General features: G+C 54.4%; 1 protein-coding gene across 4 annotated transcripts; it reads right to left on the reverse strand.

Annotated features, from left to right (window-relative positions):
- Window positions 1–5,439: 5,439 nt before the first annotated feature.
- CD82 (CD82 molecule) lies at window positions 5,440–55,208 on the reverse strand. 4 transcript variants are annotated; one of them, XM_028111151.2, is made up of 10 exons: window positions 55,078–55,208; window positions 35,653–35,727; window positions 29,935–30,017; window positions 24,679–24,751; window positions 20,293–20,417; window positions 20,072–20,146; window positions 11,082–11,183; window positions 7,598–7,804; window positions 6,695–6,778; window positions 5,440–6,358 (listed from the first exon to the last, which is right to left on the reverse strand). In XM_028111151.2, exons 3-10 carry the CDS (start codon window positions 29,995–29,997, stop codon window positions 6,281–6,283), a joined length of 807 nt encoding a protein of 268 aa, XP_027966952.1. In that variant the 5' UTR covers window positions 29,998–30,017; window positions 35,653–35,727; window positions 55,078–55,208; the 3' UTR covers window positions 5,440–6,280. The 4 variants fall into 4 exon arrangements, with proteins under 4 accessions (XP_027966952.1, XP_027966953.1, XP_027966951.1 ...); XM_028111152.1 differs by lacking the exon at window positions 55,078–55,208 and adding an exon at window positions 38,492–38,510; XM_028111150.2 differs by lacking the exon at window positions 35,653–35,727.
- Window positions 55,209–70,247: the final 15,039 nt, after the last annotated feature.

Consider the following 70,247-nt stretch of genomic DNA (forward strand, 5'->3'; position numbering starts at 1 on the left):
GCAGAGCTGGCCCGCCTCCTGCTCGTGGCTCCTCCTCCGGCTGGGGTCCCGTTCACAGCATCCTTCTCACTCGGGCGCTCCCTCCCTCCTCCTTGTGGGCTCCCTCGGGCTTGGAGCCGGGCCCCTCTGGGGAAGGGGCTCTCTCCTCCCATCCCGCCAAACACAGGATGTCTCCTGGCCCCAAGGCCCAGAGTCCTCCGTAAACCAGCACCAAGACGATTGGCTGGGTGGAACATGGGGTCACCGTCACCCTGGCAACCCCAAGCTGGGCTCAGCAGGTGTGTGATGCAGGGGCAGAGGCTAGACCTCTTCACTTCTGTCAGCTGCCACCAGCACCCTCCGACCCTGACCAGTCCTCCAAGAGGCTGCTGGGGCCTCTCTAGACCCCACCTTCCATCCTCCCCTCCCCCGCAGCCGCTCTGAGCTTTCCGCCGTTTCTGCTGAGCTCTGCACCCCCAGCATCCTGCAGGAAGCCCACTCCTGTTCCCAGAGGACATACTTGAGGCATCTGAGGTGACAAGGGGGGGTGGGGAGGGACTTGCTTCTGGGACTGACATCGTCCCAGCCTAGAAGGCAGGTGCGGGGGGGGGGGAGGAAATGACCTCAGAGGGGGCAGCTGGGGGTGGGGGTGGGTACTCACAGCTCAGATGGCCTCAGCAGGCCCCCCCCCCCCGCCGAGGCTCCACCCCACGGGGCAGGGGCCCAGCACAGATTGCTTCCTGCCCCAGTGCCCAGCCTCTTGGACCAATCTGCAGTCCCTGCCTTGGAGGCACCGAAGGTCTCCACTTGCCTGTTCCTGTCCAGGGAGGGCCACCTCCAGGGGATGCAGGATGCCCCTGAAGCCCTGCCTGGTCACGGTCACGGGAAGAGGCTGCCCCGGGAAGCAGCTCGCTGTCTGTTACCTCATGCGATTCCCACGGTAACATGGTAAGCCCGGGAGGTTGGAATGACAGCCCATGTCATGGAGGAGTCAGAGAGGCTACTTGTCCCAGGGCAGGAGCTGCGTGATTTGTTTCCGTGGGGAGGGGGGCTGCCCGGGGCTGCTGATTCCTGCAGAGCGTGGCTGGAGGGGAAGGGGGCCGAGTGTGAGTGCTTCTGCACCCTTTCCTGTTTGTCCACTCGCTGGTCATTATTCTACTTCCTTCCGCAGGATGCCAAAGGCTCTGGATGGGCCCCAGGGGTCCCACGGCCACAGTCGGCGTGGACTGAGCTGTGATGGCGACGGCACGTGTGCATACGTCCAGGCGTGTAGGTGTGTACGGGAGAGTGTGCCAGACCCCTTGTGTTCACCAGACTACAGGTGCCATACGGTCAGGGACCTGCTTTTCTTCACTGCTGTGTTCTCAGGAGTCTAGAACGGTGCCTGGCACAGAGGAAGTGCCCATTTAAGCATTCATGGAATGAATGAAGGAAAGAACAGATGAGTGAACAAGTGAACGAACAAACAGTGAGCAACTGAAGCTTAGCCCACAGGTTCCAGAAACTCCGGAGAGCAGCCAGATAGCTGTCCGGAGGCAGTGTGGCGAGTCGGGTCTCTGTCCGTCTACAGGGAGAAGGAAGTGGTGGCAGTCCTGGCCTGGGAGAGGCCCTGGGGGCTGGACACCCCAGTGTGTGACATTAGTCGCCTTCAGCACGTGGCTCCTCAGCCTGGGAAACTTGCTCACTTGGAAGACCCCAGGGAGGGGGCTGGAGGAGGCTCTGCTAGGAAACAGGCAGGATGGGGGTCTGCCAGGTCAGCTCTGGAACATTCCAGGCTGGCAGACATTTGACCTTTCCTGCCTGCTCAACACTGGCCACAGCTTAGTCTGAGGAGAAGATCCGGGCTCCCTCACAGCTTGGAATGGACTGAGCCCTCAAGGGGTGGCAGGGCCTGCGTATTCGTGTGCATGTGTGTGCATGTGCATGTGTATGTGTGCATGTGAGCTGATATTCGGGGGTACTTGCCTATGCAGCCATAGCAGTTATGAAAATATTGGAATATTTCTCTCCTCCCCAGGCCACCCCCTAAGCTCCCCTGCACCTCCTGCCAATCCACATAGAAGGACCTTATTCCTGTTCTAATCTGGCTTCCATGCCCATAATCAGTGTCCGTGCCAGACAGCCCCCTTCCTGGACACTGCCATTGACCCCCCCAAAGGACCCAGAGAGCAAACTGGTTCCCCTCTATGCTTCCCGCCTGGTCCCAGGGAGTTGTGGGTGGGCTCTACCCAGGGTCACCCTTGCACCCTCCTGCCCTGTCTCAGCAACCAGGCCATCATGGGGCCCCTGTGGCAGTCATCTGAGCTGCATGTCCCTTAGCCGGGACCTTCATGGCAGAGATGACAGCCTGCGGGTGCCCCCCACCCCCCACAGAAGCCCTCATAGCCCCTCAGCTGGTCCAGCAGCCCATGGAGGGAGGCAAGAAGGCTGGAAGCCCCAGGTGGGTTCGGGATGGATGACTGGCTAGAGGGGCCAACTCGGGAATTGGAGAAGCCGGACTCTGCTCCCTCCCTACAGAATCTCAGAAGCCTGTGGGGGAAGGAGGGCAGAGGAAATTGGTTCCTCCCCAGGAGGTAGGAGTGAGGGGCCCAGCAGGCTCAGTGCTTAAAATGACCAGATGTCACAGAAGTTAGGCCCACAGTCTGACAACATAGCCCAGCCTGGGGGATGGGTCCCAGGAGGCCTGCAAGGCAGTGGAGGCAAGAGGATGTCTTAGAGTCAGATCTGTGCAGTCCCAGCGCTGGCTCGGGCACTTTCCAGCTGCGAGGCGTGGGGACAAGCCTCAGGAGGAAGCTGGCTGGGGGTTCAGCCCATCTTCTTAATAACTTCTGACATTTTCTCAGCCTTTAGTTTGCAAACACAGTTTTGAGCTCACCCCTGCTCCCTGGCCCAGGGTCACACAGGAAGACAGCGGTACAGCTAGATCCAAACCCAGGTCCCCAGACTCCCTGCCCTTCTGAAGAGCCAACCTGAGAAGCTCTCTGTACCCTTCCTGAGGGGAAAGTAGCGAGGGACCCCATTAAGATGAAAGGACCCTTAACAATAGGCCAGGTAGAATCTTCCACCTTCTCCTCCACTCTGCCCGCCCAAGAGAGGCAACCCAAGGCCATAGAGGGGATCTGCAGCTGACACCCTGCAGCTGGTCCCATTTAGGTTGGGGGTCAGCAGCTGGCCTGGGACAGTCGCTACCTCAAGTCTCCCTTACTCCCTGCGGGCAACACGGAAGGGCAGGAAAGCCCCACCATCTGGTGACCTACACTCTCCTGCCCCATCATGCCCTGTGCTTCTCACCCCTACCTCCTGCAGACCCTCACCCGTACCCACAGCCATCTCCTGCCACAGTCTGGGACAGAGACTGGAAAGGTGTCTGCTCAGCTGGGAATACCGTGAGATGGGCAAAGCCAAGGGATACCATTGCTTGCTCTGGTTCAGAGTTCTCAGGGAGCCAGGCACTTGCTGAGGCTTCTACCTCCTTCCCATCACCTGAGCCTCACACGACCCTGTCAACATCCTGGTGTTCAGATGAGGAAAGGCAGGTTCCAAGGGGAGAAAGGGTTTGCCAGGGGTCACGTGGCTAGGAAGCACCAAAGCCTCCATTTGAACCCCGGTAGGCCCTACCCACGGCCCAAGCCCTTCTCAGGGAAGCCCTCCCTGAGACCTGCTGATGTGGGACTGTCGCATGGGCACCGAGGGACCTCCGAGCTGAACCAGACTGTGTCCCCACCCCACACAGCTCTGAGTCCACCTGAAGCCCCAGAGTCTCAACTGCCCACAGCCAGGGACCAAGCCTTGTCTCTTAACTCAGCCTTTCTCCCCCTAGAAGGCCATCATCGGGGCAAGGGTGGCCTGTGGGTCCCTTCCATGGGCCAGAGGAGGCAGACAGTACGTGGGGCAGCTCCTGATTCCCTAGGCAGCCGTGCCAGCTACACAACCAGCAGGCCAGGGGGTAGCTTCTGCTCCTCCTAGCAGCCGAAGACGTGTTTTTCATCGTCCTTATCTGTCAGTTGGGGGTCATAATGAACATGCGCCTCCTAAGATTATAGTGAGTCAAGTCGGTTAACATACGTCAAGGGGACTAGAACAGTGCAAATGCTGTTTAAGCCCCCATCACTATGTAAAATTGTCCCTCAATCGCTTTGCATGCATTCGCTGGGTCTTCCTGGTTCCCCCTTGGCAGACGCACAGCTTCTGTCCTCGCTGCCCACAACCAGCACAAGGTGAGACACAGTAGGCTTGTATACGCTTTCTGCTCCAGTCGTGAAGGGATATCAGTTTGTTTGAGGGTGGTCTTGAATTCTAGATTCCAGCCAGACACATTCTTCCTAGTAGCTAAGCTAAGGAAGCTCTGGGAAATGAGAGCTATAGAACTGACAAAGTTTCCCTTTTTACTTTGACCTCCAGGAAGCTCAGAGGCAAAATTACCTCTGATTCAACTAAACAACTAGAGCTCAAAGATGGCAACTGCTTTCGTGTCTCATGCCAACTGGATTGACGGACAGTACTGAACTGGGAAGGATTCTGAGGCTGCAGTGAGTAACATCAGCTTGGAGTATGGCCAGGGTGCCTCTGGGCTAAGGAAATAAGAGGGGTGATCAACTGGTGATGTCCACTGCAAGTGCAGTGGTGGAGAACACGGGATATGCACAGCACGGATTCGCCATCACCAGGTTGGGCAACTCGGCTGGCCTTATTTCACCGGTGTCTACACTTCCTCACAGGCTTATATTTTCCCTGGTATGTTTCACGTTTTATTACTTGTACTTGCCTGTGGAATGAGGCAGATTATAAATAAAATAAGCTGGAATGGCTTCACTCCGAGCCCTCAGCCCTCTGTGCAGGCTGAGAGCTCGGGGGAGAGCCTCTGACTATGACTGCAGCAGAGAACAGGCTCCCTGGAGCTCAAGGGTTCTTCGGCCCCTGGGGCTGTCCCCCGTGCCCTCCAAAGGCCAGAGAGTCAGCCACAGAAAGTCTCTTGCAAGAAATTAATTAGGTTCAGATCAACAGTTGCACTGTCCCTAACGTGTGCCCCCTTACCGCCTCGCTAAAGACAAGGCTGTCTGGCCTGCCCCCCCCCCCGCCCCCATCTCTGTCGGGGAAGCATCTGTACCTACATCTTATCAGGACCTGAGAATCTAAAAGCAACATGATTCAGGAATCACTTGGAGGGCTGCTAAAAAGGCAGATTCTTTGTCCCCAACCCAGATCTGCTGTATCAGAATCCCCAAGGCCCGGAATCTGCATTTTCACCAGCGCTCCCACTGGAGCAAGAGACCCACAGGGCTGGAGAAGCCACCGAGTAACTTTGAGCTCCGCCAGGCTCCTAGGCTGGGGCAGCAGCGCCACCTGGTGGACCCTGCGGAAACACCTCCCGACCATTGCCCTTCCGGCCCCACTTCAGGGTGGCCGGCCTCTTTCCAGTTGGTCTCCAGAGCCAGAAGCAGCATCTCTTAGACAGCAAGCTGGATTGTTACAAATCCTCTTTAATAGTTGTCAAATCTCAGACATGTTTTACAGAACTGTGCACAGAGCCCCTCCCTACTCCCTTACAAGGCACAGATTCACCCACCCATTCCCTAGGGGGCAAAGGACAGACCCACCTAGCTTCTCCCAGGGGAAAGCATCCTTCCCGTTCCCTGGACAGCTCAGGATCCTGGCGAATGCAGCACAAGCTCTGTGTCAGGCCCCCAGGGTTCACCCCCCCGACTCCCTAAGCAGCCCGGAGCCAGTCCAGATTCCCTGACCCAGAGGGCCCCTCTTCGGCCCCACTTATGGCATCATCCTCAGTTGATTTGAGCTGGCCTGGGGAAGGCTGCTGCTCCTAATAATGTCAGGTAAAGCCCACCCTCTCCCACTACCTTCAATGAAAATGTGAAAACCAAAGACATAAGCATTACAGTGGAAAAAAATGTTTACCCACGCAGTGGGCAGTCCCCTGACAGCCCAGGGTGCCTTATCCAACCCCCACCCACCCCCAATGTTGAGTACACTTTTCCCCCTCCCATATACACAGCTCCAAGGCAGACAGAGACCCAGCCCACCTGTGCAGGGACGCCACGGGAGCATTCTCTCTGCGTGGCTAAGAGAATCCCGGCGGGCGATAAGCGAAGGAGCCACAGAGGAGCTGGGGGACAAAGGTAGGGAGAGGGGCCCAGGCCCCAGAAAGCGCCCCTGCCCCCCGCCTCCAGCCAGCACAGGACGAGCATGGCGGAGTGAGGTGGGAGGTGAGCCTGGAGCAGAGCCTGGAGACCTGAGGAGCCCTGAGGCGGGGGGACAGGCAGGGAGGTGGGGGACAGCAGCTGCCTCAGTACTTGGGGACCTTGCTGTAGTCTTCAGAATGGACGTGCCGGCACAAGCAGATGGACAGGAGCATCCCCAGGAGCTGTTGGGGCAGAGGGCAAGAGTCAGAGGGAGGCATGGCCGCCCGGTTCCCCCCGAGGCCCCAGGGCAGCATCTCACTGTCCAGGTCAGCGAGGGTCACAGGGGTTGAGCGGGATGAAACAGATCCACAACTAAAGGCTCGTGACCAGCCTGTGGCTCCAGCGGCAGAGGGGCCCAGGGAGGGACAGTGGTCAGGCCGGGCCTCCTGCGGGGGCCCCTGGCAGCTGATGGGCCTCAGCCTCCCTGAGGCCATCAGCAGCGTGAGGAAGATCCGGGATGGCAGGGCTGGGGGCGGGGCGGGGGGGGGGAGTGCTGCTGGAGGGGAAGGGGTTCAGACCTCAATGACAGCGACGCCCACACACACGCCTAGGATGATGCCCACGTTCTCCTGCAGCCAAGCCTGCACCTTCTTCATGCAGCCCTACAAGGGGAGATCGCGGTCACGAAACCCCAGGCCATGCCGCCTCACCCCACCGTGTAGAATCACCGGGAGGGCCCCCCACCCTGCCCCGGCCCAGAGGGCCTGCAGAGCGGGGTCTGTGTGTTCCCTGACTGCATAAATGAATGAATATGTTGATGTAGGTACAAATGACAAGCAAATAGATGAGTCGCAGGAACAGCTAAGTGAAGGAAGGGAGTGGAGTGGGAAGGAGGGAGGGAGGGTGAAGGAGGGAAAGAAGAAAGGGAGGGAGGGAGGGAGGGAAGGAGGGAGGGAAGGAGGGAAGGAGGGAAGGAGGGAAGGAAGGAAGGAAGGAAGGAAGGAAGGAAGGAAGGAAGGAAGGAAGGAAGGAAGGAAAGGAGGGAGGGAGGGAGGGAAGGAGGGAAGGAAGGAAGGAAGGAAGGAAAGGAGGGAGGGAGGGAGGGAGGGAGGGAAGGAGGGAAGGAAGGAAGGAAGGAAGGAAAGGAGGGAGGGAGGGAGGGAAGGAGGGAAGGAAGGAAGGAAGGAAGGAAAGGAGGGAGGGAGGGAGGGAAGGAGGGAGGGAAGGAGGGAAGGAAGGAAGGAAGGAAGGAAGGAAGGAAGGAAGGAAGGAAGGAAGGAAGGAAGGAAAGGAGGGAGGGAGGGAGGGAAGGAGGGAGGGAAGGAGGGAAGGAAGGAAGGAAGGAAGGAAGGAAGGAAGGAAAGGAGGGAGGGAGGGAAGAAGTGGGAGGGAAGGAGTAGCCCAGGCAAGCCTGAGTGGCCTGAGACCCCGAACCCCAGAGTGCCCCAAGCCCAGCCCCGGCCGCACAGCCTTCCACACACCTCGCGGTACACGGGCCAGGACTCGGGGTTGTTCCCACTCTCGGTGCTGTTGCTGTCCAAAGCCTCACAGAAGCCCTTCCTCACCGGGAAGCCATCGTCCGCCTCCTTCCTGTCCTCACAGGAGCAGGGGTAGGTGATATTGGTGCGGTTCCTGAGCTCCGCATTGTCCGTCCAGTTGTAGAAGCTGACCCAGCCGCAGCACCTCACCTGCCAGGAGACCAGCTGTCGTGCCCACTGCCCTCAGGTGGGCCACCCTCCGCGTGGAGGTGGCGTCTCCCTGGACGCAGGCTCAGATCGGCCACTTTCAGGCCCCCCTCGGCCCACCCAGACCGCCAGGATGAGAGTTTAGGTTTCACTTTGGCTTCTGGGAGCCGCAGGGAATTTAAAGGGGCTTTCAGGGAACGCATAGCATAAATATTAAAACAGCAAGAGACCAAAAATCAGGAGCAGTAAAAATATAAAGCAGCACAGGAGGGACATTCAAGTTGAAAGAGCACAGATGAGTGGGACACAAGAAGGGCAAGCAACACCCAGTTAAGAGTGTGGGGTCTAAGGGCGCCTGGCGGGCTCAGTCCATGGAGCACGCAACTCTTGATCACTGGGTTGTGCGTTCAAGCCCCGCGTTGGATGTGGAGCCTACTTAAAAAAAAATAATTAAAAAAAAAGTGGGGGGGGTGCGGTCTGGAGTCCGGCTACTGGGTTAAATCCCAGCTTTGCCACTTACCAGTGGCTTAACTTTGGCTAAAGCGCTTTCCTCAGTCTCCTCATCTGCGAATGGTGTAACCAAGGTTCCTAACTCAAAGGGCTGTTAGGAGGACTCCCTGGACTGAGGCAGGCCGAGCATCCGGCCCCGATGGACAGCACAGGGGCTGCTTGGGGGAAGGCCAGCTCCACTTTTAGGTGCTGTGTACATGTTGGAGTTGAGATTTGGCTCTGAGCTTCCCGGTTGCCAAGGCGAAAAAGGAGATATGGTCAATTCTGCCTTTTGGAAGAGAAAATGTTCTAGCTCCAGAGGGGAAGAAGGCCCTTCTAGGCTCCCTGTGCTAGAAGGCACGTCCATGGGGCTCGCGAAGGGGACCCTGAGGGGCTGTGGATCACATCTGGCCTGAATCCCTGACGGGACTCGGATCTGAGGGGCTAAGCCTGTGCTCCAAAGGCCCAGGGGAAGGTGGAACTGCATCGGGGAACAACAGGCACACACCCTGGGCCTGGGCGAGCCGCCAGCCCTGGCTTCCTCATGCGGAGAATGGGATGACAAGAGCCACTCTGCCAGCGTCCCCGGGAGGATTAAGTGGACTGGCTGGGTGCCCCTGCGCTGGGTGTGTGGGTCCCCCACCTGCTTCCCTCCAGTCTCCGGTCTCCGGGTGGCCGGTCCCTGACCAGCAGCCTGGTGACCAGCAGGGGGCGAGCCAAGCATGCTCAGGCTTTCTTGGGCTCCAGGCAGCTGCTGGGGTAGGTTCTTCCCCGCTCATGCAGATACTCGGCTGCCTCCTCTGGCAGGGAGGCTGGCCCCGCTGAGGGGCACCCCCCCCTCCGCCCGACCCTCACACACTTAACAGAAGGAGACAGCTCTCCTTGGCCCCCGCTACCACACCAGGCAGAGCCCCCGACCCTGCCTCGTGCCAAGCTCTGTCCCCAGCCACCACCTGCCCTGCGTCTCAGTGGTTCTGCGTGACTAATCAACCCTCTTCAGCAACATGCCACCTAAGCTCTGCGTAAGTGCCACGGGCTTCATAAACTCCTCTCACACGAGCACGGATCCATCGCCCCATTTTCTAGATGAGGAAACCAGCTCAGGAAGTGGCAGAGTTGGTATTCCTGCCCTCAGGGGCCTGACTCAGTCAGCTTTCTTAACCACCATGCCAAGCAGCATCGGACAGACATCAGAATGATCTAGAGACCTTGCCTGCGGCAGAAATCCCCGAACCAGTCAACTGCTTCCCATGGTAGGGTGCGCACCATCCCTCAAGAGACCCAGCTCTCCCCAGGCTCCTTGGAGGAGGCACGTGTTCATCCTGGGACATGAGCGTCCCCCGAACCTCAGCATCTGTGGGTCAAACTGAATGTGGAGGAAAACATCTTCCCGCGTGCACTGAGCCCCCCAGCCGACACAGGCCCCCCAACATGGCCCCAGCTGGTCCTCACCAAAAATTGGGAGGCACAAAACACTGCCGTCCTCTCTTCACGGCCCAGAAAATGGATGCGCCTGTGTGGTCTGGACAGTCCCATCTCCAGACACCCTGCTCTCCTGGTGCCATAGAGTCCCCCCACTGCCTCCACCCCTGCCCCTCGCACCCCACAGCCCTCCACCAGGCAGCAGGCAGTGCTACAGGCAGGCTCCGGGGACCAGTGTGGCCGGCGCCCCATGGGAGACAGGAGGATGCTGCAGCCCAGAGATGCTGGGTCCCAGCCAGGGGCACACAGCACCTGGGACCTGATCCCCAGGGTCCGTGTGTATTTGGTGACTGGTTCACCATCAGGGAGGGCTGGGAACCCAGTGGGCCAGGCAGTTATTCTGTCTGTCAGTCAGCCAGCCAGCCAGTCATTCTGTCAGTCATTCCATCATTCATTCATTCAGTCAGTCTGTCTGCCAGCCAGTCCATCATTCATGCATTCAGTCAGTCTGTCAGTCATTCTGTCATTCATTCATAAAGTCATTCATCCATTCAGTTAGTCTGTCATTCATTCATTCATTCCATCAGTCAGTCATTCTGTCTGCCAGTGCATCATTCATTCATTCAGTCAGTCAGCTAGTCATTCTGTCTGCCAGTTAGTCCATCATTCAGTCAGTCAGTCAGTCAGCCAGTCATTCTGTCTGCCAGTTAGTCCATCATTCATTCATTCAGTCAGTCAGTTAGCCAGCCATTTTGTCTGCCAGTTAGTCATTCATTCATTCATGCATTCATTCAGTCATTTAATCTGTCCTTCAGTCATTCCATCATTCACTCGCTCAGTCTGTCTCTCTCACTTGGACTGAGGTGGAAAACACATACACTAAAGTGCACAGCTTGATGAATTTTTACACATATACTGGCATAACTGCCAATGGGATCAGGATTTGGATAGAACACTCCTTTCACCCCAGAAGGTTCCCATGGGCACATCCCATGTCAATACCCTCCCAGAGGTAGGCTCCACTCAAGAGTCGTGTCAGCATGTCAGCCTTGGCACCCAGTTCCTTAACCCCCAGGACGGACTCCTGACACTCCCCAGCCTGGCTTGAGATGAGGGTCCCCCACCCCGGCCACAGACTGGAGCTCTTTGAGCCCCTGGAAGCCTCCAAGACCCTGGGCCCCCTGAGTGAGGGACTGTGGTGGTAGCTGGGGTACCAGGCAGGGGGACCACTCAGAGGCCCCTCGCCCCCAACAGATACATACTCACATACAAACTCACTGGCATATTCTGTCAGGCACATGGACACCCAGACCCAGACACATGAGGCCAGGACCCTCACGCCACCCCGCCCCTGCCACCGCCGCCGTACCTGAGCCTGCACGTAGTCCCAGGCCTCCTGCAGTCTGTCCTCATGTCCGTCCTTGTAGTTCTGAATGAGCTCGGTCACGATGTTGCCCATCTCCTGCTTTAGCTGCAGAGGGGAGAACAAGGGTCGAGATCAAATTTCCTGAAACCCGTGCCCCACCTTTGGTCACATCTACTTAAACGGCCTCTCTCCTCCCCCGCCCCCACCCCGCGGACATGCTCACACTCAAGAGCATTTCACTGTCCATGCCAACTACTCTCCTAGCGCTTCCAGGGTGTCAGCCCCCCAGCAGGCCACCACACGGAGCCCGGGCCCAGCAGGGCCAACCACTCCTGCGCTGGAGTCTATTCGGCACTCAGCGCCGGGGGGACCCTTTAGATGTGGATCTTTGCAGGTCACTGCTGCAAACCTTCCAGCGGTCTCTCATCCCTCTCAGGGAGAATGGCAGCATCCTGTCAATGGCCCACAAGGCCCTGCATTGTTTGGCCCTTGCTCTTCCCAAACCTCATTTTCTCCGTTTTTGCTGCTTCTGCTTCAATTACACAGGTCTCCTTTGCTGTCTTTCTGCTAGGCACACTGCTGCCTCAGGGCCTTTGCACTTACTCTTCCCATCACCTGTTATCCTCTTCCCCCAAATATTAACATGGCTCACTTGTCCACTTGCTTCAGGGCTCTGTTTAAATGTCACCTCCTCAGAAAGGCCTTCCTGGACCACCCTACAGAAGACATCCCTTCTCTATCCCCTCCACCACCCCCTCGCAGGCCCTCCTCAACCCTCAAGGGTGGGCATGTTGTCTTTTCCTTCGCAACGTGGTCATTACACGCTCATTCGTTTTCAGGATTTATTATCTCTCCCCTCCACCAGAATGTCAGATGCACGGGAGCAAGGACCGTATCTGGCAAAGCCTGGCCAGGGTAGACGTGTGGTGTACCTGAATAGCGAATGGGTGTAGAGTCACCACGATACGCCCCACACCAGGGTAGTACTCACATACTCTCCTGATTAATCCTCATGCCTGCCCTGCGGCCCCACAAAATCCAAATCCTGCCTGTGTTGGGAATTCAGGGTCCCTTGGTGAGGGAGAGAAGCACCCCCTTTTCCTTAACCCCACCAAGAAAACAATGATTTACAAAGAAGGCAGATGAGGGGTGCACGGAACAAAAAGATTCAGCCCCAACGGTCCCCCAAGCGGGGCTCTCAACAGACGATCTCACTACAGCCGCTTTTCAGGAACAAGTCACCTATACCAAGAGAGGCAAACCTGAAACCAGCCTTGAGAACTGAGAACAGGGCCCCACGCCCCAGGTGGGAGCGAGGGCCCCGCCCCGAGAGCCAGACCCAGCCTGGCCCTGCTGGCCTCTCCCGTGGACCTTGTTCAGGGGCCTTCCCGGCATGCCAGCATGAATAAGCTAGTCACAGCCACCTGCTGTCACCACAGAAGCCCAGGGGGAGGGGCCCGGGCACCGAGGGGATGGCCACAAGCCTGCCCCTCAGTTCCGGAGAAAGCGGTATTAGAATATAGGACAGGTACTTCCAGGCAGGGGTTTTCAGAGCCCGGCTCACAACGCAGTGAGTGGGCTTCCGTCAGCTCCCCACAGGCAGCTCACAAACACAGCATTCGGAGAACCCACATCCTCCGGATGGACCTGCCACCCTGGCTCCTTGCCCCCTCCCTTCACTGGCCCTGGGAAACCAGCCCCACTCCCCAGGACTGCCCTCTGCCCCCTCCCTCTTGACAGAACCCCTAGCACAGTACACTTCGTTTTACTCACACAGAGCTTTACGATTTACAAAGCTTTCCTATGGGCAATTAATCGCAGTAACAGTGGCTAAGTTTTATCAAACACTTGTTATGTACCAGCTGTGCTAAGCACTTTTCTTCATGCATTAATTCATTTTAATCCTCAGAGCAGACCTAGGGCCTAGGGATTTACCTCGTTCCCTCATTTAAGAGATGCAGAAAACGAGGCCCAGAGAGGTTGACTAAATTGGCCAAGGTCACACAGCCGACATGTGAAGAGCTGGGATTTGGACCCAGAACCCAAGTTTTGACCCGTGAAGCTCTATCAGCATTGGAACCACATGGCCATGGCTTGAAGGCGGTCAGAGCGGTGATAAGGAAGGCCCGGAGACGCTAAGTGCCTGGCCCCTGTCATACAGCTGGTGCTGGCTCCCGTGGGTCTTGGGTCTCTCTGCTCTGACCATCTCCGCTCCACCCCTTCTCCCCAGTGGGTGGATGATCCCCGAGGCGTGGAAAGGAGGGGGGCGTCCCCAGAGGCATTTGCATGGAGAGCCACCTCTCCCACAGCTGTCCTACCTGCCCCCCTGCCCCCCTCCCCCCTCCCCACTCCCCCACCCCCCGCCCCCCCGCCACGGACCTAGTCTCTATTTATACCCCAGCGTGGTTGCCGCAGCAGCCCAGACTTCCCTATTTCAGGCCCCCTGAAATGAGAAAAGTGATGGAAGCCGGGGGTTTCCACTGAGGCTGGGTGGTTTCCATGGAAACACCACATCACCCTGCAGCCCAGACTGTAGCTGAGAGACCTAGCCGGGGCCACAGGGACCACAGCGGCAGGGGCTGGTTCCACTCGGAGCTGATCCCTTGGGATCCCCATGCCCAGGAAGCCCTGCTGGGAGCTCAGGGAGGTCACCCTGACAACCAGGTGGTTCCTGAAATAAGAAAGAGCAGGGAGGGGAAGGGGGAAGATGCCCACTCTCACTTCATCCCTGCAGGGGCCACCTCTGTGGTTTCTGCCTGCTCTGTGGGCCGGGAGTCTCTGTCCTTGGAACAGCACTTCCTTTCCTTAGGGGTAACCACCCCTCAATCCCTCCAGGAGCCTGGGAAGCCCTGCCCCCTCACTGCCTCGGGCAAGTCCTAGGCTGTCGCTGGGCGCCTTCCCCACCCTGGGCATGTCACCCAAGGTAACCTTCTCTTTCCGCTCATCCGGCCAGGATGAGGGCCTGTGCTGCTGGTGGCCGCCTCAGGCTCCACTGGGGATTGCCCGCCTGAGAAGGGAGCCAACGGAGGAGAGCAGGAGCAAGGAACGGAGAGGGACAGGGACCCCGGGGCAGCCTTTGGAAATGTGGATCCAGTTGAGTGTCCAAGAATCCAAGCACAGACCCTTTGAAGTGGAGGGTCCTGTGTAACTGCTGGGGTCACACGCCTAGGGGCCCAGCCCTGGAGCGCTGCCGGGTCCCATCTTCCCCATTTCCCAGAAGAGAAAACGGGTTCAGAGCGTCGGCACGACTTGCCAAGATCACACAGCTAGCAGGCAGCAGAGACAGGACTTGTAACCCTGATGCGTGCAGTCCCAGAAGCCTGCGATCTCAACCGCAGCCAATCACCCACTGTCTCCCCCCGACCCCAGATCCCACTGTCCTCCGGGGCGGCTCCCCACTACCACGACGCTGTGCTTTCAGTTCACCTTGCAGTGCGACTTTTCACAGAGAGGCAGGATTAGAAGAGACCTCTGAATCTAGCATATCATCCAAATGTAAGGGCCCTTCCCAGATTTTCCCGGGCTCTGCTTGTATGCTCCCTGTATGGGGAGCTCAGGACCCCACGGAATGGCACATTGCAGGGGCGGGGAGGCTCTGGATACAAGCAATTCATTTTAAGTGGAGCTCAAGTGACTTCTGCCCATTAGCTCGAGTTCTCCTCCCCGCTCCCTCCCAAGTCTCTGATGGGACCGTGCAGGACAAATCAGATCACTCTTCCAGGACAAACCATTTGGATATTCCAGGCCTTCTCCCTTCTCCCCCTCCTCTCTGGCTCCTCCGAACACTCCTTTGGATGGTGTCCAGACCTCTCTCCAGGCTCTTTATTCTAATGCATCAAATCGCCCTCGAGAACGAGATGCCCCCCCCGCCCCCGCAATGAAACGGACCCACATCTTCCTGTCCTCTCCCCGGGTTCTCACAGGATATGTTGCCAAGTGCTTTGCCAGAATTCAGATACAACGGGTCTGAGGCTTCAGCCGGGGATCCCGATAGGAAATGAGGGCCCTTGGCAATGGTGGATGCAGAGGGCATGGTGTGTTTACTCCTGGGCACCACCTGAGTTCTTTCCAAAGTACGTAACCGGCTACCCCAGAACTCCCCAGGCTCCAGTAAGTTCCTTGAGGGTGGGGTCTGAGTCAGGCACCACCCTCTGCTGCCCTGGAGCCACAGAGCCATGGAGCCAGGCAGGCACCGGCACCTTAAGAATCTTAATCCCGGGGCTCCTGGGTGGCTCAGTTGGTAAAGTGTCTGCCTTTGACTCAGGTCATGATCCCGGAGTCCTGGGATGGAGCCCCAGGCTGCTCCCTGCTCAGCAGGGAGCCTGCTCCTACCTCACCCTCTACGGCTCCCCCTGCTTGTGCTGGCGTGAGTGCTCTCTCTCGAATAAGTAAATAAAATCTTTAAAAAAAAAGAACCGCATCTCCATCCCACTGCTCTTCATGACCCCCTTCCTGAAGGACTGCCTGGACGCTGCTGCTGCTTCCCAAAAGGGAAGACAAAGGTCACTTCTCTCTGTCCTGGCTCCAGCTGCCCACCCCCAAGGCTGGTAGCAACCCAGGCCAGGGGATCAGGAAGTTCCCATCACAGGGGGCAGGCATCTCACAGAATGGCACTGTCCTCGGGGAACCTGTCTTACCACCCGTACGCTGGCTCTTGTGAGCTTCTTAGGTAGGAAAGGGCAAGAGGGGGAAGGGCATCGCGGCGCTCCTGACCAGCCTCCCTGGGGCGGCACACAGCAGTGTGGCTGGGCCACTGTCACCACCCCCAGCCCCCAGTGCCCACCCAGCCCACTCAAGCCCCTTACCCTCCAAGCTCTCAGGCCGCAGGCCTTCTGCTCAACCCCCTGACGTAATCCACCAAAGCCTCAGCAGCCTCACCGGTGTGGGCTGTTGGGCGGGTGAGCAGTGGGGCCTGCGTGAGTGCGCCAAGGCCCAGCACATCCCGGCAGATAGTGTGTTCGCTTCCTTCCTCCTGACCCTCTCCCACTCTCCACTGCTTGGAGAGAACAAGCCAGAATCCCAGAGCGTCAGAGCTGGGAAAGGCCCTAGAGGTCAGCTGAGACTCCAAGAGGCAGGGCAAGTTGTCCAAGCCCATGGAGCAACCAGAGGCAAAGCCCACCCTAGAACACAGCCCAGACTCGGGCCATGCCCACTGAACAGGGGCTGGCTACATGGTCAGATGAGGAAAGAGCCAGAGGAATCTCCACTCCCAAATCCTGGCCCCCACGACTCTTGCTAATACTGATATTAACATCAACGACGATACGAACGGCTGCCATTTCCTGAGCCCTCCCTAAGCATTAACGGAGTTAACGATGGTTAAGGGTCATAGTGAACCCTTGCAATGATGCCAGCAAAGGCCCTTCCCACGGGCGACGCTCTTAAATCCACAGCACAGCGCTACAAGACAGCCTTGGGGCCCGTGTGCTCTGGCGCTGAGCAATGTTCCAATTTCAGAAAGGGATTGGGGTCTGGGTCACACCCTGCACTCTCTCTCCCATTCGTAATTCCTGAGGGCCCCCGAAATGGGGTACACAGAGGACATAAATAGCCTGGCTTCTGTTTGGGTTTGATTTTGCCACCGAATGAGCTGCAAAGGGCATTTTTTGCTTTTCCAAAGTGGCTCTTGGATTTCAGAACTGCTGCTAAGGGGAGTGGACCTGTATGATGACCGCTGTTTGACCGGTGAGGCGAGTGGAGTAGAGAGAGGCTGAGTGACTTGCCGAGGGCCTCAGAGCAGCGATTCCAACACGGGCAGTTTGGTTCCGGAGTTGAGGCCTTGGCCACCATTCTATCTTATAAAAGCGTTGAGGTCTGTGCTCACTTCAACCCTAGGTGGGAGTGGGGGCCCAGCAGCTTTCCCCTTAACTTATAGACGCAGAACCTAGGGCTTGAGAAGCCATGTGCCTTGCCCAAGGACCCCAGCCTCCCCTGTGGCTGCCCCGGGAACAGGGGCTGCTGGGAACTCGGGCCGAGGGACCAATGGCATCCCCAGAGACCACTTCGGGCGGGTGAGGGGGAACGGGGGGGGGGAACCCCAATGGCTCAGTCCCTCCCACCTGTCCAGGAGGCCTGGAGAGTGAAGGAAAGGACAGCCCATTGCCTTTAGAAGGCCTTTTCCTTCAGGCTCAACAAGGCCCAGCTCCCCAGCTGGGCCTCATCTGCAGGAATAAACATCATCAAGAACATGTTTAGTCTTCCACCGGGATTTACAATGTGCTGGGAAAGAAAAAATAAATCATTCATTCTCACTCGGGCGAAAGAGTGCTGCCAGAAGCTTCCCAGCAGAGCCAGGAAATGTCCCTCCACTTGCAGGACAGGTGGGCTGGGGCCAGAGGGCACGAGGTGCAGAGGCTGGTGGGGTGGGGGAGCAGGGCACAGAGGAAGGAATCGTGGGGTAGGACAGAGTCTGGACTCTGGAGTCAGGAGTCCTGATTCCCCGAACAAGCCTTGCTCTGGGGCCGTGGGACGCCTCTGAGGCGTAGCTGCTGGTCGTGGGCCAAGCCGGGACTATACCAGCCCGCAGGAGGCAGCATGCTGGAGAGGGAGACATGGGCCTTGGGTCAGAGGGATCGGGGTGGAATTCTCCGCTCTGGCGCCTCTGAGCTATGTGTGGCTGTGGCCAGAAGTCGTCTTGCTGTTCCCGGCCTCAGTTTCTTAAACTGGAAAATGCTTGTAAAACTGAAATGTGTATCAAGTTACTAGCTCAGCTCCTGGCACGTGGTTGGCATCCAATAGATGGGCGCCGTCTTTATTACTGTGATGGGGAAACTCAGAAGGGGAGAAGGTGGACGGCCCAAGACCCCTGCAGAGTCGGCTGGCTTCTGAGTCATGGAAACCAGCTCACCAGGGCCCAGTTCTTATCTACCCTGATTATAATGTACCACTGACTGGGTCCCAGAGAAGCCCCAGGTGCCACAGGGCAGAAATAAAGACCGGATCTCACAACCCTTTCACTGGGAAAAGAGTTTCCCTCCTTTAAACACTGCCTTCCTGTCTGTTGGCCAAGCGAGCTTCCTTTCATCTACTGAAACCACTCTTTCCCCTTTTGCCTTGGCTGCCAGGAAGCTCAGCATTCAAGTTAGCCCTCAGCTACCATTATCTAGTGCCCTGGCTTCAGGGACTTTGCTTTTCCTCTTCCAGTGTGTGTTCCAATCTCTCTCGTTTTGATTTTAGTTACCCTGTGCCTGTGTTGGAACTCAGCTCCACTTCTCCTGGGGAACAGGCTGGGTGTGGATTATAAAGAAGTAAAGCAGACTCGGGTAGGAACCACTGCAATGGAAATTGCACCAATATGAACCTGGGGCTGCCCGGGTTCAAATCCTCACTCTGCCACTTACTAGCTGTGTGACCTTTGGTCAAGGTGCCTCATTTCTATGCTTCGGCTTCCACATCTGAAAATGAGGGTATCACACCCATGACCTTGAAGGATCCCAGTGAGGAAAAACTAAGTGAGCACAGTCTGTACGCCTCAGTGGGTGGGGGGCTTGTTCTAGGCTCCACGAAGTGTTAGTTGTTGACGTCGGTGTAATGTTTTCTCACCTTCCTTTTCAGAGTGATATGAGGCAACTGGACCTTAGAGTGGTGAAATGCAGGAGCCCACTAGCCACCAGCTGTCTCCCTAGTTGGATAAGAACTGTAGCACTGGAGGAGGGCGGGGGGCCCTGAGGACATCCGGGTCAAGGGCCATGTGCAGTGGGTCTGGGCTGAGCTCTGGGCCCTCACCTGGCCCGGCCACTGGCTGGCTGGGTGGTGCCCTCATCCCTCACCTGTCGATGGGGATTCTCACACTACCCTGAGAGGGAAGGCATGGGGAGCATCAGTGAAAGAATGAAAGTAAAGTGGCCAGCATTGTACCCAGTAGTACATGGTGTCTGCTGACCCAACCACAGGGATGCCAGGGGTTCTAGTTCCTGTATTACTGATGGTATTGTTCTACACCGCTCCGAACACCTGTCTCCCTGTCTGTCAATGGAACACAGCGCATGGCTGCCGTAAGGATGAAATGATGAGTGTAAAGCTTCTAGAAGATACCGTGTGCACATAGTAGGTGCTCCATAAGTGCTAACTTTGACAGTCACAGTCGACTGGCTCACCCAACAGCTATTCCTGGCTTCCCTTCTCCCTTGTGCCTGTGTCTTCTAGAGTCCCCTTGAAGCCATGGGTGCCTTTGTGACCCAGTCTGAGGAAGACTGTTGGAGGACTTGCTTTTCTGATCGAAGGGATGGCCGGGGCTGGCACTGCCTGTTTCCCTTTCTTCTGGCTACAGCAGCACGGATGGTGCTGTGGCGGCCATCTTGTGACCATGAGGTGAGTGATGTGATACAGTGAGTGGCATGATGAGGATGCTGAACAGCCAGCCAGAAGCACGGTCTCTGATTCCAGCCCGGACTTCTGGTTAGTCAACAGCAATATCTTTAGAATTTAAGCCACAGTCAGCCTGGTTTTTCTATTCCTTAAAGCTAAGGGCCTTCTCTGTGATGCAAAACTAATTTTTTTTTATTGACAGTCTCTTCCCTGGGTCTTATCTGCAGATGAGTGGCATGGATTTAGTACTTGCTGAGGCGCTTGAATAAAAACAAGAAGAACAACATTTATTGGGCGCTCACCATGCCAAGCACTGTGCTGTGTTTTACTAAGATAATCTCACTGAATCCTCGCCAGAACCTTGGAAGTTAAATTTATTATTGTCCTCCATTTGCAGAAGGTGAGACAGGTCCAGAGAGGCAAGCGGCTTGCCCACCACCCCACAGCTACAAGGTGCTGGGGTAGAGCTGTGTTCAGGCCCACGGCGACTCTGCCCAAGATGCCGCCCCCCGCCCCTCACATCTCGCTAGGAGATCGCAGGGACCAGAGGCCCAGAAGGCTGCTAGGCACCTCCTGGGTTTGTCTCTGACAGCTGAGAGGCCCCTGGTCTCTCCCCTACCCCCAGGGCCAATCGCCCTGCAGGGCCAGCCCAGCCCAGCCCAGCCGGGGGCCAGGAGGGTGCTTACCTTGCCCATGTTGAAATAGAAGAGGGCTCCCGCGGCCACCTGGACGATGAGGATCAGGAGGAGGAAGGCAAAGTACTGGGGACACAGAGCAGCATGGAGTCAGCCGCAAGCCGCCCCCCACCCCGCCCCGGGTGACCCCACCCCGCTCACCTCTGCACAAGCTCCCACGGTCGGGACCAGGGGGGTGCGCAAGCCCCACCCGGCTGGACAGCGGCACTCACCAGCCCCAGAAGGCAGCGGACCTCCTTGATGGCACCAATGCAGCCCAGGAAGCCCATGAACATGGTGACAGCGCCCACTCCGACGAAGACGCAGGCCCCCACCTTGAGTGAGCTGGAGGAGGTCTCTGGGGATGGAAAGAATGGCGTTTAGTTCGGCCCAGCTGTCTCACCCTTGTTAAGCACACCATCAGGGGTAAGGCCCAGAGGTCTAGCACTGCTCCCCCTGGAGTCAGAGCTCGGGGGTCAGCCCCTACCAGACGCTGTGCTGGCTGCCAGGGGGACAGGAGTTGGACTGCTGAGGTCCCCACGGCAAGGAGCTGCCATTCAGTGCGGTGGGGCGTGGGGACAATAGCACACAGCACACGATGACCAGACGCCCTGGTCGTGGGGAGAGCCACGGGGACACTGCGCCGGCTCCAACAGACGACCGTGGGGTGGCGAATGGGCTGGGGGGTTGGGGAAGCCTGGTCTGAGCAGATGACACTTGAGCCTGAGCCTAAGCCTGACATTGAGACAAGAATGGAGAAGCAGCCCAGGGAAGATCTGTGAGGGGAAGCCATTCCCGGCAGCAGGGAACAGCAAGGAGGAAGGAGCGAGCCTGACGTATTTGAAGAAGGCGAGACAGATCGGGCCAGTGTGAGTCCGACAGGTGCTATGCTTGAGGCATAGAGAGAGGCGCCTGATGGCAAGAGACCCTCTTCAGGGCCGCGGGCGGACAGAGCCCACCCCCCGTGGGTGGAGGTCGGGGTTCCATCAGAGCACTTGACCACCATTTCCCTAAAAGCCCAGCACATCACCTGCCAGAACAGAGCACAGCTCACACCCACCTCCAGATGCCCTCTACCAGGGCTGTCACTTGCTGGAAGGGCCAGGGGAGATGTGCCTCCCCCTGGCAATGGGCGGCAGACTCCTCCCACAACAGCCCCTGCACTCTCCGGGAGGCGGCCGAGACAGGATGTTTCCAGAAAGCTGGAGAGCAGCCTGGAGTGCATTAGCGGATCAGGGGAACCTCCTAAGGATGTAGATTCCTGGGTCCGTCACAACTGGACAGACTTTCCTGGGAGACCACCTGGAATCTGCCATTTTAATGTGCTCTCCTAAGCAGGGCATGGCCAGGGCTGGTACAAGCGGCCATCAGCAGGGAGGACGCTGGCCGGCTCCCTGGGGGGCTCGGGAGAAGCTGAGGTCCACCACCCCGCCCCCAGCCACCCAGGCCGCCTTAGTGCCCTTAAGCAGTAACTACAAAGCTGAAGTGTGGGTGGAGAGGAGGGCCCGATTCAGCTCAACTTCCTGGTCACAGACAGAATGTTCTGAACTCAGGAAGAGCCCTGGCCAGCCCACCCTGCTCTCAGGGTGCCAGGGCAGGGCTGCCTCCACCCAGCTCCTCACAGGAGCCCCCCAGGCAGGCTGGGCGGGCATGGTGGGGACCTGCTGGGGTGAGTGTGGGGGGCTCCTGGCACTGAGCCCCCATTTTCATTCTAGGCCCTCAGCACCCTGCTCTCAGCAACCAGCATAGCCAGGAGGAAGCCATCCAATGCCACTCTTTCGAAGCTTCCTGGGTTTGGGTTCCTCCCAGGGACGACTCCCAGAGAAAAGAAATTTGGCACAGTCTGGAATCCACTGCGTGCCAGCCTGAACAAGGCCCTTTATCCGAATCATCTGCTTCATTTCCACAACAGGCCCATGAGGGTGGATTTACATCCTGATTTGTCCCTAAGAGCCCTGAAGCCCAGGCAGGCTAAGAGGCCACCTGGGGGCCCAGCAGGCAAGACCCAGGGCTGAGACCCCCCAACTCAGCTTCTCCCCCAGGAGGCCAGCCCAGCTGCGGGGTCTCAGCTTCTCAGAACATCTAGTGGACACCAGTCCCTGACCGCACCCAGGGTCTCAGGCTGGCCCCAGTCTGAGCAACCTGACTTAGGAAGGGGACAAGTGGACATTCTGGGCTGGCCCTCCACTGTGCATGGCAGAAACATCGGGGTCCTGCCGGGCCTGGCAGGTACCAGCAAGGTAGAAGTGGCCCCAAATGAAAGGGACCGAAGGCAACAAGAAAGGGGTTCTCATCCCAGCTCTGCTGCGAACGAGCTCTGAGCCTGGGCCTCTATTTCCTTCTCTGTGAAATGGAACTAAATCCTACTTCAAGATGTTATTATCAACTTCATCACTTCTGTAGGGTTGACTAGTTAGTAGGAGCTGTTCTAAACGCTTTTCCTATATTAACTCATTTCATTTCTCACAACAACCTCATGAGATATATTCTATTATTATCCCCATTTTCTAGATGAAGAGGCCCAGAGAAGTGAAGTAACTTGCCCATGATCACCCAGCTAGGAGGCAGCAGAGCCATGATTCGAACCATGGCAGCCCGGCTCCAGAGTCTGTGCTCCTGACCACGGCACTTGCTTGCTCTGGTTAAGGCAGGACTGTGTGGTGAGTGTGAAACCCTGCAATACAGGGGCTCAGGGTATGGGGGCTCAGGAGCCATGCCCTCTGTTCATATCCCAGCTCCCCCTCCTGGCTGTGTTTCCTGGGACAAGTTAACTCCCCTCCTGTGCTTTGGTTTCCTCCACTGTGAAATGGGCACAGCAACACCTCGCCCCGTGGACTCAGGTGAGGGGAGAGCTCTGTCACACCAGCCTGGAACGTACATGGTAGGTCAGGAGCCCTGGGTCCCAGCCCTGACCCTCACTTGCTGTGTGATTCTTAGCAAGTCTTTTTCCTCTGCTAGATCAGTGCTTCTGAACCCTGGCTGCCTGGGAATCACCTGGGGAGCTTTTTAAAAACCACAATGCTCGAGGCCCCTGCCCACACACCAATGGAGTCAGATCCCCTTGGGGGGGGCCTGGGGCCTTTGTATTTGTGGAAACACTCTGGGCACATCTAGGGCACCTCTGCATTCTGGCGGCTCGGGGAGTCTGCGAGCTGAACAGGGAGGAGGCGGGAGGAGCAGTAGGAGGTTCCTGGGGCCTGGGGCAAGGTGCAGTGGACAGAGATACAGTGGGTGAGCTGGGCCTTGAGACTTTGCCCCCTGGCGCAGTACCTGCTGGGTGTTGGCCACAGCCAGGAAGCAGGAAGCCTGGGCCTAATAAGGGCGGAAGCGGATGTGTCCCATGTTGGAAAGGCCTGGGGAGCATGGGCATCCTGCTGGGGTGGGAAATGCAGACCCTAGCCCCAGAATGGGAGAACATTCTGCAGCCCTCCACCCCAGCAGGAGGCAGGGCTAACAGCCCCAGGCTGTATCGGATGTGGCTGGAGGGTGGATCATCCTTGCTTCCTTTCAGGTCTGAGGGGAGGCCTAGCCCCCTGGGGCCACAGTGACAGGTGTGGCCTCTCCATCACCCATCCTAGCCTGGTTCCGCTTTATTCAAATCAAGCAGCTGTCGTGGGCCTGAGTCCAAACCTGCTGCCTCAGCAGCAGCTGGGAGGGAAGTGAGCCAAGGATGCACTCACTGAGGGGAGCGGCATCACTGTGCTACTTGGGGCCCTCAGCTGTGCCTCCCTTCCACCTCAGGGCATCCATGAGATCAGTGCAGCAAGCCTGGCAGGCTTCCTGGAGGAGGCTGCAAGTAGACCTGGAGAGGCTCTTATCATCTGTACAGGAGTGCCTTGGGCTTCTTTCCTCCTGCTTCAAGGGTGAGAGAAGGGGCTTGCATGCTGTGGTTCACCCTACCACGGGCAGCATTTAGGACCAAAGCTCTGGGGGTTCAAGTCTCCCACCTATCACTGGAAGCTCTGTGAATGTGAGCCAGGGACATCACTTCTCTGAGCCTCATTTCTTCACCTGTAAGGCAGGACTAGAACAGTTCCTACCTCACAGGGCTACCGAGGGATTAAGGCAATTTTCACGTGCAAAATGCTTGGCCCCGTGCCTGCCTCATAATGAACACAGACCACGGATGCTGCGCCGGTGGCTTCCTCTGCAGTCCAGAGGCCCGACGAATCTAGCCAGCACTGGGCACACAGTGGGCACGTCATTGACTCCTGACGACCTGTCTTTCCCGCCCTTTCCTACATTTCTCTGAACTGACCGGGGCCGGACTGTGGCCCACATCTTGCTGAGCTCGCAAATGGAGGGACAGAGACTGTAAGAGGCTTTCTCGAGGTTAGGGCTGAGGGAAAGGGGCCGGGCTGGGAGAGCAAGCCTCCCTCAACCCCCAGCATTCTCCAGACAACAGCAGCTTTGTGTGGGGAGGAAGGGAAAATTCCTCCCGAAAACCTCTGCAGAGGGGGCCCAGGGCAGAGCGGTCAGCGCAGGACCTGGGTGAGGCCCTGAGGGCAGCTGAAAAGTGACCTGCTGTGAGGTTCAAGTTCTTGTGGAGCAGCCCTGCCCGTTGCCCTGGTCCCACCGCTCCAGAGCCAGCCGGGCAGGGAGATTGGAGGGGCCCTTACGTAGCACAGAGATGAAACTGCTCTTGTCAGCCAGGATCCACACCCCGAAACCCAGGATCACCGCGCCTAGGATCTGGAAAGAGAAGGCACAGTCAGTGGGGGCCTGAGAGGGCCCTGCCCAGCTGCCCCTGCAGCCAGGCCAGGAGGACCCGGGGGCATGCACCACCTCCATCCTCAGGCCCCACACCCCAAGTCTTCACAGCAGGGCCATGTGTGGGGAGTCCTTTCTGCCTCCCACCTCCCCTACCCCATGCCCACATGTGGTCAAACCAAGCCTATTAGCTTTGAGGGGTGCAGCCTCCTTCCAGGGGTACCCTCCGACTTTACCTCCTAGCCCTCTCCCATGCTCATCGCCTCCACTCTAGCCCAGCTCAGTGGCTGAGGACATCCCAAACAAGCTCTGGGAAAAATCCCGCATGGACATGAACATCAAAGCCCACTTGCCCTTCAGAGCTCAGCTCAGAGGCCACCTTCCACGGGAGCCCTCCTGACTCCCCCAGGCAGACTAAGGTGGCAACCACCCTTGGACCCTCCTTAATAGCCATTCCCAGGGGCTTTAATATACTGTGTGTCTCTCTCTGGCTGGACTGCAAGCTCCCTGAGGGCAAGGGCTGGGTTGCAAGAAGCTCCTCCATATGCCCGGGGGGCCTATAGCACAGGGGTTGAGTGTTCAGGAAATGAATGAGCTCAGGAACCCACTGGAAAAGCAGGAACCGAAAGGCAGATGTGGAGCAAGTGGCTGGGGTAGGCCGAGGGATTCCCTGCTTCCTTCCCCCTCCCATCATCTGCAAGGCCCCTAGCCTGAGCCCATCTCCCCAACTGGAACCCAGCCAAGACCCACATCCCACAACACTGGCCTTCACCTGGGGCCTGGCCTGAGCCCACCTGAGGAATAAGCCACCCTGAGAGTCCTACCATGTCACCACCCGCCTCTATCATGGGCCCTGGGTTCCCACTTCAGCCATCATCCCCTACTCTGCAAGGCAAGCAGCTGCTGATAAAGCCTTCAGCGTGGGGTAGAGCAAGGGGCTCAATCAGCCTTGCTCTACTGGGCCCAGAGTAAGGCCCAGAGTAAGGTGAACAGGGCGCTTGCCTTGGGCATAAAAATTAAGGGGACATGAAAAAACTCAGTAACCAAGATAAATAAGAATTTACAGCAATGATGTTTTAAAAACCAAAATTAATTTTTAAAAAAAATCCATGATGAACAAAATATCAAACTTTTCAATAAAGGTGGGATCAGTACTGTGATTTTTTTTTTTCCTTTTAAAAAGGAGCAGAGCCTTGATAGGGCACATTGCAATGCTGTTTCTCATTCCCAAGCGTGGACCTCACTCACCCTACCCTAGTCTGGGCCCCCGTAAAGACAACAGCAGCTGCTGATGACCCTACATTCTTCCCCAGTGTCTCCCAGCAGGCCACCTGTCCCCTCCTCCCTCCTTGCCAGTGGGCCCTGTTATTGTCCTGTTACAGATGGGGACACAGAGGCCCTGACCTCCCCGAAGGTCACCCATTCCATCCTTCAGGAGCTCGAAGCCAGATCTGACGATTACTCCAGGCCAGATGGTGGCTCACGCTAGCTGCAGGATACTTGGGACCCATCCTGGGTCTTCACCTGGAAAGCCAGTTTCTCGGGACAGGGAGGCTACTTGAGGCTCTGTTGAGGGGAAGGGTCCGCCCTCGGGTAGGGGTGCCTCAGAACGACACAGCTTGCCAAGATGAAGGGGGACTTTATAGAACCTGGGAGTTTGGTTCCCAAAGATTCCTGAGGCCCGGCCCACCCCGAGCCCGCAGCTCATGGCACAGATGGCCAACGGCCAGGCATTGGGCCCATGGTCTGCTCCTGCGCACCTTAGAGCTGTGTGGCAGAGCCCCTGACCGGCTCACCTCCTGCCCTCATTGGGCAGGGCAGAAAATTCCCTCTGGGCAAACACAACCCCAAGGAAATCGAAATCCCCCTGGGACGGCCCAGCTAATCTCCTCAGCTCACCTCTAAGCACCCACGAAGGAAGTCCCCGGCACCAGCCCAGGAGTGCCTCTGTGGGTCTCATGTCCAAAGACTGCCATCTGGAGTGGCTAGACCAGCCCCGAGGCTGTGGGCCAGCCAGGAAGAGGCCCAGCTAGGCGGCCAGCCAGAACGGGGGAGGCACTGTGGCCCCCTCTTTCTCAGTGAACCAAGACTGGAACCATGGGGCACCCCCCCCCCCCAGCTCCACCAGAATCTCCTGACAGGGCCCAGCCAGGAGCCAGGACCCTCACACCAGCGTCCTTCCCCTGGAACAGCACAGCATCAGCAGCTCCTGGGTTTCTGTGAACCTCAGAAAAGCTGACGAGGCAATTTTCTGGGAAGTTTGGGGCCAGGAGGGGGTGCAAGCAAGGATGTACACGTGTATGTGTGCGCATAAGCAAGCACACAGGCCACCAGAGCGAACTTTCCAAACCACAAGTCTGATCATATAACCGCATCCCGATGTGCATAAAACAGAGAGCAGGATCCTTCCTGGAAGGCCGGCACAGCCAGCACCCCAGAGCCCCACACTCTGCCCCACTCCCCACACTGGACTTTGCTGCTTCTCCCAGAACTCCTCTCCCCACCCACCTCATCTAACTCCAGGGAGCTTCCGCTGACCATCCCCACAAGATCAGCTGCCTTATTATCTGCTCCCCTGGGGACCGTAACCTTCACACCCAGCACCCTGAACAGCTGCCTTTTTATCATCCATTTGAATAGTACTTGACTGGAGCCCACCACCCCGCAGAACAGAGGCCCCAGCGCAGAAACCATGGCTCTCCTGCCAGTGAGTGTCTGCCTGGCACCCGCAACCAGGGTCTGCATACAGAGGTGTCAAATACCCACTTGGTGAACGAGTGATGAATGAATGAGTGGACGAACCAATGTTCACTGTCCCTGGAAGTCTATCCTTTCCCCTCACCCTCCTGTGATAAAAAGCTCCCCCTCTCCCTGCCCAGCCCTCCCCACATCCTGATGGGCCATCTCTGCCCCAGCACAGAGAGGGTTAACACAGGACTCCCGCCAGCCCCCAAAGCTCTGGCCAGAGACAAGCTTTTCCAGTCTCTGGCTCCACCGGGCAGGCAAGGAGCTGGAAGAGAAGGGACCAAAACCATCAACCCTGTTTCCTTTCCTGTGGCCAAAACCATCAACCCTGTTTCCTTTCTCCACGAAGTCTCCACCCCCCCCTCCCGCGGCATGGGGTGTGTGGGCTGTCTGGGCCGCTAGACTGCAAGCCCCCTCACCTCCTAGGCTGTCGCCCACGCCCCTCTCTCCAATCCCTAGGATCCCCAGGGTTAGAAGCACAGCACTGTGACCCTCCTGTTCCCCAGTCCTGGCCAGCTGGCCCTGGAAGCCAGGCTGAGGCCCAGGAGCCAAGCACTTGCCAGGGAAGGCTGGGCTCCGGCTGTGTGGCCAACTGTTTTCCAGAGCCCTGGTCCAGCCAGGAGGGACCTATCCTAGCTGGGGAAGCCCAGGTGCCCAGGCCCTGCCCCCAGGTAGCTTCCAGGCCTAGCTGCCATCCGTGGAGGACGTGGAGAGCCACAGCAAGGCCTCAGCACCATCCTTGAGGAGGGGGCCGGGGCTAGAGCCAGGGTGGACAACGGCAGGGCAGGCGGCACCCCAGCGGTCCGCACGCATGTGTGTGTTTGCGTGTGCCGGGAACACGCTTGTATCTGTGTGTCGGGGTACAGTTAAGAGGGGAAATCTAGAATGATTATTTCCCAAACTGTCTACGATCCTATGTAACTTGTAATGTAAAACGTCTTTTCCCCAGTAATCCGTGTCTGTTGTAGAAATTTGGAAAATGCAGAAAAGCATAAAGAATAAAATCCAAATTCTCAGGAATCCCAAAATGAACATTCAGAGGCATTTTCTTCTCCTCTCAAAAATACTCATGTATGTGTGCACTTTTTAAAAATAAAATTGGGTCATAACAAACATCTTTATTTTTCAGCCTGATTTTTGAACAGTAGAGGGTGAACCAGCAACACAGAGAAGACACAGCCCTGAGCACTTCCCTGCGCCTAGGAAGGCCTCTCCCCCTGCCCCATCACACACACACACACACACACACACACACACGGGCACACTCACACATGCACACACGCTCCCGCTGCCCCATCACATACACACACACACGGGCACATTCACCCACATATCACACACTCCCCCTGCCCCATCACACACATTCATACACAGGCACACTCACACACACTCCCCCTGCCCCATCACACACTCATGCATGCACACGTGCACGCTCAGTTACACATACACACGCTCATGCACACACATATGCACACACATTCCCCCTGCCCCATCACACACATTCATGCACACACACATGCATACTCATACACAACACTCCTGTCCCATCACATACACACTCATGCATACACACATTCACACACTCATACACACATCACACTCTCCCCTTGCCCCATAACACACACTCATGCACACACATTCACATACATGCACACTCACACATGCATCACACTCTCCCTCGCCCCATCACACACACACACTCATACACACACTCTCACTCACATACACAACCACACACACACACACACACACACACACCATCATCCTGGCAAATCTAAGCAAGAGGAGTCAGTCAGTGCCAGGCCCGAGAGGACAACTGAGGCCCCAGGAAAACCAGCTCCAGATGTGCACCGGGCTTACATCTGGGCAGCCCCATGGCTCAGGGACCCGAGGTGGGGCCTGTCAGGGTGTGTCTGGAGAAGGGGGACCATGTCCCCACTCCGGCCCCAAGCCTGCCTCTCTTGCACACTCTCTGGGGTGTGTGGGTACATCCCCCACGGTGGGGGTGCGGGTGGCGGGGGCAGCTGTTAACAGCAAGACCTTCAGAGCGGGCACAGGACGGTAGGGGGCCAGCACATCGTGAGAAAGATTTCAGAGAACTCCCTACTGATGAGTTAGGGAACACCCTGGGGGCTCTTCCCCACCCATGCCCACCTCTAACCCTGACTGGCCCAGACCTCAGGACCCCAGCAGAGGCGACAGCTGGGAGAAGCATCAGTGCTCCGCCACAGAACCAGCTGGAATGCAGGCAATCTCCTGGCTGGCCCCACATGGTTCCATTCCCAATGGTCCGTCTTCAGCCCCCACTGACCGCCCCCCCCCACCCCATCCCTGGCCTGGAGTCTCTGGAGGGTCTCAGCTGCACTGCCCCAGGGAAGAGTCTCCGTGGGAGGCGGTTGGCTGGTGCTGGTCATACTTACAAAGAAGAGCAAGTTGAAGAGGAAGAGAAAGTATTTGGTGACTTTGATACAGGCTGACCCCATCCTGCTGGTCCAGGAGCTCCCTGGCAGAAAGAGAGAAGGCAGGTAGGTCAAGGCCAAGAGGAAAGGGGAACGAAGCTGACAGGCAGTGACCTGCTGGCCCCAAATCATCCCAGCACATCCTCACAGCAATCCCGGGGGAGGTACTAACATGAGGTCCCATTTTATGGCACCCTGAGGCCCAGAGAGGTTAGATGACTGGCCCAAAGCCACACAGCTAGAAAGTGTAGGCCTACAGGCCATCTCAGTTGTTTGATGTTTGACAGTTGGGAGTCTGGACTGGCCCCTCGACCAGGCAGGGCCTGCAGGGAAATGACGTAAGACCCTCACGGGCTTTGGAAATACCCAGATGGATGCTGGTCAAAGTCAGGTGGCCAGGACGTTAGCAGGTGACTGCTGGAGCCCCAGAGGTGAGACAGTGGCTTGTGGCACGGATCTGCAGCCCTGGGGCCAGGGGGCTGCCTGGGGAGAAAGAGAGTTCCAGCCTCTCAGAAAAGGGACCGAGTGCTCCCTGCACCATTGCCTCACAAAGGGAACAAGTATGCATTGTCGAGCAGCGAACGAATAGAACATTCAACAGAACAACACTAATTAAAAAAATTCTTTCTCTCACCCCAGAGATAAAAACTGTCATTTTAGTAGCTAAACTTGCAGCATGTGTGTTTCACAGATGGTTTTAAACAAAACTGGGCTCTTACTATATAGAGCGATTCGTAACCTGCTTTTTTTCATTCGACAATATACTCTCTGTGTATGCTGGTAAAATGCTCTACAACATAACTTCACATGTTGCATAGGATTCCATACTGTAGATCATTTTACATTTTGGAGGGTCGGATTCCTCCAGAAAATTCATGTATAGGCAGCATTTTACATATAATTTCTGGGGGTTCAGAGGCCCCATTAAGCCCATTCAGGAGCCCCCAAGGATCCTAGGGTTAAAGTCCCAGATACAGACATATCACAACACATGTAACCAATACTCTAGGATTAGACACACTTTTGTTGCCAATTTCTCACTGTCATTCTGGGTGATACACTCGTGCTTTTGAAACAGAGCACACTGATGCGTCTCTCCACACTGATGGACCCCAGGCCAGGGCAGGACTCAAGGAGAAAGAGGGAAGCTTGCTGCCTTCACCCCCTCCCCAAAGCCATACAATCCAGGAATGACAGCAGCCGGCTCTCAGGCCCTGCGGGGTGACAGGACCAGTGCCGGGCAGCTGCGGCCAGGGCAGCTGCATGGGACAGCTGGCCTTGGGGGCAGGGAAGCAGGCAGGCATAGGGCCCAGTCCTGTTCCCACAGGCCCTATGCGGGAGGGGGCAGGGGAGCAGGCCACAGAGCAGAGGGAAGGAGGGGTAGGCTTCACCCCTTCCTCCTCCTCCAAGGGTAAAAGGCAGTCCTGAGCCTTGTGAATATCCCCTGTCCATAAGGAGGTCCCCTCGGCCTTCTCTGGAAATAATCACATTCAATCACCCTTGCCAGGGGGAGCTCAGCTTTGACTTTCTATACCTCCAAGGAGAGGGGAGGGGGCTTAAGAGGGAGGGCTCACTACCTCCCAGGGGGTCCAGTTTGGTGTTGGATCCATCTCAATTCGAGAGAATTTTCTCTAGCTGCCTTGCTGTGGGTCAGATTGGGGCACAACATGAAGCCAAAGCTGTCCAAAGAAGGAAAAGGCTGTCTGGGTGGTAATGAACACCCCGTCACAAGTGGCATGGAAGCCAAGTGTGAGGAAACACTTTCGGGGATTCAAGTGCTACATGGGGAGGTTAGACTGAATGGCTCTTCCAGGCCACCAGCGTCCAAAGCTTGGGTCTGAGAAATGCAGGGAAAACAGGGACTCGGGAGCCAGGGAAGTCTGGCCTCGGTCAGTCCACCCGGGGCCTACCTCAGACCCAGGGTGGGGCAAACAAGGGCTCCCCTGAGTCAGGAGGTCTAGAGATCTGCGATCCCGGACCCAGGCTGGCCTGAGGGAGCCCTGCAGGGGATGGTCCGCATAAAGGAGCGTTACTGTTCCCCTCCACCACAGCGCTCGACAGACCAGAGGCTCTGCGTAAATTTGCGAAGAACAGAAGAGCAGCGGAGGAAAGATTCTCGCACGGCGGTGGCACGTTTTTTCATTCCTACCTGGGCCTGCTTGCCTGGCTGGGTCTCCTCCCAGTAAGTGACCCAGGCTGAGCCCCAAGCAGTCTACAGAAAGGTCACCCTTTTACTGGAAGAACCTCACCGACTACGCTCTAGCAGTGGCCAAGGGCCTGAGTGGCGTGCGCCGGGTTCTTGTGCAATTGGAAAAGTACGCAAATGGTCTTTGGCAACCGTTGCCTGCTTCTAGAGAGTACCGGAAGGGAGTTTCTACATGTTCCGCTCCCACGTCCTCTGCTCAGGCTGGCCTGCCAGGGCAGCCTCACAGGCTTGTGGGTGCTCAGAAATGGGCAGTCTGTGGACGAGAGTGATTTCTGGGCCCACTGAGTGAGGAGTAGCTGCCAGCGAATGGCAGTGACTCCAGGCGGCCTCCAGCGTGTGTCATCCCGTTCAATCCTCCTGTGCCCAGGAGGTAAGGGAGGTATTCCCATCCCTGGGGGCCGAGGCTCAGAGAGGTGAAGGATCTCATCCAAGTCACACAGCCAGCAAGCAGGGGTGGGCTCCAGAGCCCAAGATCTGTCCCCTGTGAAGTGCGTCCTTCCGGAGAGTGGCCTCGAGGGTATAAAGGGACCGGTGGGGATGGCTGGGATTCCCGGGTGGGCAAGGAGGCGGCGGAGGCTGCTGAGCTGGTATTCCCTGATGCTCCAGACTCTGAGCAACCTCGCTGGTCTCGGGCACTTGCACAAATTGTACCAGGCGTCGGGGGAAGCCATTCAGTGTCCTATGAGCAAACTAAGGCACAGAGGGGGTGAAGGAGCTTGCCCCAAATCACTAGTACATGGACCAGCAAGGACGGAACCCAGGCCGCCTAGCCCCTCGGGCCCCCCCATCCTCTCCAAGAGGCAGCTGGGTGAGCTCAGATGCTAGAACAGGAGCCAGGCAGCCCCATGAACTGGCAGGCCGTTTGGCCAAACCACGCAGGCCCACGGGCTACCTGGGAATCACCTGGGGGAGGAGAAGGTGCTGAGCACCAGAGCCTGGGATGGCGGCTCCAGGGCACGCTGCCCAAGGATGCAAAGTCTCTCTTCCCTCCAAGTACAGACGTTTCCCCCTCAAAGCAACACGGAGCAGACGATGGGCAGTTCCAAGAAGCCCGGGGGGTCAGCTCAGGCTGAGAACATGCCCAGGTCACACCATGATGGGGTGTGGCATCAACTTCAGGGACCCCCCTCCCCCACCAAAGTTGGATTCAGAGGGCCTGGGAGGATCTGAGCCTCAGTCTTCTCATCTATGAGATGGGAATAAGGGCCGGTATAGGGCAGGGGGTGGCCAACTGGGTCTGTAAATCAAATCCAACCCGCCGCCTGTGTTTTGTACAACTTGTGAGCTAAGAACAGATTTCACATTTTTAAATAGTTGGAAAAAAATAAAAAGAAGGTTTTGTAGCCCAGGAAAGTCACACTTTCATGGCCCTAAGTAAAGTTGCCACACCCCCTGGCTTATGTCTTGTCCCCCGGCCGCTCCCGCATTAAGGCAGTAGAGTGGACGTTACGACAGAGGCCACTGGGCCCACAAGCCTAGAACATCTACTCCCTGGCCCGTTCTGGAACAAGTTTGCCAGCCCCCAGTGCAGGGGATCCAGTGACATACACCCGTGTGTCTGTAAGAAGCAGCAAGGGTCAGGACCACCGTTAGCTTGAGATCCTGGGGGGGCAAGCGAGCTGGTGGCAAGTACTGAGTGTAAGGAATTGCACGTGGGAGACAGAAGACAAAGGACCCCGGGGTAAGGGGTCAAATACTGGCTCTGCCAGCACATGGCCATAGGGAAGGGCCTTGCAGGTCCCCGATCCCCTCACCTGTAGAGTGAGGGTCCTAACTGAACCCGCCTCCACAGAGTGAGGTCGGTGGCTGGTACGGTCGGGGGCACAGTGGGCCAGGGCTGGGGCAGGCCTTTCTCAGCACTTGTGGAACAAGTAAGGGGTGAGGGTTTCATCCGCAGATGAAATTAAACAAAGGGAATGTCCCCCGGTGTTATGCTTCTGGGTATACACTTTCTGTAAACACTGGAGGGTCTGCCCCTGCTTCCCTGCAAGCTATATAGACCGCCAACAACACAAGGGAATGACACGCATGCACATCTGATTGGAAAATTCCAGAGTAGCCACTGGTAGCTGTCTGAGCAAGAGGAAGGAGGTTCTGATTTTATGTTATACTTTATAGCAGGTAAATTGTCCATTTCTAAGCAGCTACAACTTAAATTGACCAAATATATAATTTTATGCCAAATCAATTCATACAATGAAATTACTGTGCTGATATTTTACTAATTCCCACTCATCCCTCAAGACTGACTTCAGAGATCACCTCCAGGAAGCCTCCTACTCCAGCCAGCCTTGTCTCTACCACCATCGTCATGCTGGCCCTGCCAACACGCGTGTCGGTTAGCCATGCTCCCTCTCTGCTTCCTTCCAATAGCTTTGGGATACTGGATCAGTTCCCAGAACAGGCTCGGGCAGTAGACTGCCTGGGTAGGAATGTAATTCTCTCACCTCCTAGCTGTGTGATCTCGGACAAACGACTTAACCTCTCTGAGCCTCACCTTACTCATTTGTGAGAGGAGGAAAATAAAACCTATTTGGAAGATTTGTCCAGAGGTTAAATTAGATAATGTGGATAAAATAAAATGCCTGGCATGTGGTAGCCTTTCAATAAATGGAGGTTACTATGCTAATCCCTGATGCTATACAGTAATTCTCTACTTAACTGTCCCATTCTCCCCGGTGAAATGTGATACCTTGAGAGGAAAGACTATGTATTCTTTAGGAGAACAAAGAAGGCTCCCAGCAAATGCTGCCTAATGAAAGATGGGATGGTGGCTGGATGGAGCGATGGATGGAGCAATGGCTGGATGGAGGGATGATGGACAGATGGATGGAGGGATGGAGGAATGAATGGATGGGGAATGGAGGGGTGGAACGATGGCTGGATGGAGGGATGGGTAGACAGGAGAATGGAGAGATGGAGAGATGCAGGGATGGAGGGGTGAAGGGAGGAGGGACTTCCACATAAAACACCAGGACTTTCATACACTCAGCCACCTGAAAGGGGTCTGATACCCACTGCCCCTGCGTCAGCTAAAACTCTATTTTCAGGCCTCTTCTGTCCTCACCCAAGGGGTGGGGTGGAGGTTTTGTGGGGTGAGCACCCTGAGCCAGCTCTGAGGGCCAGGACCTGCTGCCAAGGCTCCTTCACCTTCCCAGAAGCCCCTGTGTACAGGACGTGGGACTGGGGAAGAGCTGGTGCCTTCAAGAGAACTCCTTGTCTGTTGGGCACCTGTGAATTTGCACCTGTAGGGTAGGAGGCTTGGTTTGTCCCTCCCCTAAGGATGGGGTAGGAGCCCTCCAGCCTGATCCTAGAACCTGCGCGTCCCCAGACAGCCTGGGGGAAGGGAGTTATGTGATGGCATGGCACCTGCAGGCCCCGGGTAGGGAGGTGCAGGCTCAGTCCCTGCTCTGGCAGAACACGAGGGACGAGACCCGGCCTGGTGACCGCCCTCCGTGGGCCTGCCACCTCACCTGTCCAATGATGGGCTGGCACCAGAGCAGTGTTTTTGGGAGTGGCTCCTCAGATCAGGGGTCCTAGAAGATGCCCTGTTGAGAACAGAAGGTTTTGCTGTCACCCGGTCTGTGGAGTGCCACTTCTCGCCAAGAGCCACCCGCACGTCAGGCCGTTCACCTCTCCAAGATGCCCAGCAGCAGCACTGCTGAGCTGAAGCCATTTTTCACTTGACAGCCCTCAACACCACATGGAGCACCTCTTAGGAAACGCCAGACCAGAGGCTCTCGAGGGTACCTGGGGGGCCGGTGCTAAGGATTTTAAGTGCTGCAGGGTTCCTGGCAGGGGAGGGGTGGGGGATGGCCCAGACCAAACACCTAGGAGCCACGCTTTCCCTCCTCCCGCTCATCCCATACCCCAAAAGTGTCTCCTCCAGTCCAGCACCTCACCCGGCCAAATCTCACCTTCTGCCTGGCCCAGGGCAGCTCCCTGCTGGTCACGAGTTCCTGTCCCGTCCTCCCCAGTCCCTTATCCACACCACAGGAAGGGGTTTGAAAACTGTAAGCCAGACTTTGTCACTCCCCTGTCTACAACCGTGTAATTGTGATGTAGCCGACAGTTTTCCCATAAAATCCAGGCTCCTATGGAACCGACGCAGCCCTGCCCGGATTGCCCTGCCCCTCCTCTGTCCTCAGCACTCCCAACCCTCCTCATACACACACTCATTCCTAAGGCCACTCTTTTCTGCGGTTCCCGTACCCCAGGCCCTTGCCCAGCTCAGTGCCTCTGCCCTGGTGGTCCCTTCAAAGCCCTCTGCTGGCTTCTCAGGCCCTTCCCATAGGCCAAGTTCCCTCCTCCCAGAGGCCTTCCCCAAACACGGAATCTACACAGCAGGCCTTGCCTCCAACTGCACAGTAGAATCAAAGCCTGCCAACACGCAGCACCCTGTCCCTGCCCCGACCAAGTCATCAGAATCCTGGGGGGTGGGGGGGTTCCCCTGCCGACTGTAAGGAACAGCACCTTTGACACGGGGAGGCTGGGGGGTGGGGGGGGCGCCTGTCACATGGCCCACTCACTGCAGTTAGCTCATTGATTCACGAGTGCATCTAGAGCCCCGTGAGAACTTGACTCCTTCAGGGGAGGGCCATGTCTGCCTCATTTGCCCTGGATCCCAGAGCCTAGAGCAGTGCCAAGCACGTGCTAAGCACACGATATGTTTTTGCAGAAAGAAGGAACCAGAAGGTGTCTGAGAAGGTCAGGAAAGATTTCTTTGATCCTGCAACTGGAGGTTTCCAGTCCTTAAAAATGACATTGTTGGTTTATGGGAAGGGGTGGTTGCTTCCTCCCAAGAATGGATTTTGATCTCCTCTGGGTCAGAAAAGCTGGTGGGAGCTGTGGACCTTCTCCCCAGATGCAGAGAGGCAGGCATGTGTGTCCATTGGGTTTCAGGGGGTCACCAATCCTGGAAAGCCAGGAGGTTCCTACTTCCCCCATTTGCCTTTGAGTAGTGGTCCCCAATCTCGGCTATAGGTCAGAATTACCCTGGGAGTTTTTTTTTTTTTTTTAAGATTTTTTTATTTATTTATCTGAGAGAGAGAGAATGAGAGATAGAGAGCACGAGAGGGAAGAGGGTCAGAGGGAGAAGCAGACTCCCCGCCAAGCAGGGAGCCCGATGTGGGACTCGATCCCGGGACTCCGGGATCATGACCTGAGCCGAAGGCAGTCGCTTAACCAACTGAGCCACCCAGGCGCCCACCCTGGGAGTTATACAACTTGCTCCTGCCTGGGCCCCCCTCCCAGAGATCCTGATTAAATTGGTCTGGGGTACAGACCAGGCATTAGGATCTTTTTAAGTTTTCCAGAGGATTCTAACGTGTTGAGACCCACTGCCATAGGCCCGGCCGCTAGCATGGCCTGGCCCCTCTGCTCCCAGGGGGATGCAGGTGGGCCTGGAGTCCCTGGGGCAGCAGAACCAGGCTGGAGAGAATCTCCCATGAAGCTCCCTGCACCTCTGCTCCTTCCTCAACTTCCTGGAGGCTCACGCCCTCCGGGGTTATTTACTCCAGGAGCAATATCCACTCCGCAGAAGACCTTTGAGATCACTGCATCTCTCGGACGGGATGGCGAGAACAAGAGCCGGCCAAGTCACACAGCAAGATCAAGGCCAAGCACACAGTGGAGGACTCGGCCATCCCCGGTGCACCTGCTGCCCTGCCCTGGCTCAGTGGGCCTTCCTTCTGCACAGACAGGTATAGGAGGGTCACACAACAACCTTTGCTCCCCACCCCTGGAGCTGCCAGAGCGGCCACATAACCTTGGGAGGCATTGAGGAGCTGCCTCTTTCTCAGCAGATGGGGATACTAACCCACCCACCCTGCAGAGGTATGAAGAGGAACCACGATCAGGCTAGGGCGCAGTAGGGCTCAATCCACGCTGGGCACTCTGGCCACTCCTCCCATTCTCCCTGCCTGAAGATGCCAAATCTGCCACATCTTTACCAGCTGTGTGGCCTTCAGCAATCGCTTCATCGCGGTGCCTCAACTTCCCCACCTGTAAAATGGACTTACTAAGGGATTATGGCAAGGCTTATGTGAGCTTGTCTCTGCAAAGTGCCTGGCACCCAGGAAACGTCAAATAATTGCTACCAATTACAATAATAACAATCACTATCCAGAAGTTGTTGCCTTCCTGACCAACAGTCTGAAGCCCTAAGGTGGGTGAGAGGGGGCTTGATTCAGTCTCCAAATGTATATGCCTGACCTGGAGACCTCCATGCCTGAGGGTGAGAGGGTGGGGGTTAAGCAGGGCAGGGCTGGGCCAGAGGGTAGGGATTAAGCAGGGTGGGGCTGGACGGCCTACCTGCGCATGGGCGGAGCCTCTGTCTCTGAGCCTCTAGCTGTGCCTCAGGGGCCTGCCTGAGGTCTGGAGGTCCAGCCAGTTTGGTGAGTTGACAACTGATCTCACCGCATGGGCTCAGCTGGCCTGCTCGGGCAGAAAGTGGAATGAGAAAGCCTGGCCTGGATGTTCTGCTCTGGAAGCCCGCCTATCTGGGGGCTCTGCACCTGCAAGCTGGTCCTGAGCCACTCAGCTCGCCAGGTCTCTGGACTTTGTCCCAGTCATCCATAAAAAGAGGCTGGCCACAGGTGGCGGTGTTTGTTTTCATGTGTAACAGGTGATACGTTTCGTGAAACCTCAGCTAGCTCCAGGGGCTGGCTTTTGGACCTCTTCACGATCTTATTTTTCATTCCAGGCTCATAACTCTTGTTGTTCTTGTTAAAAGGAAAGAAAAGAAAAAGTAAAAGGCTGTTTCCTTCAAGACCTAGGTTTGAATCCCAGCTCTGCTTCCGACTAGCTGTGTGACCCTGAGCAAGGGAGTTACTGAATCTCTCTGAGCCCCAAATCTCATCTCTAACACGGGGGGCACCACCTCTGCCACTCTGGGTCAGAAGACCACTCACCCAGATCAGACCCTCCCAGGAATCCCAGGATGTTGAAGCCCCAAGTCCTGCTGTTTGGCTTACAGATGCAGAACCCGGGGCCCAGTGAGAAACAGCTCCTGCCACACGATCCCACTAGCCGGGGGGACAGGCTCTGGTTCTACTGAGGACCTTAATACCTAAAGCTGGGACTGACTTCTGGCATTTGAGGGAAGAAGGCCAGGGGTACCACGGGAACGTAGGCAGCAGCTCCCCCCACCCCCCACCCCGCCAGATTGTGACAGAGGGGTAACAGCACCTTATAGTTTCCATCACACCATTCCCACTGTCTCTTATCTAATCTCTGTAACAACCCCCCCAGATATTGTTATCCCCATTTAACAAATAAAGAAACTGAGACTCAGAGGTTCAGTGACTCACCTAAGGCCACACAACTAAGTGGCTAAGCCCTGATTAAAATTCAGCTCTGACTTGAGACCAGAGCTCTCCCCCATCCCCCACCACTCTGTGAGGTGGACAGCGGGACTTCATCATCCCTGTTTTATAAGCAGGATCTCCAGCGCTCAGGAAGGTGGAGGTACTTGCCCTTGTCACGTGGCAGATGGGGGCCCAGCTGAGTTTTGCGTCCTCCCAGATTCTCTGACGCTGGAGTCCAGTGTCCTGCCCACTTTGTGATCCTGCTCCCCACCGCCGAGCAACCTCACACGGGGGTCAATGAAGCCCGGCGTTAGAGGGGCAGTTCCCGGGTCACGAGCTCATGGAATCAGAGCAACCAGGGATGGGGCCAGGCCTCTGCAGGCTTCACGCACAAGCGTTTCAGAACCTGGACCCCACGCGAGCCAGCGGTGACAGCGATGGTTGGGCAGGGTCAGGCTGAAACACCAGGATACCAACCTGGGCCTGACTGGCACAGGCAACCGGAAAGGGGGTAGCATGCCCCCCCCCCACCGAGAATGGCCCGTGGGTCAGAAGGCCTGAGGGGCTGTCCTCCGAGGGGCTCCCAAGTGGCCACTTCTACTCAAGAGATTCCGTCCTGAGCCAAGCCCACTGCAGTGCGTGGAATCTCCGCTCCAGGCGGGCCCTGGGCCGGACACGGGAACAGGACGAATGAAACCCACGCATCCCTGCCCTCAGTGCCCCGTCTGGAGGGATAGAGCCACGCAAGTGAGCAATTACACACCAGCATCACCTTCAAGCAGCACCCAGACTCCCGCTCTCCCTCTGAGGGACAAGACCGGCACTTTAGAACATAGACTCCGGTACTGAACAGTAACAAGAGCTAATGCTTTTGTAGTTACTACTTGCCAGAGATTGTGCTGAGCGCTTCATCCTCACAATGACCCGACGAGGTGACGACTGCTTTGAACTCCAGTTTATGTGTGAAGAAAGTGAGGCTCAGGGTGGGAAAGGGACTTGCCCAAGGTCACACAGACCGTAAAGCTGGGAGTTGAACCCCACCAGTCCAACCCTCTGCTGTCACGCTATGCTGCCCGCAGAAACCAATTTATAAATGACAGGGCACTAAAATAGCCTCACCAAGTCCCAACCTACGTTCACTGGGTTTTAGAGCCCAGCCTCTGAACCCAACCAACTGAAGACATTCTGGAACCACACTAGGCACCAGGGACCAGCTTGCACACCCAACACAGAGCCTGGCAGCAGGTGGTTAACAAAGGGCTAACCTCTGGGCCAGGCCTGGGGTTCCTAAGAGACTGAGGCTGGGCGCTAAGTGTGGGCCCAAGGGAGGCAATTAGGGAGAAGGAAGGGGACTCTAACCAGGGACCCCACATGGCATCAGGCAAGCTCTTCAGTCACAGCATCCTCCCCCGAGGCACTGGGTTCGGGAAGAAAGAGAACGGGAGCTGAGATGCCACCTCCTACAAGAAGCGTTCCCAGAAGACTCTCCCGGAGCACTGTCTGGTAGCCCTAAGTCTCTCGGCGTGGGTAGTGAGGGTGGGCATCAGACAAATGCGGGGTCAACCCTGGCTCTGTCTACCCCCGTTACTTGACTTATCTGAGCCTCAGGTCCCTCATCTGTAAAATGGGCTAATACTTCCTACTTCCCAAGGCTATAGTTCTCAGCACCCCAAGGCCTGAGAGCCATTTTGGCTCTAGGGATATTTGACGGGAAGAGTGAGGGACAGAGTCAGAGAGGGCAGATGGGTGAGACACAGTACAGGAAGAGTCGGGCACACATGGGTACAGGGAGGGACTCTCTCCTTCTCATGGGTCCTTGGGTGAAAACACAGAAAAGATGGGGCCAAGTGTGGAGGGCAGGAGCAGGTCTCTAAGTCCAAGAGCAGGAAAAAGGAGGTCTTCCTGGCTGGGACCCAGCTAAAGCAGCTCAGCCCAGGTGAGAAGAAAAGGGCAGGATTCTCTGGGGTCTCACACTCTCTCCTTCAGTCCTTCCCCCGCACCTGCCTCTTCCCTTCTGTCTATGTCCCTGTCTCTGCCAGTGGCTTCTTCTGAGCCTTGCCCTTGACCCTGTCGCTTCCTGTGTCCAAGACCAGCTCCCAAGTCTCCTCCTCTTTCATCCTGAGAGCATCTGGTATCTGGAATGTCCCAGGGCAACCTGGCCAGCACACGGGCCCCTGGCTCCAGCCTAGCCAGCTCCAGGGAGGAGTGGCCTGGCGAAATCGATTTCCACAGTTGGCTGTAGGAATCCAGGGCCTCTGAGACTGGGATGAAGGGCAGCACCTCCCATAGGGCAGGTAGAGCCCAAGCCCTAGGGTGGACCACCAGCCCAGACACCTGAAAGCTGGGGCACAGCCCATTAGGGCTCCATCCCCAGGGAGAGAGGGCCCCGGGCCTGTCAGGTCCTCTGGGATTGCCCAGGAGCAGGGCCTGGGCAGGCTCAGCCAGGGTGGCCTCGGGCCTCGGCACCTCTGGAGGCATTCTGGCTTCAGAGGTACTTGGAGGGCAGATAGAGGTAGACTGGTGGGCGGTGGTGTTGGGTGGGGAGTAAAAGAGAAGCAGCCGAGGACAGAGACCCAGAGGTAAGGAAAGAGAGACAGAGAATGACAGGGCCAGGGGATAGAGAGAGATCCCAGGTGAAGGGAGACTCCTGGGCATCCACGACTCCAACCCACAGGCCTCGGGCCCTCTCTGGTCTGCATAGGAAGCCCCCAGGGGAGACTAAGGCAAAACCCACCCAGGCATGCAGGCCCTGCTAACCCAGACTGGATACTACCCTGGGAGCCAGCCCAGCTCCGCCTCCCCCATGCTCACCCCTCACCTTCTTCTGTAGCCAAGAGCCCGCCTTCCCCGCGGCCTCCCTGAGAGACTGGCGCCCCCCCCCCGCCCCCGTTCTTACCCACACTGCCCTCCCCCCATCAGCTGTCGACAATGGCCCATCCCCTCCCCAGCACATTCTCCTCAGCCTTGGCCTCCCCCAGATTCTGGGAGCACCAGGCAGAGCTGTGGGCGGAAGTGCCCCCCGCCCGAGATCCCCCTTCTGAGCAGGCTGGGTCTGTATCACCCGAAGGGGCACGGGAGACACTCAAGAGACCCCTCTGATTGCTGAAGCCGGCAGAGGACTTGACCGCAGCCCAAATGAGCAGCCAAGTCCCAAAGAGCCCCATGGGGTCCCCTAACTTGAGCCCTCGGGGCCCTGGGGAGGTGGAAGAAGAAAAGAACAGAGCCCAGCTTGCTCTACTCCCTAATCACTGCCCCTCCCTAAACCTTAGTTTCCCTATCTGTGCAATGGGGCAGGCCCTGTGCCAGCTCCTAGATCTCCTGGGGTGGGAATCTAGGACCCTTTACCCTGGAGACCTAGGGGTCTGCATTTCCACATCCTCTGAACCCACTTCCCACACCCAGGTGCTGGGGCATGCCTCTGCAAGGCAAAATTTAGTGAAGAACGTGAGCACGGCTGAGAGGCAGGGAATGGGGGAGGGGGTCGCAAGGTCATGAGTCCCAGCAGTGGGCCTTGGCAAGCCCCCTTCCCTCACTGGGATTACAACAGTTCGTTCCTACCTTACAGGGAGGTGGGAGATTTGAGGAATAAAAATGCTCTAGCACAATAAAGGGAAGCATGTGATTATTATCACCATGAGAAGGTTCTGGGCCACAGGGAACTGGGAGGAGGGGTGCACAGACAGACAGACATGGAAAGGAAAGGTGCCTGGCACTACAGGAAAGAGCCTGTGTCCCCGGTGGGCCCCAGGGGCCAGGCATGGCATTCCAAGAGTTCTCAGCATAGGACGTGTGGTGACACCACCTTGGTCTCAGACAGTTAGCTAGGGCCTCAGGTCTGGCCCCCCAGACATGCTGCTTCCCCCAGGCGACCCAGAACACCAGGACCAGAGCCAAGAGCTTAATGGCCTGGTGAGACTCCGGGTGGCCAGAGAGAGAGGGGGGAACTGTTTGCATTGCGGTAGGAAAAACAGATGTATAAGTCAACCACTGCGGGCTGGACCCAAGGCTCCTGGGAGGCAGCACTCAGGGCTTCAGGCCACCAGGATTCCTACCCCTACCCTACCAGGAAGCCTCTGGAAGGATCCCGAGAACACAGAAGGTAGAGGTATCCCCCTTCTACAGATAGGGAAACTGAGACTCAGGGAGGTACCGTGCCCAGGGTCACAGCTTGGAACTAGCAGAGCCTGATTAAACACATTTGTTTGCAGCTGATTCCATCCCTCTGCCCAATCTGTCCCCTTTTATCAGCCTAGAACACCCCCAGGCTAGAGCAGATATAACACAGGCCCTAGACCAAGGCCCAACCAGACACCTGCTCTCGGGTGTTAGGTGGGTGGAGGCGGAATGAAGCCTGGGCTGATTGCAAGGGAGGGGAGGGACAGGCATTTCCTGAGCTCCTCGAACCCACCAGACATCAGTGGTAGGTGTTTTGCACACTTTATCTCATGCAAGCCTCACAAGTGGTCAGCGAGGAGAGTGGCGTTCTTATTTTTAGGAGAGGGAAGCCAGAGGTCAGAGAAGATAGGGGCCTTGCTCGAGGTCACAAAGTGTGAAAGCCACAGGTCTGAGGCCAACCCTGAGCGGGGTCAGCCATCCCCAGCCCACACAGACCCAGCACCCTGAGCCCTGCCAGCCTGGCGGACCCCTGGGGGGCTCAGACCCACAGCAGCCACAGCCCCTGCTCGCACAGCCTTGGTGGGGGAATTAACTAACCCAGGTAACTAGATTACCAGCTGGACGGGACCCAAGACAGCTGAGTCAGCTTGGCCAGCGCACCATGGCTGGCCCCAGGGAAGACGGTAGCCGGAGCCGGGCCTCAAAGAATGAGGAAGACTCAGGTCAGGGGACAGGGGAGGAGGGGAGGGCATTCAGACGGAGCTGCGGGGCCCGGATACCCCAGTCTGGGAGTCTGGAGAATTCTATACTGTGCAGGGGTACAGGAGGGCAGACACAATCCCCAGGGGAAGCCAGGGGCTGAGGTAGGAGGGGTAGCTGGGCCCGACCCCACCTCCCTGGGCATTTGGGGCCCACCACCAGGGGCCCCAAATGCCCAAGCAGGAGCCGGTAACAGGGACGGCCTGAACCATCTATCTTCCCTCCATAGGTTCCTGGCCCAGAGCAAGGATCCCAGTCGAGTCCTCTCATCGAGCTCCTTGCACCCAAAACCCACCGGCCCAACTAATAGCCCTGGGGTCGCCAGTGCTGAGGCCGAGAATAGAGAGAAGGCCAGAGTTCTCCTTCCTTGCTAAGGAGGCAGCTTGGGGCGAAGGGCCAGGCTCAGGATGAGGAACAAAGGCAACAGGGGGTCAAGTCCTGGCTCCAGCACCTCCTTAGCTGTAGGATCCTGGGCATGTCACCCACAGCCTGTCATTATCTGTAAAATGGGCTCAGAAATAATACCCTCGCTGCCTACTTCACAAGGTGTGTGAGGAGGCCTGTGGGAAAAAGTACGTGAGAAAATGTCCACGGCTAAAAGCTATAAAGCATAAGGTATCATTAGCAGAAATGAGAACTCCAACACCCTGAGGAGGGGAGTGACTGCCCCAAGGTCATGCACCCAGGTGGCAGCAGAGTACCATTTGACCTGGGTCTCCTGGTGGCTAGGCCAGGGCCCTCCCACAGCAAGACTCTGAATCCCAGGGCAGCCGCACCCCTCTGGCTGACCCTCTTTGATAGGCTGCAGCCCCCCAATCCCAGCTCCTTTGGTCCAGGACCCGCTGCCACTCTAGACCAGGGAGTTTGGGAATGGAAACCTGGCTCTGTGCCCTTCAGCTGTGACTTTGGGCAAGTTGCTACAGCCCTGGGACCCTCCATGTCCTCGTCCGTAAAATGGGGGCAGCTGGGTGACTGAGGCCGTGACTGCCAAGTGCCCAGGGCAGGGCCTGGCACCTTAGATGCCCGACAGATGAGGGCTCTCCCCTCTTCCCCTTGTTGTGCCTGCCAGGCGACAGCCAGGATTAGGCACACACTTCCACGGCTTGCCAGAGAAATGCCCCAAACAATAACTGGGAACATAAACGGGCTGGAGAACACTAGATCTTAGAAGAAGGTCACGTTACTGAATGGCTAGTGGGCGGGGGGTGGGGGCGGGAATAAAAAGTAGAGCAAGACCCTGGCTCAGAGACAGTGTGGGGGAAGCTGCCTTCCCAGCCCCCTCACTTGAGGTCCCCTGGGGCCAGCACAGTGTTCAGGGAAGGCACCTCTGCCCCCGCACCAGACCCGCAAGACAGAAGCCCAGAGTGTGTGATAGAGTTCAGGGGGAGGGGGGGTGTTGAGGGGGAGCAGCGAGAGGTGATAAGGCCAGCGTTCCTGTACTGGTGCTCCTGATGCTTTCAGGGCCGCCTTGGACATATTAGGTTGCCTGTCAGAGCCTCAGTTTTCCTTTCTGTAAAATGGGGATGGTGATAAGCATCTTATCCTCTTGCACATAAATATATAACAGCACACACTGGAAAAGGTGATGAGGTGGAGGCAAGGGGAAGGTGAGTTTAGGCCTCACACAAGCCTTTACCAAATGGGACAGGGTTCCTACTGTGAACAGCACCAGGAGCTGAGATTTACCACACAGCCTCCCCTATGCCATTCCATGACTCCATTGGCTCCCCAATTGTAGTTCCCAGACCAGCAGCAACAGCATATCCTAGAAACCTATAAGACATGCACATTCCCTGGCTGTACCCCAGACCAAGGGAATCAGAAACCTTAGGGGTATTATCTGTGCTTTAAACCCTCCAGGAGACTCTGCCCTATGTCAGAGTTTGAGAACCACTGCCCCCCTCCATGACCCACCTCCTACTCCAGACAAACCTCCTCCCACGGACTCATCTTCCCATTCCCCGGCTCCCAGAAGACTGTTGAGAAGGAAGGAGTCACCATGGAGAAAGGTCATTAAAAAGTAAAGAGATCTCATAATTAGTTAATAACACCACAGGCTCCTGGAAGGGAGACAGGAGGGTCAAAAGTCAGAATCTAGTTGAAGAGAAAAAGCTCCCTATATCTGTCTGACTTTCTCCTTCTGTCTTACCCGCCCCCCAACACACAGACACATACCCCAAGCACCGGCCCCCTTCCTTCTACGCGCTTGCTACCTAGCACCTAGGGACACAGTGCCCTCTCTCTCTAGTGGGGCTGGGGCTAAGTTTGGGGGTACATTCTGGTGGGTATAGGGGAAAGGGCTCTTCCCTGAGAACTGGTCCTCAGACCATGAGTTTAAAAACCACCTGACTGGAAAGCCTCTTCCAGAAATTCATTCCATGGGGAGTATAAGAATGTGAGCACAAGATACATGTCTGGACAAGGTGGTCACTCTAGCAATGTGGAAGCTAATGAAAAATTCAAAATGGCCTAAATGTGCAACAGCAGGAGAATGCCAAACTGGGTCATGGTGGCTCCACAGAGTGTGATACTACGGGGCTGAGGAAGAATATTGAATCACATGGAACAATCCTCCCTCTACAACGTTAACCCAGAGTGGCAGTACAGGAAATGGTTCACATGGTATAATCCCAGCCGTGTGTGTGCGTGCATGCGTGTGTGTGCGCGCGTGTGTGTGTGCGCGCGTGTGAACACCAAACTGTTCACAGTACTTATTTCTGAGTGGTTCTTGCCTCCTTTACATCTATCCTAACCTCTAAATGTTTCCACAAAAGAATATTTCTTCAATAATTTTAAAGTTTGTGTGCATGTGTGTGTGCGCGCGCGTGCGCGCCCATTTGGTTCAGATGGATATGACGTTTTTAAATGGTTGAGATATCCTTCCTACATCAGAACCACTGGCCTGGGGTGCCCTCTGCTACAAGGGGGACTTGGTCTCCCCCAGGGAGTGTCCACATTCCATGTGGACATCATCCCAATGAGCCTGGTCAGGACCGTTAAGTGGAAGCTAAGGGAGGATGTGTTTGCTCAAATTCTATACCATATTTTTTTTAAAGAGTCAGATCTGTGCAGAGTTGAAAGATAGTGAGTTCTCCAAGCCTCCAGCGAAGGCTAGATGCTGTCCAGTAGCCTGGGTAGGTAGAGTGACTCAATGAACTACAGAGCTACTCACAAGACCATAATCCCATTAGTGTATACACAAGCCCCTAACTTCCAGTCTAAGACGAGAACACCCAGGTCAAAGCTGGGCTCAGACAGTCCCATCGAGGGCTAAGCCCCCTGAAGCCTAAGGCTGTCCTGACTCCCAGAGCTCCAAACAGCCCTGGAAATCTCCTTCACTCCACATCAGAGACCTCTGCCCCTGAGGAGAAGGACTCTGTCATTTCTCCACAGGAGTGGCAGGAGTAGCCTTCACCTATCATTCTCTGGCTTTTCCTGAGGGTGCAGTCTGCTGAGCATTTCACCCATATCCATTACCTCATTTAATCTTCCCGCAGGCAAGCTACGGGAGAGCTACCACTATCATTCCCCAGTTCACGGATAAAGAAACCAAGGTTCTGAACGGTTGAGAAAGTTGCCCAAAGATGAGCAGATGGTGGGAGGAAGAGCTGACCCATACCTAGGTCCCCCACTTGCAGCTTGCCCCCAAGGGGTTTCTGATATGAACGGTTTGAAAAGCATGCCATCTGGCCTCCTGGCAAAAGAGGAGCCTGCTGCTCAACCCTGCCAGGAGAGGGCGTGGGCAGAGAGAAAGGGGATCAGAGGGCCTTGCGGAGAGCCTCTAAAAGTTCAGGGCAAGTAGACCGAAACACCCTCCCTGCCGCAGTTACTCCCCCGTGGTGTGGTCCTGAGAGGTCAGGGAGGTGGGTTGTCGATGTGACCTACAGTGACCCAAGGACCGGCCACCCACTCACTTACTCAGGACCTCCGACAAACCAGTCCTCCCGCACCCCCCACTGAGTGTTTATTTCCTCTACACACCAGGGCATCTCATGGGGTCCCGCTGCAACAACATTCTAATAAACCATCTCCTAAAACAGCGTGTGCGAAAGTGATTTTCCAACTGTAGTACAATTATTCATTGTTATCATTATTATTAGCAATGACAGATTAACATTTATTGAGTGCTTACGCATACCTGGCATCAAAGTGCCTTGTACTTATCCGAGGTACACATATTCCTCTCTCCACTTGTTTCCCTAAGGAGGGACCTCTACCAGGAGAACACCTCTGGTCTCGCTCCGCCCCTCCTTTACTTCCTGGACCCCAACAGAGACTTATGCGATTGGCTCGTCTCGAAGACGCACTGGGCATGCTCTGTGGGGCCCCGCCTCCCCCAGAGCCCGGCTGCCTGCATGCAGCCTTCCATCTGGGCTGTCCTCCGCTGCTGCCACCTGCTCCTGCAGGGAGGCTGGCCCCTGTCCAGCGCTGCCTGTGACCGGACAGGTAACTCTGCCAGTTTGAGGACGACGCTTAGAAAGCCCCGGATCTAAAGCCATGTTCTCCAGCCAGCCTTCTCAGTGCTGACGCTTCCAGTCGGAGCCCCATGTCTGTCATCTGTTTCCACTGGGTTCCAAATTCAGAAGAGGGGTTCTCTCTAAAACCTCAACATGTGTTAAGCTCCTTTAACCCTCACAGCACGGCCCTGAATTAGATATTATTATTATCATCCCTATTGTACACATGAGGAAATTAAGCTCGCTGGTGTCAGGGACTGTTGAAAAGCTTTCTAAACAGGCAGCGCTCAGGGTGTATCCCCCTGGATGGAAGTTGGGATGACGCTCCCAACCATATCTGACTCTTGTGTCCCAGGCTCTGAGGCCAGTGGACATGGCCACTCCCTCCACAGACACTCCCTCCGTCTTTTGACAAAAGGCTTGGCAAATTGGTACTCACTTCAAACCAACACCCACACCCTTTTGGGAAAAAAGTATGATTTATCAACAACAAAAACCAGAATGTGATCCCAAGGTCAAATAATACATTTCTGTTTAAATATGTACAGTAAGTTTCTCCATAGCTTTATTGTATAAGGGTATTCCTTCTTTCTTGAGCATAAGAATATGGAATCCCTGCAGAAGATTCAGAAAGTTGGGAAAAGTAAAAAAAATAAAGGTCTGTAATCTGATCTGTATAATCCCGTTGCTGTGTACTGAAATGTACTTATTCATCTACTTTTCAAAGGCAGGATAATAGTTTATAGTTCTGCAGCCCAAGAAAGGCTGTAACTTGCCCAAGGTCACATGGCCAGTAAAAGACAGGCTGGGGTCTCCTGATCCCCACGCTCAGGCTATTCACCAAGCTTTCCTGCTCCCCCCACCACCACAAAGGTTTAAATCCTGCTTCCTATTAATAACAACAGCACTACCAAAACCAGCTGATATATATATGTATATATATCATGTGCCAGGCACAGGCCATAAGTGCTTCATATATTTTAATTCACATCATTCTCAACAACCCTATGAGGTAAAGGTAAATACTATTATGATCTCCATTTTAGATGCTGAAACAGATGCTCAGAGGGGCTATGACACTTGCCCAAGGTCTCACCCAGCAGATAAGTAGCAAAAGCAGGAGCATCCTTAGGCAGTTTGGTTTGTGACATTGCTGATGGTTCCTTCCGAACTTGGGCCCACCCCAGCTGGACCCCAGGCAGGCTTCTGGAGCACTGACTGCTTCAAAAATAAGAAAATCAACCTAGAGGGTCACCTCCCTGGACAAAGTCACTCTGCAATTTCACAGCCGAGCCAGGATCTGAACCCAGACTGCCCAACACCCAGACTCCAGCGCTTTGTCCACTTTCCTACATTGGCTCTAGAAGCCTAAGTCCAGAAACAACAACTTCTATCCCGGATCCCCCCTCAGCACAACAAAGTCAGGTACGGGGCCCAAAGAAGAGTCAGAAGCCCCTACTGTGGGGAAAGAAGCCAGAGGGGACAGTGAGGGGCCTCCCAGAGTGACATGCCTGGTGGCCTGCAAAGAGACTGTCAGGCATGGGCCTCCCAGAGGGCACCTTCCCATTCCCCCAGCCCGTGCCCTCACAGGACGGTAGCACCTTCCACAAATAACTATGAACTGAGTCAGGGTTCACTAAGGGCCAAAGTGGCCCCTTCACCAGGCTGGGGCTAGAGGAAGTCAGGCTGTTCCCCTCTCAGGAGAGGAAAGGCCAGGCCTCACAAAGGAAGCTGAAGCCCTGACTGAAGCAGTCCCAGGCCAGCCAAACCAATCTCGCCTCCCTGGACCCAGGTTCCAGGAGCAGGATGGGCAGGCCTGAAGGGCAAGGCCCGGGCATCCAGACCCTGCTTCCCAGCTCCACCTTTGCCAAGGAGTCACCAAGGATCTGGCACCAGAGCTGGGTCCTGCTGGGCCACCCCGAGGAGAATCACTTACTTATTCATTCAACCATCATTTCCTGAGAGTCTGCTGTGTGCCAGGCCTTGTGCCAGGAGTCAAGGATACAGAGATGGACAGGGCAGTCTCTGCCTGGGAGGGTTCACAGAGACACTCCATATGCCACAAAACAACAGTGCAAGAAGAGGAAAGTACTCAGTGTAGACAAGCACAGAGGAAGGGGGAGGAAAAGGAAGGGTTTGGAGAAAAGCTGCCATCCACGTTCAGACTTCCTTAACCCTCAGAAAGCTTGGGGTCACACTGGGGAGGCACATGCCCTGGGGAAGGCACTTTTTTGTTCTAGCCTCATGTCACCCTATGAGGTTGTTCCCATTACCCAATTTATAGATTCAGAAACTGAGGCTCGGAAAGGGTCACAAAGCTAGGAAGGGGCAGAGGCAAGATTCTAGCTCCAGAGTCCAGCTTTCTGCCACCATGCTCTCCCATCTCCCTGATCTGCAGACAGGCAGAAGGTAGGTAAGGTGGCTTCAGGTGGGGTAAGCAAGGGTGAGGAGGTGGGCCCATTACTGCCCGTGTGAGAGGAGTCGCCCAGTTCACCCAATATGTGTGGGTGTGTGTGTGTGTGTGTGTGTGTGTGTGTGCACGCACGCACACGCGCACACGTGCTTTACAAACAACAGAAGGCCACAGAACTTCCTAAAAGCCAAGGAACGAAGAGGCCATTAGCACTGACAGAGAAGGGCAGCCCAGAGAGGAGAAGGAACTTATCTGAGGTCACACAGCCTGTAAACAAAGGAGTTGGAACTAATTCCAAGAACCAGAACACAGGGCCTCTTCTCTCCCCCTCAGCTGCTTCTCCATGTCAGCATTGAGTGAATCAGCTGCTGACAGGAAAAGCAACAAGTAGGGGGAACCCCAGGGGTGAGTCAGGAGCCAGCCAGCCCCCAGACACCAACTGGGCCTGTGACAGAGGCCCTGTGCCTGTGGTTGGCCTCCTCACAGGCACCATCAGGATGGGGCAAGAGGAGGAGGAAGGCAACACATGCTCACTGTGTTTACCTCTGGGCTTCCCTCCTGGCTCCTCCGATGAGGCCTAGAGGAGGGAAAGCCGGTGGGCAGGGCAGTTCCTGCTGAGATGAAACAGACCCCCCAGCCCTGGCCCCATCCTGTCCCACAGAGGGGCCCAGGCTCTTGCCTCCCTCCCACCTCTCACTGAGCCAACGCCTGACTGTTTGATGCTCTTGATTAAATCATAACCGCCCCCTCTGAGCTTCCCATGGGGTAGAAGAAGTGGTTATAACGGTTTGGAGTAAAGGGCAGGGCCAAGCCAGAACCAGGGGATGCCAGCTGGCCCCAGATGCTCCAAACCCAGAGGAATGCTCAGGGCCTGGGTCTGCTCAGCCTCGGGGCCAGACAGGGCTGTCGGGTCGTCAGGTGCAACGGGGCTGTGTCCCCAGGGTGGGGAGGAAGGAGCTTTCAGACAGTGGCTCAAAAGTCTGAAGCTTCGAGAGGGGACTGCCCCACACTGCAGAAACTTCAGAAGAGCCCACCAAAATCTACCCCCCCACACATGTGGGAAATTTGTGTCCCCACTGGCTAACCTCTCATCCCAGCCCTCCCTGGGCTGTAGCCAGGAGGCGGAGTGCCACAGGCTCACTCCCTCCCTCTCAAACCCACTGCTGACTGGTGCAAGCTCCCACCACTTGGCCAGATGACTCCCCCTTCCTGGGCAAGCACAGGGCCTCCTGGGCGGCTCCCTCCCTATCACTCCATAGCATGCATCACCCTCCCCAGCACCTCTGAGCCCCTGCTGGGCACGAGGGTGGAGGCTGGGTGGGGGAATAGGAAGAAAACCAGGGCATACATGGGGATCCTTTCCCTTCTCCCTCCGCCCCCCATGGTGCCTCTTTCTTCACCCCCAGCAGCAAACATCCCCAAAGGCCCGCAGGCCCCTCCTTCCCCATCACCACAGCCATGGAATCTTTCTCCCTTGACCACTGGGTCCCTCACCCCAGCACATCTGGAGACTGCTTTCCTCAAGTGTCCCTCTGAATACGTCACTCCCTGGCTCAGAAACCTTCAGTGGTTCTCACTTTCTACAAATCAGATCCAAACATCTCACCTTGGCATTGAAGGCCCTCCATGAGTTGATCCAACCCACCATTTCCCCCTTCACATCCCTGCAGGATCCCCATTCTTTGGCCAGACTGATCAACCGGGCAGGTTCTTAAAAAGTCCCTGAACACTCTGACCTCCTGCTTTTGCCTAGGTATTTTCCTCTGCCCAAAACTTTCATTGTAGCTAAGGAAACCTTCCCAATGCTTAAGACCCACCCCAAATTCCACCTCCTCCGTGAAAATTCCCTGTAATACTTTTTTCATTTATCTCCTACCAGAGTCACTGGTATCCCTTCCCAGACGGTAAGCAACTGAGGATGGGGGCAGTGTGTCATCCTTCGTCATGCATCATGTGGGCTGGAGGGGTGCTGGGGGAGACTTCCAGTATTTGCTTACTGAGTACTGTTTGAAATGAACATCTTCTCCTCCCCCCCCACCCCCCATGGGCCCCACCTACTGACCCAAGTTGATCCAAGCCCAATCAGGACTTGGGAGCCCAGGCAGGAAGTCTTGCTCAAGTGTTACCAACTCCAGGAAGCCCCTCACCCTCTGCCCTGGTTTCTCCAGTGTCTCACTGCTTCTAAGCACCCTCCCCTTCCAGAGGCATACACACCGTTTCCTCCCTATAAGTGCAGCCTTCAGTCAGACTCTTCCCACGCTACTTTCTAGCTGGTTCCAAATTGTAGGGCTCATCTCCCCAGGACATTCAGGGAACCGGCATACAGCACCCCCAGTCTCCTTTGGGCCCCAGCCTTGGTTGAACAGGTTAACAAGTGCCCACACTGACTCTCACCTTCACCCCAAGCCAAGTGTTCAGTGGAATAGCTGGGTTCCAGACACCAGAGCAGTACAGACTCATGAAATCTCATCTGGCCCCAAGCCCTGGGTGTGCGTTATCTGCCCCAGCAGGGGCATGGTAGGGGTGGGGGGCCCTCACTGTCAGCAACCCAAAATGAAGGCAGAGCCCAGGTCTGGCTAGGTCGCCTCTGTATCCCTGAGCTCCATCTAATATATAGTAGGTGCTCAGTAAACATTTTCGGGTTTATGTAACTGGACAACCACCAAATTCCAGCACTATTACAGAAAACGCAGCCACTCTTTGATCCAGATGACACACTCCCCAAACCTGAAATGGACAAAGTGATGCAGGTGGCAGGTGGCAATTTCTGGCCCTCACAAGGTCAGGAGGGGCTGCAACCAGCTTCCAGCCCTCTGAAAACAGGCTCATTCCCAGGCAGGAAGCCAGCCCATCACCTGCCCATCGGTGTCAGGGCAGCTGTTATATAGTGAGGGCTCACTGGGTGCCTGGCGCCTTGCTAACCACTGTATATGAATTATTCTGTTTAGTCCTCACTCCTGCCCTTGGGTTCTGCCGGGACTCCCATTCTACAGATGAGGAAACTGAAGCTTGGAGGTGAGTGGAATCCTAATCGGTTCGGTCCCCGAACCTAAGATCTTGCCCACTGAACTAGGCTGCCCAGCGACTATGACCCTGGCACAGGGCACCCACCAGCACCAGGAACAGAAACCTCCAGCCCAGTGAACTAACCCTGAGCATGCAGCAAGAGCCCTGGGCTTGACTCTGAGCCCAAAGTTTGGCGGGGTTTTCCCTTCTCTTCCCCCATAAGAACTTGTCCCGGGCCAGCTCACCTGGAAATGCCCCAGGAAGGGGACAAAAGCCCCCGCTGAGGTTGTGGTCTGAAGTCTTACTGGGATCTCAGTGTTGGGGGCAAGGGAAGACTGACATTTCCCTGCTTTAGGCTGCTTCCTCAGGGCTTGTGGGCTTAAGCCCCATCCGAGGAACTGGGGTGAACTTTCAAGTACTTCGCTTAATGCTCCGGGAGAGTTCCCTTGGCTCAGTGCCACCGGGTAGGGAGAGCTGGGCAGCCCGCTGTGAACACCTGTGGCTGAACTGCAGCCCGCTCTCACCTGCCGGCCCTCACCTTCCGGGCTTTTCGTGAGAAAGGGCAACGGGAGCACGGAGTTCACCTGGTCCAACCTCCTCCGTTTATGGAACCCGAGAAGTCCAGAGCAGGGGGAGGGGGGTCGGGCCCGGGGCCACACGGCTGGTAGATGACGCAGCCAGAGAACTGGGGGTCAGGACTCGGGGACTTCGGCTCCTTTTCACCCACCAGCTGCTTCTGTCACTTGCTCCGAGAAAGCTGCCTAAGCGGGCTCTGGAAGTGGGGGCGAAAACTAACTTTGCTACTCTTTGTCCGTTCGGCCTCCCCCCTGCCCCTCTCACCTGCTGGCTTTGCTTTCTGCTCGGCGCTGCAAGCCCGGCGTCGCCAGCTCGCGCCCGTCAGCGTCCGACTGCGCAGCCCTGGGCTCCCTCACTCGGCAGTCCTCCCGGCGGCCGTCGGGGAACGCAGCGGCTGGGCCAGGCCCCGCCCCCCTGAGGACACGCCCTGGGCACGCCCCCTGCCCTGCGGGAATGTTGCTGGCTCCCGGCCCGATCCGGCTCCGCCCACCAGGCCTCCCTAGGAGATGCCCGCCAGCCCCGCCCCCGTCCTGGGAAGGAGGGGGTGCCCCTTGCCCCGCCCCGCCCGCTGTGGCCTCCTTAATCCACCCCGCCAGCCCCGCCCCCTCGCCCCGCCTTCTCAGAGCTTTCCTCTGCGCCCCTCCTGCCACCCGACCCTGCGCGGCTGAAGTCTGGCTCCCTATCCTGGCCGGGCCCAAGCTTGAGCCCAGCTGGGGGGGTGGGGGAAGCCCCACTAACTGCTCTGCCTAACGGCCCCGCCCCTTCTGGGTCTTCCTCGTCCGTCCCAGCCTCCCCCCAGACCCTCCCGCCACCCCACCGGGGTCAAAGTTCTCCTCCCGGCCTAGGCTAGCCCCCTCGGGCGAACCCCCGCCCCAGGCTCGCCCTTCCCCGCCTCAGTGCCTCCCTAATCCTGTTCTGCCATGCCAACCCCAACCCGGGGCGGGCCGGCCTCGGCCCCCAAGCTGGCATTCCAGGGCGGGTGTATCCGGGTGCGACCGGGGGACGGCGTGGGAGCGGTTTGCGTTCCAAGTCGGGGCCTTTATCAGCAGGCGGCCTGGGCCCAGGCACTTTTTGAAAATACAACCACCACTGACTGGACCCTCGCCAGGGCCCGGGCTCTCTGCCAAGCCATGTTAACAGGACTGGCCCTTAAATTCGCACAGCTCTATGCGATGGTCCTCTCGTTGCGCCCATTTTACCGGTGAATGGCCTGAGGCTCAGAGAAGGGAAGTCGTGGCCTCAGTCTCACGCTGGAGGGGAGCAGGATCCGGCCCCAAGCCCTGAATCACAAGCTTGATGCTGCCCCAGCTTGCCTGGACTGGCTCCCGAAAAGTGGCCCAGGCCAGCCAGCTGTTGGGGCTGTGCTCAGCAGGCTGCCTGGGGTGAGGGAGGAGGCGTGGGCGGATGAGGCAGGTAGCAGGAGGGTCTGCTGGCCTGAGCCCCAGAAGCTGGTTTCCTCCCTTAAGAAGTGACTCAGAATTAAGATGGCCTGCAAAGATCTGCAGAAGGCTGTAGTGCCCAGACCTGCATCCCAGCCCTCTGCACTCCCAGACCCCAGGGACCAGCCCCAGGCAGGTTTCCTCTTATGACCAGGACCATTCACCTTGCAGCTGACAAAGCTCTTTAACTCCTATTATCTCATTAGTATCTCACAAGGAGGCCATTGTGGGGAGGGTATGATTATGCCCATTGTGCCTGGGTGGAGTAGGGTGGGGAGCTGGATCCCAGCCCAGCACGGTGGTTCCCAAAGCATGGTCCTTGGACCTACAGCAGCCTCAGCAGCGTCTGGGAACTTGTTAGGAATGTGTGTTTTGGAGCCCCATCCCAGACCCACTGAATGAGAAACTCTGGGGTAGAAGCCTAGCAATTTTGTTTTAACAAGGTCTCTAAGTGATTCTGAATCACAAGCAAGATTGAGAACCACTGTTGGGCACAATGGTGAAGAAAGTAGGGTGGTCTGAGAATCACAAAGACCAGGTAGCATCCTAGGAGCCTTGTGACCCAAGGCAAGGCAAGGTACTGAACTTCTCTGGGAGAAACCTGTACAAGGGGAATAATAACACCACCAATCTTGAGGGTGGCTGTTGAGGATTAAGTGTGGTAGTGTTCATGAAATGTCGGCCCACTCTTACGCACTGTGCATGCTCAATAAATGTTCTCTTTCCAGTAAAAAGTCTCCTTTATAGAATCTCCACGCCAAGTCGGGAGACTGGGGCTGGGGGATCTTTAAGCCCAGCAGGGTCCACTCTGTCGTCCTTCCCACAGAGGGACGCCATCTTTCCTGCAAGTGGCCAGCAGCTTAACAAGCTCCCAGATGATGTTGACGCTGCTGGTCCAGTGGCCACTTTCAGAACCACTGTGCTATTCCATCCTGGACTGGCTTCCTAGCCAACCCAAGCAAAATGGACATAAAATACCCTCCTCTTCTACCCTATTCCATGCCGCTCCCCTCAAGCTGGGGGTGTGTGATGGTGATTGGCGGTTGGCAAAACAGCTGGATCACATCAGTCTCTCCCTCCCCTCCAGGCAGACTTTCAATCACATGGGTCCCATCTGCTACCCCTTCTGGTCTGTCACTCCAGATTAGAGATATTGGCAGCTGTGGCAACATGGAGGGGCCATCTGCAGGCAGATTTTAGAATCTCTGCCATATTCCCCTACAACCCCCTACAGCCCCATCAAAGAGGGTCTTTCTAGAGGAGCTCCGAGTCTATTGGTCCTATTCCACAGAACTACCCTAACATGTTAATATGAAAATTGAGGCCCACATAGCTTACATCTAAACATTCAACAGACCGTAAAATAAAATGTTTATTCTCCTACCTTGAGAAATATTCTTTATCGTGACCAAGAGGGTCATGTTCAGATTGAGAATTCTTGGACTCTTTAGAATTCTCTGTGGGAACATGGAAGTGTGGGGTGGGTTAACCCTGACCCCTCAGCCAATCCACTCAGATTCTCTTCCCAGCCCCATGTCTGTCCTGTGCGTACAAGTGACCTAGGACTCAGGCACATAAACACCCCAGCCCTTGTGCCCAAACTCTGTCCACACTTCTTACCTACAGCTGCCGCTCACTCACCCCTCTACGAGTGCACCTGTACTCTCAGAAGGATGGACCTGCTTATGTGGACCATTTAGGCAGAGATTTCTAGGATTTGGGATATCTGAAGCATGACTGCAGAAGGCAGTAGGGTGTAGGTTCTGAGCTGACACAGGTGGCCCTCTTGCCTGGGTCTATGAGTGGCCCCGCTGTTTGTCTCTGTCTCCCCAACACCTAGCACATTGCCTGCTACCTATTGGAAGCTTAAGTCATTGAGGAGAGGTGTGTCTGAAGTATTTACTAAAATGTCACGTTGGCTTGGCTCCCCCCAGTGTTTCCTCTCTTTCAGCCAGGGTCAGGCTTTATCATGATTTACCCTGGGCATTTTGCCGGGCAGCCTCTAGTGAGAGACAACTTCCTTCTTTTGGGAACCTCTTCGGGCCATTCCAGAAGTGAAGCCAGGGGTTTGGGAGGTGGGAAAAGGAGCAAGAAGAACTACTCTAGAAAGACCTGAGAAGAAGATATCAAGTGGACAGCTTGGAAGTAGGGAAGATGGTAGTATGGCAAGACCTTTAAAAGGCTTGGGGCATCTGGGTGGCTCAGTCAGTCAAGTGTCCAATTCTTGGTTTTGGCTCAGGTCATGATCTTGAGGTCATGGCATTGAGCCCCATGTCAGGCTCCACGCTGAGCATGGAGCCTGTTTGAGATTCTCTCTCTCCCCCTCCCTCTGCCCTCACTCTCTCCCCTGCTTGTGCTCTTTCTCTTAAATAAAGGGGGGGCATGGTATGGCTATGGGGTTCCCAGCCTCTCAGATGATTCTCCCACCCCAAAGGGGGCACAGGAGCTGCAGAGCAGGAGACCTGAAGGTCCTTGTGGTCAAGAACATAGGTGACAGAGTCTTGTTGGTACCTAGGTACCCAGGCCTAGGTAAGGCCCTAGGACTTTGACATAACTCTGGGAGGAGGAAAGGAAGGAGAGTGGTGTATCTGTTTCCTATTGCTATGTCACAAACCACCCAATCATTTATGTAGCTCATAAATCTGCAATTTGGGGTGGGTTCATCGGGGGAGGCTTATCTCTGTTCTATGCAATATCAGCTGGTTCAGCTGGAGGTGGAGGATCCTTCACAAGATGGCGCACTCACATGGCTAGCAAGTCGGTGCTAGATGCTAGCTGGGAACTCAGCTAGAGCTGTGGAGCAAGACCTCAGTTCCTCTCCATGAGGCCTCTCTGCAGGCTGCTGGGGCTTTCTCACTGCAAGACAGCTGGGTTTCAAGAGCAAACAGAGAACAAGATAGAAGCACATGGCATTTTATGACCCAGCATCTGAAGCCATGTAGCATCACTTCCTTTGTATTCTATTAGTGCAGGCAATCACAAAGGCCCACCTCATTCAACGGGAGGAGACATAGTCTCCCTCTCTTGATGAGGGGGTGGCAAAGTTCTCGAAAAGATTGCAGAAGAGAAGATATTGTCACAGCCATCTTTGGAAAATACAATCTGCACCAAGTAAGTCCTCAGAATAAGTGGAGAATTTCCTCTGCTTGGGACTGAGTGTCTGAATTAAGCTGAGTTAAAGAGAAAGGTGTATGATGTTTCTTGCATAAGCACTTGTGCACAGATGAATAAGAAGTCCAGGGGACAATGAGTCTTGTATGCTTGGGTTATTTAGGAGCTTCCTTCTTCAGAGAGTCCTCAGAATAGAGTTAAGACCACTCTCCTCACCTTCTATAATGTCTCTTTAAAGCTGTACATTTAAATACCACTCATTTGATCCTCTTAACAATGACTTCTATGAGCTACAGATGATCTCTTAGGATGCCCATTTCCAAGATGTGGAAATAGAGACCCTGAGAAGGTAAGTAACTTGCCCAAGGTCATACAACTAGTCAGTGATGGAGGAAAGAGAAATGACAGTTTGTCACCAACCCAGTTTGCTGTTACAGAAACTGAGCCCCAGAGAAGCTACAGAGAAGCCCAAGTTGGGCAGAACCCAGATACCCAGATTCTGAGCACCCAACATTGAGCCACGCAGGCTATCCCTAAAGGCTTACAATGGGTTAAAAAGCTCGGAGGGACCCTGCTTCCTGCCTGAGAAGCAGAAAGGATGCTGGTCCCTGGAACGCTGGAATGCTGGGCTATAGCCCTTGCTTGGCATAAGCTTGCTCCAATCTCTGTCCTCAGAAGTGGTTAGTAGCAATTTCTCAAACCTGAGCACATTTGAATGTGCTCAGCAGGGCCGCGGACTTTTACTAGCTTCTCCAAAGGACTCCGTGAGGATCTGAACTCTAAGCCCCTTATAGCTGGTTTGTAGCTGGGGGAGGGCCCAATTTCCCATGGGAGAGACTGACCCACGGATTGCTTCCTGGCTCAGTCATTTCTCAAAAGGCATTTAGACCCCTGTTCTGATCTGCGCCCCGCCCCCAAACCCCTGCCACACTCAGGGTCTGAGGGTTAATGCCACCCAGCCCTGGTCTCAGGAGCTTTTGGCACAGTGGGGAAACTGATGCATCAACAGGGGTGCACTGCGGGCTTACAACGCAGATTGCAAGGGGACAACAGTAACAGCAACCTTTATTTTTCGGGTAAGCTGTTACCGTGTGCCAGACATTTAAAAAATGACTTCGAATATATTTAACTAATTTGATGACTAGCATTTGTGAAGCATGTCACATATTATAAAGCTTTTTTCCCTTTTTTAACTGTTTGAAATGATTCAGTGATGTCTCCCCATCCACAATTCCCCGGACACCAGGTTTTTTGAGCATCAGCTCAACCCTGCGGCAGGGGTTGGAGCACCCCAAACAGTCCAGGGCCAACGTCCCAACATATGTTAGTTTATTTATTTATTATTGAGACATATGTACGATTTTGCTAGCCATTTTGTATAGTTTGAACCATATACAGAAACAAAATTTAAACATATGAGACAAAAATCATTTAAAATATGAAATACATACAAAAATAAAATAAATTATATTATATAATTATAATTATAAAGAATTATAAGCCTCTCATTATCTTTTCCTTGAAAGCCAGTAGCTCACACTGGAGTCCAGCTACCCATGGCCTCCTTGCCCACTCATGCCCAGGTAAGAGTTGTTGGAGCAGAAAACAGAGCATGTTCCTCGGGGCAACACTTCTTCAGTGTCTCCAGATACTTACAAGTCCCTAAGGTTAGACAGAGAGATGTTGCAGAACAGGGATGGGAACTGCCATTTTACACCTGCCGATGGGTGGAGCTGCACAAACCCCGTGTGAGATCCCTCTCTGAATCAGGCTGAGGTCAAAGAGAACACTCCTGAGGCCCAAGAAGCCAGTGGCGTAGACATACTCCCCATTGTACAGTTGAGAATACCAAGGCTCAGAGAGATGAAAGAGCTTTGAATTTGTCACCAACATTTCAAAATTGGGAAATTTCATGTAACATTTATATTGATGACTTCTGTTGAAAAATTGGAAAGTCCAAACACCCTGATATACCTTCTCACAGGGCGACGACTGGCTGGGCCTGAGTGTGGCTGCCCCCTTCACGTATAATATACACCCTGGAGCTGACCGCAGTCCCCACCACTCCCTGTTGCCCAGCCAACCTGCTTCTCTTGTTTCTGTAAGCTGCTCTCTGCAGGCAGCTGGTTAGCAACCCCGGGCTCGACAGAGACTGGTTGAACTGGTGTTCACACTGAGAGCTTTCTGAGTAGTGGCAGCACCACAGAGACCTTTGAGGAAGTCCAGGACACCCCATTCTGTTTTCCCCTTCTCTCCACCCGCCTCCCGATGAAAGCTGCAGGATTATTACAGCCCCCCCGCCCAACCCCGCCCGGTGAGGGATGGTGTAGGTCCAGTCCCTGCTCTGCAGACTTCCTAGCCCTGAGATCCGAGGCACGCCCCTCCACCTCTCCTGGTCTGTTTCCTCCCCTGTAAGGTGCACACACAGCATTAGCTACCTTAGCGCTGTAACATGGGCTTGCCAGTTGTCTTCAAGTCATTTCTGTCACCAACAGAAGCGGAGAGAGAAAAAACAAACAAGACGTCGCCACACCCTTCCCTCCAAAATGAGCATGTATTGCCCCCTGGTGTCCACACTGCTCAGTGCAGCCAACCCAGAGAAGTGGGAGACAGACTGGGTGTGTGTGTGTGGGGGGGTGTCCCCACCTGCTCCCCACCTGCTCCTGGGCTCAGTTCAGTCAGGCCCCCAGGAGCAGAGTGGGGCCCTGGTATGAGGGCCAGGCGAGGGTAGACATGAAATTAGGTCTCCCCAGCAGATCCCAGCAGCGGACTCTCCACCCGTCCCACTAAAGGAAAGGTGTGGGATTTAGGAGCGCATGCTCACTGGCTTACAATGAGCCTGGTGTATGGAGGCCTCGAGGACCTGGTGACTGGTTTAACAATGGTGACAAAATAATATTAAGTATAGTAGGCACTGTAAGCACAAGAAGTGGAATCTAGTTGTTGATGTAGAAAACTTTACTAAAAGTCGCTTGCCAAGCCCCCTAATTGTTGAGGGGGGGCTGTTGGCTGGGGAGTCAGGCTCAAACCCCACTGCAGAACCAGCCTAATAAGACAACTGTCACTGTCACCATGCTCTATCCGATGCCCCCCAGGCTCTAGGAAGTCAACTTCACAGCCCCTGGGAGATGCCCCGCCAGGTTACCCCAGTCACACCAGCAAAGCAGGGGGGCCCCTGGCAGAGTCCGTTCCCTCTGAAACTGAGCCTTGCAGGGGGGCGTCTGGTTGGGGAGCTGGCTGCACCAAGGCTCGGTGGGGGGAGAGTTCCGATGCCCAGTTTGGGAGGTAGAACTTGTCGAGTGGGCATTTCCTCAAATGTAGGAAGACTATTCAAAAAACAAAGGGCAGCTGTGAGAGTAACAGGCGGCTCTGCCTGATGGAAGGTACAGTGTGGTCCGGACGCTGGGTGTAGCCTCATCTTGTCCACACTCTGCCCCTCTGAGGTGAGAACATTAGCACCTCCATTTCGTGGTGGAGAAAGCTAAGGTTCAGTGAGTTTAAATTAATTTGAAAAAGATCCCACAGTTGGTAAGTGGCAAACCTGGGGGCAAGCCAGGGACTGACTGCCGATCTCCAAAACTTAATAAATATGCTATATTGCCTCCCTTTATTAAAATGCCTTCTTTTTCAGGACCCATGTCCCATTTACCGAGAATGAACCAGGGAGTCTAGAATGAGAGCCTAGAAGGGACTTCAAAGGTCATCTACCCTAAACACTTCTCTAGCACCACCCCCCTTAGCCCTGTATCAGTCAGCTTTTGCGAGGTTATGCTATAGTAACAAAGAACCCCGCACATCTCATTGACTTAGAACAGCAAAGATCTGTTTCTCCCGAATGTGAATGACTGCTGAAGGTTTCTGTGGGTCAGGTGGCCCCTGCTCCTTGTGTCTTTGTCATTCCTAGGTTCAAGATGAAAAATCAGCCCCTATTTGGGATAGGCTGTTCTCATGGCCATGCCCCAGGCTGGCTCCTATAACTTCTGCTCGTATGTAGCATGTGTCCCATCTGCCCACATTCCACTGGTCAAAGCAAGTCACACAGCAGAACTCCACATCAGCTCTGGCAGGTGAGCCCAAAACTGACCACACTTTAGCCACTGCAATGCTGGAAATAGAGAAAGAATCTGATTCGGTGTTTTCCGGAACGAGCTTTATGGTGATGATTACCTTTATGTCTTTGTGGATGTGCCTGGAGTCCACTACGGTGGTTCAGTGGGGAGGGGCTTCGGGCCCACTACCCCCTTCCTCTGGCGGCCCTGCTCTCCACTGTTTTGTAGGTATCAGAATGAGATTTCTTCTGAAGAGAGGGCAACACACACACACACACACACACACACACACACACACACACACACACGTGTGTGTGCACCCTGACTTGAAAAAATGTTTACCCCAAATTTATTCTCTGACTAATGAGCAAACAGCCTGCTCTAACGAGTCTGTAGGACCGTGGCATAAGGATGTTTATGCTGTGAGTGGATCCAGTGAGAAGACTCATGTGAGTCCCCATTGCATCTCTGCGGTTCTTGCCGGGGATCCATAGCCAGTGTCTACACTGTCTAGGGGCCATAAGCCACCATGATCATTGTCCCTGCATTATTGTTTTTAAAGATTTATTTATTATTTATTTTGAGAGAGTGAGAATGAGAGAGAGAGCGAGTACACGAGCCAGGTGAGGGTCAGAGGGAGAAGAAGACTCCCTGCTGAGCAGGGATCCCGATGCGGGACTCGATCCTGGGACTCCAGGATCATGACCTGAGCCGAAGGCAGTCGCTTAACCAACTGAGCCACCCAGGTGCCCTGTCCCTGCATTATTAAGTATAAATGTCTTCTTTGAGGGATGAAAAGCCTGTGAAGAGAGAAGGTGAGCCAAGAGACCTAGAAAATCTAATCTACTAATAGAAAAACCTGGTAATGAAGGAAACAAAAGGATGAAGCCATTCCTTTGGCCACACACTTGCCTCCATCTACTGCATCTACATTTTTTCATATATAAGAAAATAAAAGATGATTATAAAAAGTGTAGTTGGTTCTGGAATGCATTACCACATTTCTTGAGTATGACATGGTGTTTTGGAAAAACCTTGAGAAATCGGTTAAGTGGTGAACACACAACCTTCATCCTCCGAGGAGCCCCTGGGCATCAGGTCAGCATTGCGCATGCCTTGTGGACAAACAGACTGACTAATGGATCCATTAGAGGCTGAATAATTAGGCAATTGGTGTTTTAGTTGCTTTATGTTATACAAAAATCCTTAGTAGATTGTTATGTATGTTCACATCACATTTTGGGGAATTGGTGAGGAATTTTGGATGGGTAAGGAATGCATTCTTTTTCCCACTTACAGCAAAAAGAATGCAGTGCCTCACTATGCAAAATTTACTATCTAACACTTCAGGCATGGATTAGATTTTTACACTAAGGCATACTTCTGTGTACAAAATTATAGATCTGGTCTTAGTGATAATGAATATTATGAGTACTTCCCTTTTCCCAGGCACTGTGCCAAGCCTTTAACATGTAATTTATTTGATACTTGAAACAAGCATGTAGGTGAGATTTTTTTTTTTTATAATGATTGATGATAGGTGACACAAGAGGAAAGTGAAGCGAGAGGTTGAGTCATCATCCCAAGGTCACAATTCCTGGCTTGGGTAAACCGACACTTGCTTTTAACATTGTCCTTATGATGAACACATACATTTCATATTCACTGGTGTGTGTCCTAAATTTTGCCATAAATAAAAGTAAAAGAAAATAGAAGCAGAGGGAATACCTCCTAACTCATTCTATGAAGCTAGCATTACCCTAATACCCAAACCAGACAAAGACATTATAGGAAAGGAAAGCTGCAGATTACATAGATCGAAGGAAGAGAATAGAGAGCCCAGATTAAACCCATGTGTGTATGGCCAATTAATTTATAACAAAGGATCCAAGAATATGCAGTGGGAGGGACAGCCTTGTCAATTGGTGATGCTGAGGAAATTGGACAGCCACATGCAAAAGAAAGAATCTATCTTACGCCATACACAAAAATTAACTCAAAATAGATTAAAGATTTGAATGTAAGACCTGAAACCATAAAACTCTTAGAAGAAAGCGTAGGTGGTACACTCTTTTACATTGGTCTTAGCAATGATCTTTTTAATCTGACACCAAAAGCAAAAGCAACAAAAGCAAAAATAAATGAGACCACATCAAACTAATAAAAACTTCTGCACAGCAAAGGAAACCAGTCAACAAAATGAGAAGGCAACCTGCTGAATGAGAAAAAATAATTGTAAATCACATATCTGGTAAGGGATTAACACCCAAAATATATAAAGAATTCATACAACTCAATAGCAAATCAATCCAATTTTTTTATTATTTGTTTACTCCTTTTTTATTTAAATCAAATTAATTAACATATAGTTGATTATTAGTTTCAGTGGTAGAGTTCAGTGATTCATCAGTCTTATATAACACCCAGTGCTCATTATATCGTGTGCCCTTCTTTATGTCCATCACCTTACTACCCCACCCTCACCCCCCTCCCCTCCAGCAACCCTTAGTTTGTTTCCTATGATTAAGAGTCTCTTATGGTTTATCTCCCTCTCTGATTTTATCTTGAGTCTATTTTTGTGTATGGTGTAAGAAGTGGTCCAGTTTCATTCTTCTGCATGTGGCTGTCCAATTTTCCCAATGTTGAAGAGACTGTCTTTTTTCCATTGGGTATTCTTTCCTGATTTTCTGTTCCATTGATCTATGTGTCTGTTTTTGTGCCATTACCATACTGTCTTGATGATTACAAGTTTATAATATAGCTTGAAGTCTGGAATTGTGATGCCATCAGCTTTAAGTTTTCTTTTTCTCATTCCTTTGGCTATTCAGGATCTTTTCTGGTTCCATGCAAATTTTGGGATTATTTGTTCCAGTTCTGTGAAAAAAGTGAAAAAAAAGTTGATTGTATTTTGATAGGGATTGGACTGAATGTGTAGATTACTCTAGGTAGCATAGACATTTTAACATTATTTGTTCTTCCAATCCATGAGCGTGGAACGTTTTTCCATTTCTTTGTGTTTTCCTCAATTTCTTTCATGAGTGTTCTATAGTTTTCAGAGTACAGATCCTTTGCCTCTTTGGTTAGGTTTATTCCTAGGTATCTTATGGTTTTTGGTGCAGTTGTAAATGGGATCGACTCCTTAATTTCTCTTTCTTCTGTCTCATTGTTGATGTATAGAAATGCAACTGATTTCTGCACATTGATTTTATATCCTGCCACTTTGCTGAATTCCTGCATGAGTTCTAGCAATTTTGGGGTGGAGTCTTTTGGGTTTTCCACATAGAGTATCATGTCATCTGTAAAGAGTGAGAGTTTTACTCCTTCTTTGCCCATTTGGATGCCTTTTATTTCTTTTTGTTGTCTGATTGCTGAGGCTAGGACTTCTAATACTGTGTTGAACAACAGTGGTAAGACTGGACATCCCTGTTGTGTTCCTGACCTTAGGGGAAAAGCTCTCAGTTTTTCCCCATTGAGGATGATGTTCGCTGTGGGCTTTTCGTATATGGCTTTTATGATATTGAGGTATGTTCCCCCTATCTCTACACTGTGAAGAGTTTTACTGAAGAAAGGATGCTGTACTTTGTTAAATACTTTTTCTGCATCTATTGAGAGGATCATATGGTTCTTGTCCTTTCTTTTATTAATATAGTGTATCACATTGATTTGCAGATGTTGAACCACTCTTGCAGCCCAGGAATAAATCCCATTTGGTCATGGTGAATAATCCTCTTAATGTACTGTTGGATCCTATTGGCTAGTATGTTGGTGAGGATTTTTGCATCCATGTTCATCAGGGATACTGGTCTTAATTCTCCTTTTTGGTGGGGTCTTTCTCTGGTTTTGGGATCAAGGTAATGCTGGCCACATAGAAAGAGTTTGGAAGTTTTCCTTCCATTTCTATTTTTTGAAACAGCTTCAGAAGAATAGGTATTAAATCTTCTTTAAATGTTTGGTAGAATTCCCCTGGGAAGCATCTGGCCCTGGACTCTAGTTTGTTGGCAGATTTTTGATCACTGCTTCAATTTCCTTGCTAGTTATGGGTCTGTTCAGGTTTTCTATTTCTTCCTGGTTCAGTTTTGGTAGTTGATACGTTTCTAGGAATGCATCCATTTCTTCCACATTGCCCAATTTGTTGGCGTATAGTTGCTCATGATATGTTATTATAACTTAACAATCTGATTTAAAAATGAGCAGATCTGAATAGACATTTTTCCAAAGAAGACACATAGATAGCTAACGGGTACATGAAAAGGTGCTCAACATCACTCATCACCAGGGAAATGCAAATCAAAACCACAATGAAATAGCAGTTCACACCTGTCAGAATGGCTATCATCAAAAAGACAAGAGGTAACAGGGTGCTGGCAAGGATGTGGAGAGAGGGGAACCCGCTTGCACTGTTGGGGGGAATGCAATCTGGTGCGGCCACTCTGGAGAAAGAACAGTGTGGAGGTAGCTCAAAAATTAAAAACAGAATTACCACATGAACCAGAAATTCCACTTCTGGGTATTCATCAGAAGAAAATGAAAACACTGATTCAAAAAGATATGTGCCTTCCCATGCTTATCACAGCATTATTTACAGTAGCCACAATATGGAAACCACCTAAGTGTCCATTGATGGATGAATGGATAAAGAAGATGTGGTCTCTATACACAATGGTATAGTATTCAGCCATAAAAATCAATTAAAATTTGCCGTTTCCGTGGTGACAGCATAGATGGACCATGAGGGCATTATGCTAAATAAAATAAGTCAGACAGAGAAAGACATATTCTGTATGATCTCTCTTATACATTGGAATCTAAAAGCAAACAAAGCAGAACAAAACAAGCTTTAAAGACTTTTTTTCTGGATCTGAGAGGAATTTGCTTGCAGGTCTTTATGTATAGGGATATAGCCATGTTATAAACTTTATCCATAATTGCTATATTTAAAAGAATGTTGTCTGAGTTGAGTGCCTTTTTCTCCTCCCCCCGTCCCTGCTCGCTGCATTCACACTTAGCTAGAGTACAGACGTGATAGCTGGAGAGGCAGCAGATGTCTTAGACCTCAAGATAGCAATCAAATGTTGAGGGGGCTGAGTAATAAGACAGAAAGTGCCAGGGTTTCAACTGTGTACTCAGCTGGGCCCACCTACCTGAATGTTCACATAAAAAAGAAATCCGTTTTAGCAGCAGCATCACTAGGACCACCACCAAAACTACCACCGTTCACAGTGTCACCACCAATGTCCTCAATGTCATTACCAACGCCATCACCTCTCACCAATACCAGGACAATCCAGTACCACCACCCTCCCAACCACCACTACCCTCCCATCACCTTTATCACCATTACTATTGTCATCAAATTAGCATTTGAATCTAGGCTTTCTGACTTGAGGATCCTTTTAACCTTGATTTGATGGATGAGTGAACAGACAAGTTGCTGATGTCTCACTGTCAGCCTGCTCCCTGCTCCAGAGAAGAGTCTGGAAGGTATGTTAGAGACAATGGGCCTAAGCCTTCTGAACAGCGTTTTTCTCACCTGTAAAATGAAGGCAATAGAAAGGACAGTTGTATCTAGTGCACGAGATTAGAAATGGTGCATGTGACATTCTTGGCATTAAATTTAACATTTCGTAGTTACCAGATAAGCAGCAGATTTTATTAATATAATAATTAGTATTAAAAGAATCCAAATTATGTTCTGGGTGGACAGAGACCCCTCTCTCTGTCATTGGGTGTGCAGGGAAGTGATGTGTGCAACTTCTGCATCGTGTCTCCACAGGAGATGGGAGTGCCCTTCTCATCCCCTACTTCCACCTCCTGGAATGTGGACAGAGCAGTGAGAACTGGGGAAGCTTTCTTGGGCTGTGAACGGAAGCTGCAGGTTGAGGATGATGGAGAAATGGGACAGAAAGTCTGGGTCCCCCTCAACCTCGGGCAGCCATGCCAGCCTGGCCCAAGACAGAGATAAATTTCCATCTTGCTGATGCCACTGATTTTGGAGTCCTGCTAGCAGCCGATTATTTATATCATTGAAGTTTGTCTTAGAAAGATTTGTTCAGAGGGGCCTGGGTGGCTCCGTCGTTAAGCGTCTGCCTTCTGCTCAAGTCATGATCCCAAGGTCCTGGGATTGAGCCCCGCGTCGGGCTTCCTGCTCAGTGGGGAGCCTGCTTCTCCCTCTCCCACTCCCCCTGCTTGTGTTCCCTCTCTCGCTGTGTCTCTCTCTGTCAAATAAATAAAAAACCTCTTTAAAAAGAAAGATTTGTTCAGTGTCTATGGATTCTGAGGATAACCTTTTCCCCGAACTCGTCTTCAAATTCTAGGATCCCTGACTCAAATCCTCATTGCCAGAGGCAAAACCTGTCTCTTATTCCACAGCTGGTCCTCAATAAGGTCCTGCCCCTGCTTGAGTCTCCCTTCACCTCCATCTGCAAAGTAGAAAGTGTGAGCTCAACATCACTGAGGAATAGGGCAGATGAGTGAGATCACAGGTGAAGGGCTTTTGGCTTTACCAGAAGGATGACATTCATGCGCTAATAAGGATGAGAATGACAGTGATGGTGACGGAGGGGGTGATGGTGGTGGTGGAGGGGGTGATGGTGGGGATGGTGCTGATGGAGGGGGTGGGGGATGGGGGATAGAGGAGATGGTGGGGATGGAGGGGAGGGTGGGGATAGTGGGAATGGCGGTGAAGGTGGGGATGATAAGGGTGGAGGTGACGACCGTAAGGTTATAGTAAGGATGGCAATGGTATTGGTTGTGTTCATGGTGACACTGGTGGCAGTGGAGGGGGGGATGGTGGGGATGGTGGGGATGGTGTAATGATGGTGAAAGTAATGGCACT

Source organism: Eumetopias jubatus, unplaced genomic scaffold (assembly GCF_037043125.1).
Source record: "Eumetopias jubatus isolate StellerSeaLion01/CBP00866 unplaced genomic scaffold, mEumJub1_p1.0 scaffold_13, whole genome shotgun sequence".
Taxonomy (NCBI): Eukaryota; Metazoa; Chordata; class Mammalia; order Carnivora; family Otariidae; genus Eumetopias; species Eumetopias jubatus.

Bases quoted from the DNA above. Each gene is read 5' to 3' on its own strand.
- CD82 (XM_028111150.2), bottom strand. From the start codon at position 29,997: ATGGGGTCAGCCTGTATCAAAGTCACCAAATACTTTCTCTTCCTCTTC. The intron at 24,752-29,934 runs GTAAGTATGACC...TTCTCTTTCCAG, and splicing joins TCTTCAACTTGCTCTTCTTT to ATCCTAGGCGCGGTGATCCT. The intron at 6,779-7,597 runs GTGTGTGGAAGG...CTCCCCTTGTAG, and splicing joins CCTGGCCCGTGTACCGCGAG to GGCTGCATGAAGAAGGTGCA.